The sequence below is a fragment of the Alosa alosa genome, chromosome 5, assembly GCF_017589495.1.
Source record: "Alosa alosa isolate M-15738 ecotype Scorff River chromosome 5, AALO_Geno_1.1, whole genome shotgun sequence".
NCBI lineage: Eukaryota > Metazoa > Chordata > Actinopteri > Clupeiformes > Clupeidae > Alosa > Alosa alosa.
The window spans coordinates 9,543,886-9,615,974 of record NC_063193.1 but is presented as its reverse complement, the minus strand read 5'-3'; the positions used below and the strand labels follow the sequence as shown (position 1 = coordinate 9,615,974).

Here is a 72,089-nt window from a genome sequence, read left to right as displayed (position 1 = left end):
CCTTTGGAGGCCCCAGAGCTCTATCTATCTACAGTGTCTCTGCTCTCTGAGGATCTGCATGCATGTGCCCCTTATCAATACAGTGATCAATAATGGCGATTGGATGTGGCTGGGTGATGTGTGACTGTGTGGCTTTGTTTTCTCTCACCCGCCGCGTCTCCTGTAACACCGCATCCGTAATGCTAGTGGTGTTCACATTCAGAGGCGAAGACTGAACAAAAGGCACTGCAACCTTGATTATCATTCATTCACCATCACCATGAGACCCTTCTCAACAACGGCTCCACTTAGATCTGACGTAGAAATCTGTAGATTAAAAGAACTTCAAGGACTGAAGTACTTGTGTAACCCTGTACCTTCCACCTCCCTAGGACATTTCAGTCAGTCTCCACTCACACCATTGTTTCACTTTGGAGAGCAATTGTAGGTTACCTATTTGACCACAACAGCTCCTCTATCATCACACCTCTATCATCACAATGCATTCCCATATCCATTGATGTCAAAGCCACCATAATGAACTAAAGCTGTATCACCAGGACAACAGTCATACTCTGACATGTTCTAACAGAGAGATACAGGGAATGTCTATTTCAGTACTGACATAATGCTTCCTTGTCTAAATAAAAAACAAAAACAAATCAGAAGCCTCATATGAATAATCAAAAACAAAATGTAATTGTATTGATCTTTGACGGTTAACTAGTCCCTATAAACGAGCAAGATCCAGGCTCACATACCCATTTTATTCGACGTTTGGCTACTAGCGACCTATTTTATTGACTCTTTCTGATTTATTATGGATGGACTTCCTTTAGTGTTCTTATTTAATAAACTTGATGGTATGTAACGTCCACCTCATGTAGGCTAAGCCAAATGACAAGCGTGCTTGATGCAATGAGGATCTACAGCGCGCTACATGCTCTATCCATCAGTCAACATCGGTAACCTGTCAAACCAGTTAGGATACTTGAGGTGTGCTTTTGTCTGAGACATGAATAATATTCCTCGAATGAACAGACATCCACTGTCCACAAAATGTGGACAGTGTCGTTTGCCATATATTTAGTAGCGTAGGAAATAACAAACAGTGAACATACTGTTCTGAATAGTAAATAATGGAGAGCGTTTTTTGAGTTTATTGAGCTACTGAATGAAGTTTAATACTGCACGCAAGCAAGTCTATGCTAGATTACAACTACAGAAACTTACAGGTGAGAAGGGTCAAATACAATATTGTGTTTCTTGCGAGCAACACGTTCTACGAAAACATAGGCTAACTAACTGTATACGAAATTGGTAGTCTAACATAAATGCAGTTGTATGTGTCAAGCTTTTGAACACGGTCATCAAATTACATTTGGCAAGTTATACTGTAGCTCCAGGAAACAGTTTTTAAGGAATACGAATGCACGTTCTTAAACACCAGTTTTACTTTCCAGCAACATTGTAGGCTACTTCTGTGAAAACTAGTCATGGTTTCTTATCATGGAGTAGGCTATAAAAGAATGTGATGTTTATTGTAAATTGTTTAAGTCGGTCGTTATCAATTAAAGATGAAAAACAGCAGCCTATTTCATCCATAGACTGGGCAGTTACAGCGTAAATTATCGTGTTGTAGACAAGCTTTATGCATTCACCATCAAAAGACCTTGCTGAAACGATACATGGTTGTCAAAGAGGACAACCAGCCTTTTATAACATATGCGGTTAAGGAGGCAGAACAAGAATGATATGGGAGTGATGTCCTGCATTCCGTCTATTGGAGTGGTCCGAAGTATTTCAGCACCACCACAAAGAACAGCTCCACTGCATCAAAACTCGATCGGCATTTCATTCTAACCTCTCAGTTTAAATGACTCACCTCCGAAAGACCACAGATAGGTGTACACAAGCAACAGGAGCGGCAGGCGGCCCATCCGCGACAGCAAGCCTTCCAGCCGCCACATCGTGATAATATGAAATGTTTACCTCCGGAGAGCACGGAAGCGATTTTATATCACTATGCTTGCCCACATTTTCAGTTATTGCAAAGGACCAGCTGTTCGCGCATGACGTCATTTTGAGGGACTATTCCGAGAAGGCCCCTCCTTGCTCTTCTATGATTGGACACTCTGACTGCTTGAGCACAAGTTATTGGAGGCTTAAGCTGTCATTTTAGGAGAGATGTAGAGGTAGCCTGAAAGTAGCCTAAAGGTTTCAGAGAAAAGCACCGTGATGACTCTCTCCTAGGGTTTCAAGGAAAAGTGAACTAAACGACTATCTGACACTAATGGAACTCTAAACATGAGAAATTGCTTAATAAAACACAGGAGGCAAGATGGGTGTTTTTGTGGTTTTTATGTAAGCAGTGGGCTGAAAGCAATAATGACTTCAAGAATGTATGCTAAGACAAGTAAGTCCAGAGTAATTTTCCACTTGCCCTGGTATAGCCACTAAATCCATGTTAAACTGACACTGGTAGTAAATTGACAAGCCAATTACTAGTCAATCATAGTTGTAGAAAACAGTGACACTGTAGCCTAATGTGTGCGTTGTCGGCAGCTGTGCCGCCTACCTTCTTTTGTCGAACTTGCTCATTCTTTGCCAGTTTGTAAAGATGATTAAACATGAAATCTTCCATAGCCTACAGTTACGCTAGTGAGGGAACATTAACATAGGCCTACAGTTGTTTGGAGAGCCAAGGAGGCTACTGGCGCCCCCCACTGCTCAGCCGAGAGGTTAACAATGAAAAGATTCATTGCTCAGCTCTGAGAAATCAGGTCAGTTGATAAGATAAAATCACAAAAGACATTTTGGATTATCACACAGTGGAATCAACTTAAGAAAAAAAAGATAAAATAAATACATGACCTGCCTAGGTGTATGAGATGTTTGGTTGTCAGACAGACATGACATCATCATATTTCATAGATTGAATAAATGTGATAATGTCATTCAGCACACCATGTGAAAGACAGGTACTAGAAGGCTGAACTGGATGTACCTTTGTCTGGCATCATGGAACATGGTAGATTGTATGGATGTAGATTGATGTATGGATGACACACATGCAGACAGGTGTCTGTGATCAGGGATGTAGTGGAGGCTAAATGCAAGTAAACACAGTTTACCCACCTCTGCCATTTTAGAAATAGAGTTCACCATTTGCAACTTTTAACATTTAAAAATCACACTGTATTATCCACAATCACAACATGTATACTCAACAACACTCTAAGAACCATTTAATACCACTTGTATTGTTAAAAACATTGGACAATAACCTCCACCATCATCAAACATGTTCTGAATCCCTTTTCTAAAAAAAATGATATTGCATGGCTCAGTCCACATGATCTTACCATGATCACAGAATTCATAGTTTACCTACCTCTTATTTTACCACTACATCCCTATCAGAGTCTTAAGTGCAAAACAAGATCATGGCTTTGTGTAAATCTGACGAAAATATTCTCACTAGATAACTTCAGTCTACTAGTCACATTCAAAACCATTCGTTCAAAACCTAACAAAAAATCAGTTTATGTTTACAGTCAACTAGTATTGACAGCATGCCATGCAATCAACAGATTACAAGTTAAAAGTAAGAAGTGGCTGTGCAAAAACATCTTATGTAGGCATGGATTGATAGGCCTATACATTAGACAGAGTCTTTCTACGACTGTCCCAGCAGGTGGTGCTATGACATTCAAATGTAACTCTTCGGTGGCATTTCCTCAAATGTTGCTGTTCAGTGTTAGATTATATATACCACAGATAGTCAGGGGGACAATTCTGAAAAGGGCTTCCGTTAAGACTTTTGCGGACATGTTTTGTTACAAGCTGTCACCCTATTTTTTTAGATAGAAGACACCCATAGGTAAGATATTAGGGTGGTTGTCAAGCTGATTTTTTGTGTGACTTGTACAAGCAATTCCAGGCCAATTTTTGCTTTCCTGCTCAACACGAGATGCCAACAATAAATGTGGAATATTTCCACAACCACAAGGATCATATACATCAAAAAGGTATCAAATGAAAGCTAACACTCATGGGCTGTCTGCAGAAGTGTCAGAATGGACATTTATTGTACAGTGTAAAAGACAACAGAACCAGAGACGGTTGATAAAGCATGTATATTAAAGCGATGGTTCGGAGTAATTTCACCCTATTACTTTGCACCATCAGGCAAGTGTTATTTAAATAAACTCCTGGTGTACTTAACTTTCCAATGCCTCGTTTTATGAGTAAAGAACATAGTTATACTACTGTAGAAGTTTCGTACTATTCAGGGAATTATTAGTAGGGTAATTTACGAGATACTCTGTTGGTTCCATAAGTGCCTGCAGAAATTCATTAGTTTCTGACAGCGCTACTCGACCAGGGTTTGACCAAGGGAAAACAGGTTCTGGGAGGGTGTTTGGCTCAGGGTCATGGTGCAAAGGACCCTAGAGTGAAATTACTCCGAACCATCGCTTTAAGGATCTTTGACAGAACTAAGCGATGCTGGGTAACGTCACTTCTGTTGACTTTCAAACAAAACAGAGAGCTAGCTCGCTACTTCTTCCCCCTCCCTCCTGTGCTGTTTCTGTGCAATTGAAACTCTCCTAAACACGCATCTCGTCTGTGATTTGCTGGAACAGTTAGTTATGTTTTTATGGGCTAGGTTTGCCCAGGTTGTTTTTGTTGCCGTATTTGGAGCCTGGGCTGTCCACAAAGATCGTTTTTTTACAGTGTATTCAGGACACAGACAACTAGTGGTTGGTTAGGTGATGTTTGCAGTAAGTGACATAAAATGTTTTAGCCTGAAAAACGTGTGGCATCGCTTAGAGCACCTTTAATCCATAAAATTGAGGACCAAAGAATTAAAGAACATTTACACCCTAACATTGTGTCTTTCTTAAGATATTTTACAATTCAGTTTATTTAGACAAGACTTTTAGGTGTTTACCTAATTACTCCACCGTGTAATGAGCTATATTATGTTTTGTGTTTCATTGCATGAATCTAAATCCAAATACATTCAACACCAACAATAGGCTGAAGAAAACAGATTTGCATCAACATTTGGCAACTTGTGTTTGGATTTAAATAGTACACCCAGTCATAAACATAAAAAAGAAATACATTTCTAAAATGTGCAAGTTAGTCATATTATCACTATTGTCTATTCTGTATATTATGTCTATTCATGATGCATTCAAACAGGCCAGCCATTTCCGATCTGTGCACTCTAGCAGTTTCAGTGGTTGGCCTCTGATGTTAAACCTATCTGAAAAAAAGTGTTATCTGAGTGGCACACTTCCCTTTCTTCTTTCCGACGTGCTTGAGGCTTGTCAGTTTTCAGCTCTGGTGCATACCTCTGCACTAGACCAGTGCTTGTGTGTTTTACACCATTATAAACACAGCTATGCAGTGATCTCTGTCCAGCTAGGAGCTCCACAGGCTCTGTTTGTACACTAAAAACAGCCTGGCTTGGGTTACTATGTATTTGTTGTTTATTATTATAATATACATCACACTAAGGTAGGGAATTCCACGCATCATCCTTAGCAAACTGTGCAGTCATGTGCTTCTCAGTAGGACAGCAGAGTTTAAAATGAAGAGAGGGAGCTGGAGCACACTGATGGCTTGCAGTCTTTTTATTTCAGTGCAAACAAATATTTGACTGATGTTTCGACACTACTGTGAGACTCCAAGCAATCAGTGTGCTCCAGCTCCCTCGCTTCCAGCCCTGAAACTACTGAGTAGCTCCTGCAGTGGTGTGAGGCGTAAATGAGATGTGAACGAGGTGAACACAGCAAGGTGGAGATCACACCGATACAGATAAATTAATTAAAGCTTACATTTAGCTAGTTGAGTTGAGGTACACTGAATGGACATACTAACCTCAGCTGAAAAAATAGACTGATGGTATGTTCATTTAGCAAGTAATTACAAATAGAACCAACTGAATCCAACATTCAATTTGGAGCAGTTACTCTGGTAGGCAGGTGTCTATTGACTTCAATTCACTCCATTTGAAGGAATTTGTACAAAATCTAAGAAGAGGCTGTCTGGATCTTTGGATAATTTAGGTAGAATGAATGTTTAGATTACTGTAACTGAACACAAGCTAATAAAGGATTTAACAACAGTGTGGTGCATCGGTAGCCTAGAAATCTAGACGCGCCCCTAGCGGCCGCAAATTACATTTGCTGCCAGGGCTAGTCTAGCAACTCTCCGTTGGCTTGTGAGCTCCAGAAATCGAAACTTAATCAGGCCAATGAAATCGTGTGTAGAGTCGTTAGGTGGGCTTAACATAATGATTGATGGCAGAGTTGCAACGGTTTGGCTTGAATTCCCTGCTACTTGAAAACATGTTGCTGCTGGCGAACAGTGTGACACGAGTTAAGCTTTTATTAAGTAGGCAAACGTTTGAACTAGCCAACTAGCTCCGCTGGTGGGAAACGCATGGGACTCATAGCGCTGCCGCTGTCCTATTGCGTGCAGAGGAAATTTGAAAGACAACTGATAATCCCGCCCCTCGGACTGAGCACTGTGAACGGTGAGTGCCCAGACCCTACATTTTAATGTGGGTCTGGCTCGTCAGGCTAGTGCATCGGTGTGGTGATAGTATCTTTGGTATAGACCTCTGAAGTTCGCCTACAAAAAAGAACCAAAATGGGCATCTTTGCCCATAAGGAGATCCGGTTGTTAATTGAAACTACCTATGGCAAGTTGCATTGCAAGTTAGCTCTGGGGTAGCAAAAATCTAATTGTGCCGCAGACAAAAGCGTGTTCAGGAAAACATCTGCATTTCAGACTTGTTCATCCCTGTGAGAGTTTAACAGACCTGTGCGATTATTAAAGATCCCCATGTTATTTTCCAATAGGAAAAATACCGGATGTCAAAGATGGCTGCTTTTTTGTAGGCGAACTTCAGAGATCTATTCCTGAGCAAAGGCTGCATCTGTAGGTCCTGTAAGCAGCGAAGACACATAGGCTGGGATGGCTGAATGACGGGGGATTCCTGTAATGTTCTCCATTACCTGAGTGGTGTGCCTAGTTCCTGCAGTGGAAACCTGTCTTTTGAGATGAGTATAGACTTCACCTCAGATGACCTGGGCATTATCTGTTGAATTTGAATCGGTTACTGAAGTGACTGCACATCAAATTGAACTACTCCAGCTTCAGGTGCCTGTCAGCCTTAGTCTCACAGTTGTTGACAGTAGTGGTGGCTGAACAGGAGAAGTATTCCAAGCCAGAGAATCCCATAAAAGTTTCAGAGTGTCTGCACACGCACCAGACTCTCATCCCAGTGCCTTGGTGATTCCACTGAGATTTACTCAGGCTTAGTCTCTTGCCTGCTTGTGTCAGTGGTCGAGGCAGACTCCATCAAGTTTAAAACGGTTCCACAATTCAATAGCACTCGCCGTGTCAGCTGCCACTGTCTGTAGCGAAGGGAGAGAGCAGTCACCCCACCCGGCCTCAAACTGGGGTCTCTGGGGTACCAAAGGCTTTGTCTTTAGTCATCACAGTCAGATTCAGTGCTCTCTAGTTAAGTGTGCTTGCTTGCAAAGCAGCACACTTATTGTTCTTTTTAAGTTTTATTAAGTGTGCTTGCAAAGCAGCACACTTATTGTTCTTCTTAAGTTTTATTTTTCCCGTCTCCCTAATTTTTTGTCAGCTCTAGCGCCTAGGCCCTTTGAGACAGAGACACCGTTCCAACTTTAAAACGTCCGGTGAGTACCGGTGTAAGTTGGTCGCGAAGATGACGTCAGGTGGGCGTGTCGCTCGTCCGCCATATTGGATTGAACAGAAAGCGAAACTAAATTTTCACAGGTCACAAATTTGGTCCGAACGCCACGAAACTTGACGTACATCATCGTACATCGTACAGTTTCTGTAAACCTAGGGACAATAAACAGCTATCTCTGTTACAAAAACGAGCTGGTAATCGCTCATTGAAGAGGGAACTATGATAAAAAGATAGTTTTCCTAAAAGCATGGAGTTGACGAAAGAATAAGCAAGCAATGTCACGTTAATGTTAAATAGCCTACATCTGAACGCTAGGTGGCAACTTTGTATTACATTTCACTAGTGTACTTGAAATACGGTGTGAGCTTCACATGTAAGGAAGGTGCAAATATTATGTAATTTATCATGGGAAATTATTGGAAATGTTATTTCTTGTTTATTCTAATTGCAAACCACACACATCCATTCGTAATCACACGTACACTTTTAATACCTTGAAAAGACTCTCATTTCGTTTATTTGATGTTGCCTAGCAACACAGCGTTCAGAGCAAAGATTCTAGAACAGAGCTTCAGAGAGACACGTTTTGAGTTCGTGGCCAAGTACCTAAAATATCGGTTTCCATGTGTATGTGCTGGATGGTGTGCTTCCTTTATGAAATTAAGTGTTTTATAGAGTTACAGACATAATGAGTCATGTTGTAGTGGTCCACATAAATGTGCCCCTTCTGTTATTAGAATGATGAGCGGAGATTTAACATCATTCATTTCTTGTGTGGCTAGAAGCTAGCTAGCTATGTCATAGGGAGGAGATGTTGCTGTAACGTTATGGGATTTATGTTGCTTAGCGTAATGCCATGGTCATTTGATATGAGATGCTTGTACTTTAACTAACCGTCACTTTCGTAACTTTAGGACTCCTATTTTTTTTTACTAAGAGTAATTCAGGAAGCATTTTAGCCCTAAAAGTAGCGCCTGAGTCTGTGACAGCTTAAGCGAGGACTCCTAATAAGACCGATTCACAAACAATGTTTTGTGGTGGCATTTCACGTCGCGATGTTTTGAAATGCGTCTAACAATTACGAGGGAACAATTTTGCATTGTAGGCATAACTAAGGGATGCAGTAACACCACCAACAACAACCAAAACTAGCCTACTCATTGTTTACATGTACATTAAATGTAGCGTTTCATTGTGAATCAAATTAAAAGATTCTCCTCTTTGCAAACGTTGGCATAGGCATATGGTGACAGATTAGTTTAATAATGTTGCTGCGTGAATCACGGTAAGCGCGAATGAAGTGGCCACTTCTTAATGGGAGTCACTGTATGGAAGTAGGCTAAGTAAAATAGAGATGTTTAAAATAAGATAAAGTTAGGATATGCCCGCTTGACAACGGCAGAGATAACTGGCCTTTGGCCATAGCAACCATCCATTTAGAACGACTGGCCTTCATAGCAACCAAGGATCTTAGCTGTGATTCATGTAGCTACAGTATGCATGCAATGTGATGCAAAGTATAGAAAGGTGATGAAATATACAGAGACAGGTCAAGACATATAGTGCAATGTAGACAGTAGTATACAGTTGATTTACAGAAGGTGGTTTAGAGTAATATGAATTAAATATAAATATGTGCAGTGTATTAGCAGTTATCTCATACAATAAGTAGAATAATGTATGTAGATGTAGTAGTAACATTATAATAGTAGAAATAATAATATAGATATATGCAGTGTATTAACAGAATATAATAAAACAATAAATATGGATATTCAATATGACAAATATATAACAGATATGTACATAACATACAGCTATGTGCAGTGTGGAAACATTGTCATTGTAGTGCAGAAACAACATTATAAGAGTAGTAAGAATAAGTCTATGTGCAGGATGAATAGTATAAAGATCAGTAGAATAACTATGTATAAATGTAATTACAGTAGGCCTATGTAAGAAGAAAAAGAACCAGAGCTTGAGTGTAGTTTTTTGCTGGGTCCCAGGCCATGTTGGTCTGAGGGGAAATGAGAAAGCGGACAGTGCTGCTAAGCAAGCCCTCAATGAAGAAGTCACAGAATGTCAAATCCCTGCCCCAGACCTTAAACCTATAATGAACTCTTACATCTCAGTTAAGTGGCAATCTGGGATTAATGGACCAACAACAAGCAAGGAATGTGAATTTTGGCACATTTTCATGATCCACTGGGTCGTTATGGGCCACACAAAATACGGTGTTGCTAAAATTACTCCTATTGTGGCTATTAGAGACATGCGTTCATGAGTATCCAGCTACATTCAATGAGTTAAGTAAAATACATTCACACACACAAAAAAAACATCACTAATGTTGTGGACATTCCTTTATTCTGAGATACATCAATAGGCTCTCAAAACAATCCCAAACAGACATAAGGTCTTTATAGAGCAAATCCATATAGATTATTTGTCAAATAAACCAGTAAAACAGAATTAGGGGATGGAATATATAACATTCACACTCATAGCTCATATTTTTTAAATAAATCAGTGAAAAAGTATCCTGACAAACAAGCAGCATTTTAATGCCTTAGTCATATTTCATAATTTCAATTTTTTCTCTAGGTTACCTGATAGCCCAGTTTGAGAGGTGCAAGACGTGTGACATTATTTATTTTTGCAGCCAATCACTGCTGTTGTTTTATTTTATTGATTTGATTTTAGTCATAGAAGTTAAATTCGAAGGCAGGCCACAGGTAAAATCCAACGAACTGCATTCACCCCGCAAGGCAATAGTTGAATAGAGCTTTTGAGGTATTGCCACTGCTCCAACACTGAAAGCAACTGTTAGAATGCTTGGATCAAGCCAGGTTCAGCATAGCGTATGTCACTGTCTGCTCACGTTGGTGACCGGACCAGGGCAAGCACACTTTCGCAGTTCCCGCCGGAAATGCAGTCTAGTTTCAAACCTGTAGCTTGACCGCAACGCCAAAGAGACAGGCTAGTTGGAATGTCAGAGCGCATACTCAACCATAGTGGCGTCACACTGACCTCCCCTTCGGGAAACATGCTCATGCACTTCACACGCATTGGCATCACTCTCGCTCACCACTGGCGCCTTAATGCAGGGGCTTACCTGGGCTTCAGCCCAGGGGCCTCGACCAATGAGGGGCCTCCTAATAATGATAATGATAATCAATAATAATAAACGGCGTGTCCGTATTCGCGGCGTCATTAGCCTACTCTGGAGCTAGCCTAAATAATTGAGCACATCGTACTGCTCTACAATTACGTCCATGCAGAGGCCCCCTTTGTCTTCTCCAATTCTAAAGTGTAACAAAATGTAACAAAACGTAGGCTAATAAATCCCAACGGGTGTAGAGGAGCTAGAGGAGAGGCTGAAACTGACTGACAAACTTATCATACAAACTCTGGAGATAACGTGGGTAGGATTGAAGCAACGATAAACGAATGACGTGGATTCCTGTAACTGTCCATGAAAACAGAAGGCATATAGCAGGTAAATATCGTAGCAAATAGCCTGGAAATGAAACGGCTTTAAAAACATGTAGCCTATTTCACTTGTCTCATTGGAGTGAACGCAGAACATGGGCTGTGGCGCAAAGAAATGAATTAGTGATCTGCATCTCCGTTCACCAACAGCTAAGTTTGTGCCAACCCATTCGCACATATAATAGTCTAGGCTATGTTATGTTTTCTCCAACGTTAACGTGAGATATGTCTCCATGTAGTGTAGTGATAATGCATAAGGTAGCCATGTTCACGTCACATGAGCCAGCTTGTTCTGTAGGCTAAAAGTATTTCTGTCCCTCCCAAACTGCGTTAAACTGGTGTGTTAAGTAGACAGAATTTCAAAAAAACTCCTGGGGAACCTCCCGACACGACAAACACATGCACTTTTGAAAAGCTTTTAAACGTCCATATGTGTAGGGGGCTTAAAAACATATAGCCCAGGGGCCTCGGGTGGTATTAAGGCGCCCCTGTCGCTCACACATCCACCAGCCATACTTATCCCATTGCAGGGTGCCCCACATACACAAGTGCTTCACCCCATCTCTGAGGTCCCACTTCTGACACCATATTGTCACAACCACCTGGCTCAAAGTAGCTGTGACATTAAATGGGAGACCACACTGTAGCGATATGTTCAATAATGTATAAGTTTATTTTTACATTAAAAAGATAAGGTCAGTGCAACGTATGTCTTGGGGTGATCAAACAAAAGTGTAAAACGCGACGTCGGTGTGAGGAGCGACTGGCTGAGGCTCTCCCCAGCAGAACAGCCACGGAGTGACCAGGAATGAGCGTCAGAGGGTCAGAGCTGAGGCCGAGTCAGTTACCCATGAGGTCTTCTTTATAGGGCCACCCATTACTCCCAGCACCAATGGGCACACTCCATGATCTGCAGATTGGTAACAAGGCAGCACAGACGACAGGGGCAGAGCCCCAACAGGCATTAGAAAAGGTGTAATACTGGGAATGACCAGCAGGGCCTTAACAATATGTAGCGAAAGGAGAGAGCAGCCACCATACATGGGTCTCCGGGGTACCAAACCTGCAGCTTGACTGCAACGGCAAAGAGCCAGGCTCATTGGTATGGCAGTCAGAGCGCATACTCAACCATAGTGACGGCACTGCGTCACATCGTCATGCGGTCCAATCCCATCATGCTGGTATATAATTTGCTCAAATCAAGACATTGGTTGACATGTTCTGCTGCACATTAACACCTAAACTTTAGAGTGGAGACTCTGGAGACTTCTGGAGAAAGATGACTTGAATTCAACGATACACTGTAAATGTTGGTTGGTAATGGTCAGTCTTGTTTATCATTAGACCTTTTAGGCCAGCTTTGCAAGGCAGCAGATCTACAGCAAATAATCATCCCAGAAGAATCTGATGATTCATGTGATTGAACGCCACAAAAGCATTGCTAGCTGACCATGTGTGTGAGTAGCTTGAATGCCCTTGTCTAATTTGATGCATTTGTATGGATCAGTCCCTGAAACTATGTGAGCCATAGATCGGCTACTTTACTGAATACCCAAGGCTTGCCAAAACACACACTGGCACGACATCATGAGTGAGATCATCTTGAGGCCTGACACGTCCACAAATCTTGTTAACATGACGTTAAACTGTGTAAAGTCATCAAATCCTTACATGCTTATAGGCCTGTGCGGCAGTGCCTACCCTACTTAGTTTGCTGTGGGTGTAGTGTGTGCTTTGACGAGGCATAACCATGGCCATTCAGGAAATAAGAAAAGCTGTTTGCACCAGTCTGTGCAGGAAATAAAGATAAGTGTGAGAGCAAGGTGTGAAAGTTAAAGTGTTGTGAGGGTCATTCAGTGATGTCTGTGATGATGTTGTGCAGTTCCCTTTTAATCTTCATACTCTCTCTCAGAGGTAATCATTATTCTTATAAATTATTCTTTATGATGTACATTTTAAAATGTAAAACCTGAATACTGAGCATACTCTGTCTTTCTGTATTAGATGTGAGTGCCGCTGACACTGTATTATTAGTCTATACAAATGTATCTGCTGAAGTTGACCAGGGAGAAGATGTCCTCCTCCATTGCACATTTAACAAGGGAAAACCACCCAATGGAGACATAACAGTCATTTGGCGCTCAGAGGAACGATACAAAGGGCCAATAATTTTTCAATGTTTAAAGAATTCAAACTGTTCCAGTTCAGCTGGTCGGTTTTCATTAATGGGAAATCTAGAGAATAAGAATGCCTCTCTCCTGATGAAGGATGCTAGGAAGAGCGATGAAATGACATACTTTTGCCGTGTGGAGCTGACTGGCTCAGACAAATACACTTCTGAGGGACTACATCTTAAAGTCACAGGTAAGAAAGAAAGATTTCTATTTATTCCACTGCTTGGTTGAATTTCCCATTGTCCTACGTAATTTAGAACGACCATTAACCGTATGTTATTTGCACACCTACACTGTATGAAGTAGATCCATTTTTTTGGCCGTATCACACTTGTATATTAATTCGCCGAACTCGTTGTGAAGTTTATATGAACCGTCACGTTGCATACGTAAAATGCAGACGTTCAGAACATAGTAACATTGTAGCATATGACGGAGGTGGCTTTTAGCTCATAGACTGTATATATAGTTCTATATATACAGTCTATGTTTTAGCTAGATGGATGACAGCAGGCTAGGTAAAATAGCGATGTTTCAAAGCTAAAGTTCATCAGAATCTTGGGATACGCCCGCTTGACAACGGGAGAGATAGAACTAACGACTGGCCTTTGGCCGTAGCAACCATCCATTTAGAACTAGTAACGGCAGTTTGTCCTGCAAGTTGAGAAATTAGTTGATATGTGTCGAAAGAAAGTACTTCTACAAACAAGACAGTTTTAGCGATTAAAACGTTTAAATTGTAACAGGAAATGAACACAACGCAAGTGGCAACAGTGGAATAAGGAGATAATGGACTCCACGGTGGTTTGTTCACAGAAGTTAAAGCACTTACGAGGTTCCGCTTCGCATCGGGGCCGTTTTAAAACAGACCATCATGTCGTCCATTATTCCTTACTCATTACACGGCTCTTCAGAGTGCTGCAGAAAGTTCCATTCACATGAATGGGCCTTCCCAACGTTCGGGCCTATGTTAAATCTACATAAATCACTGGCAAAGTATATAATCACCGCTGTCAATGGCAACGGGTTGATTAACGCCTTTCATATCCCTCCGCCAAGAATTCTGTTAAAAAAATTGCAATGGAATTTCATTGAAAGGGAAAGTAAGCTACGCTGCGTTGCCACCTGAAACTGTCAAGTGCTATCTGTGTGGCGATTTATTTTGTCAGCGGAAGACACGAAACGGTAGCAAAATCATTTTTAAAGATTCATTCTGTTAGGTTTCTTTTCTCGTTTTGGCAAGTAGCCGTGTAATAAGCGGGATAATGTATTGTCTGCCGGTAATTATCAGAAAATAAGTCCCTTCAGGTCGAAGCAAAACCCCTCCGCTGCGCGTCGGGGTTCTGTTCTCCCTGTCGGGACTTTTTATGACCGCCGCGCAGCGAAGCGGTCATAATAAAAAAAGATTTTTTTTTTTTTCGTTTTTCGTTTTGATCTGTAGCCCCCCCCGCTGGACTGGACCCCCCGAAAGGAGGGTAGGGCAGACACAGTTTTCTGTGAATATCTCGAAAACCGTAGGGTTTAGGAGGACCATTTTTTTTTGTATGTTGATCTCAAGGGGCCATGTCAACCCATTCCATAACCACTCATTTCATGTATAGCGTCACCTAGTTAAACACAAAAAAGTAAAAATGAGGTGTTGTAATTGAAGGTATCTGTGACCTAACATAGTCAAAACTGCACGAAATTGGAATTGTAGGATCATTATGACACCCTCTGTATGCACGCCAAGTTTTGTGGAATTCCGTTCATGGGGGGCCACACAATAAATTAATTTATGTTACTATACACCAACTGGCCTGTAGGTGGCCGGAGACAGTTTTCTGTGAATATCTCGAGAACCGTAGGGCCTAGGAGGTCCACCTTTTTTATGTATGTTGGTCTTAAGGGGGCATGTCAACCCATCCCATTACCACTTATTTCATGTATAGCGCCACCTAGTTAAAAATTAAAAAGCAAAAAATTAGGTGTTTTCATCACAATATCTCTGGCTGACAAGGTCAAAACTGCACGAAATTAAAAGTGTAGGATCATTATGACACCCTCCGAATGCATGCCAAGTTTTGTGTACTTTCATTCATGGGGGGCCTTACAATAAAATAATTTATGTGTACATTTAGTGACGTACACCAAGAAGGATTCCCGGGACACTGAAAGACCGGGGTACACAAAACTTGGTGGGCATGTACCCCCACATGGATAGCATGGAACCGTCATTCTTCGTTTTGATCTGTAGCCCCCCCGCTGGACTGGACCCCCCGAAAGGAGGGTAGGGCAGACACAGTTCTCTGTGAATATCTTGAGAACTGTAGGGCCTAGGATGACCAATTTTTTCCGTATGTTTGCCTCCAGGGGTCATGTTAACCCATTCCAACAGATACACACGCACACACATACATTTACAGTAATCATACGTATGACACATACTCACACAGTAGACATATGTACGCATGCATGCACATGCACAAACACACATACGCAGGCAAACACACAAGCACGCACATACACACACACCCACACACCCACACACATAAACATAAATTTGTACACGCACACATGCACATAATTCAAGAATTTTTCCCGTCATCTACTCCCTGAATTTTTGGTCATTGATACCGGGACACCGAACCACCGAGTACATGAAATTTGGTGGGTATGTAGCCCCACTAGACTTTTTAATGAAAAATTTCATTTTAGGCACCGGGGACCACCACCAGACCCCCACCCCACCCCGGGCTGGGCCCCCCGAACCGCAAAAAAAACAGTTTTTCCTAAATAACTACCTGAACCGTGGCACTGAGGATGAAGAATCTTTTATGGTATGTTGGTCTCAAGGGCCCACATCAACCTGGCTCATAATCTCATTTGTGATTTGCACCCCCACCCCCCGGTAAAAAATGAAAATGCAATATTATTTTGCTTTAATTGCCCCTATCTTCAGTTAAGATGTTCAGAACTGCACCAAATTTTATGTGTATGATTGACCTGGCATTCTCTGGGGGTATGCCAAGTTTCGTAGAATTTCATCCATGGGGGGGTCTAAAAAATTAGGTTATGTGTACATTTAGTGACTGTACACTCATTGGCCTGTAAATGGCGGTGCACACATATACACATGCACACACACAGGCACCCACATACTATCGGTATTAGAACGGCCGATACATAATTACAAATTCAGTAGGATTAAAAGAAAGCCAAAATAAATATTCATCATCATCATCATGGCTGCATTTTCAGTATTGGCGATAAGTAGTCGTTTGTCCACTAGATGGCGCATCGTTGCAGTGAGACGTAATTTTGTTGGAAGTTAAAAGTGGGTTGGAAAAAAACAATGGACGCTTCCTACAAGGACTGTAATTTACTGCAGGGGACATCTAATAAGGATAGGACGATGTTCACATGAAGTGTAATTCCCATTTCTTCTTGAAGCCGAAATAAATCTGAGGATGTTTATCGGACATGCTTGGTTTTTACTGCAGGTACGTTAATCTTGTAATATCAATAAGGACCTAGGTAATGTTACCGTTAGCGTTAGTTGAGTGATGGAGGCATTTGATTGATTGCATTTGTAGAAAACTATAAATGCGGTTATACCAAGCAAATTGATAGCAGCACTGTTTGTATCTTTTCGACTGTCATTTATTGCCGTGCTACAAAATCATTCTGTGCAATGGAAGTTACCAACGTTACACCGGTCTGATACAGTTTTGCCTATACATGCGTGAGACTGAGACGCCTGTTTATTTTGTTTTAAGTGCTTGCATGGTGTGAGAGGGGAATCGATGTGCTTTGATTATAGCTTGGTAGTTGTAGTCTTGTGAAATTAAAAAAACAAATTATGTGTGTGAAGTATCCAAACAATGACACCTTCATTTAATTATGGCTGCTTTAGCAACACACCTTAAGCTACTGTGTAGTGGGTCCCATCTAGAAGTGGCTACTTCATTCGCTTTCCTTGACTCATGGAGCTGCTTGAATGTTATTACAATTTTTAAGCCCGCGATATGTTTTTTTTGCAGTTTAAGTCCGCTTGATACTGTAAGGCGTAAGCCATTGGTTTCCAAAGGAGATTTTATTTGTGTCGCCAGCATAGCCTATTGACAATTTATGTTGTAAATAGGCCTACCTTATAATCCTACCTGTAGCTTAGGGAAGCTAACAGCTTTCTATTAGGATCTAGTTTGTTAGTTACCGTTTTGTCATAACTCCCTGATGCATTTTTGCATTTAGAATAGCCAGAGCGTGTATATCTCAATCGGAAAATTAAACAATATCGGGTGCCTATGGACTAGGCTGGGTGAACCCAGCCTGATCTGCCCGCTATTTATTTTTGATTTCTTAAAAGATTGAGCTTGGTCTGATGAAAGCCAGACTAGCCATGGACCTCAGTTACACAATGCAAGGGAACATGAATCAGCCTATATTTGCACGAACAATAACGGACAAAAGCTCTTCAACTTTGGCCCGTTAAAATGTGTATGAACAGTCTAGCGACGCATTTCATCAAGGCCCATTTGGACATGTCAGTTATTTGCACCACTGGTTAGATGTAAAACAGCATTTCGTTTCAGACTAGGCTACTGTTACTTAATTTGTGCATTAACAATAGCGTTTCAGACTACTGTTACTTAATTTGTGCATTGACAATAAAGTATTACATGAACTAAAGATAACTAAAATCTTATGTAGAAGAAGAAACATTCACAAAAAATCCATCCATCCAAAAATGACCTTTGTTTTTGATAGCTGTTGAAAACGGCATGGAACTGACAGAGATGTTTTTGTTTATAAATACACAAAAAATAAATAAATAAATAACATTATGCTGATACCTTTTGCTTTTCCCAAATACAATGTAGCCTACAGGTGTAAGTGACCTTTCATCAATCCAGTTGCAATGGATGAACTGTGATGAACTGCCCTACTTGTGATTGTTTAGAGATTTTAAAGGTTTTATAACAATGCTGCATCTTCTTTGGCTATTCTACAATCTATTCACCTTTTTCAGCACCAGTAGGCTACTTTCTGTGCAGCCGCTTTTACACACTCAGGCATGCCAAACAAGCATACACAAAAAGTTTCAAGAGTGGGGGATGGAGTAAAATATGGAGACAAATTGAAGTGTGATTTATTTTCGCGGAACGGATGTACAGGACTGAGCGGCGGTCATATTTTGTACCGCTATGCGGTACATCTAGTTTTCTGATAATTACCGGCGGACAATACATTATCCCTTACATAATAACCTCTAATCAGGGTATGATGTGATGCTTATTTCTCTTGACTGTAACTTATGTTATGGGCCCTCTCCCAAAGCTATTTAAGAATCTGTCATCTTGTGACCGTGGGGCATAGGCTATAGCACAAGTTCTATCTTTCTGTCTTTTTCTCTCAGATTTCTGCCCCCGCCAATCAGGATCTGATGTTCAGAGCAAATATAGGTCTACGAGTACCATGTCTTTTATTTAGAATGAGACTGGCTTGGTAGGACATTAGGAAACATCATACACAGCAGACCACATTTACTATCACAACCCTGTGAAATGATGGTTTACCTCAAGCAATGTATGTGCTTTTAAAACATAAAGGGGCTGGTTTGTTGTGCATGGATTAAGACTAGTCCTGGACTAAATAAGGAGATCTCCATTGAGAGTAATGATCTTAGTCCAGGATTAAATTCAAATCCATATGAAACTGTCTGTATATTATGCAAAGTGGACTACAGAGTTAAATTCATTCCATATGCTCACAATGTAACAAAATGAATCAGTTGAAGATCAGACTTGAAGGGCCCTATGACTGCTGGGAAAAGTACATGGTCAGTCTATGAGTAAAATTCTCGTACATGAAATAACAGCATCTAGCGATGGATTACTGAACGGGCCTACTGGGGGCCCTGAAGCCCAAGACTCGCAAGCCTACTATGTTCTCCACCCATGATGTCTGAATGGGGCCCCTCAATCAAATAACTCTGGTTATGTTATGTGATATGTCTTAATAGGGGCCCTCAATCGTATGACATGGTTTATGTTGTTCATCCCTGATATCTGAATGGGGCCCATCAGTCAAATAATACAGGTCACGCTACAATATGTGTGATAATCATGCTTTGTTTGCCTCTTTTTTTTTTTAACTATTAATGGTTATGTAATCTAAGGCTAACTGCAAGTCTAAATCTGTCCATTTCTTTCCACAAAACTCAGCAGAGGTCATCCACTTGAGGGGTTATTTTTTCAAAAATGTCTTCCAGGGGACCATATCCCTGAACCCCCTAGATTAGCTGATGTTACCAACTTTCTGAGGCGGGCAGGGGGAACCCCTTAATGTCTGTGCCCAGGGGCCCAGTGGTTCATAATCCATCAATGACAGCATCATGTGGTGTGAGACAGCTTTTAGCGGACCCATCGATGTTTGTGCTTACGATCTTTCTCATGGTATTAAACAGATTTTACGTAGTTATTAAGTCTAGTTAGATGTTGCACTTTGCACTTTGCTCAGCATTTAAATTAGGCCCCTAAGTCAGTAAATAAGCCATTACAAGGAATAGTCATGGAGCCTTTGCAGCATACAGTCCCTCCAGGATTTTACCATCCTATGATCATGCAACAGTAATATCAGTGGAACTGCAGTTGGGTTGTTTTATTTGATTTGCCTTGATTTGCCTTTACTTATTCAAAATAACACAAAAGCATTTTTATATAACCTGAAATATAAAATAATGAAATATACGCCTTGTGAATGGAAGTGGATATTGTGAAATAAAAGTTGAGTTTTAGAAACTCCTTGTGGCTGCAATAGAAAATCACAAAAACCCTGCTAAAATACTCATGTGTGCCTTAACAAATCAAGAGGCCATGTCTGTAAAATAAATATTGTTTAAAATGACCTGCTTCAAACAATCATCAATAGGTTTCAAATATGCATCAATCTTAATTCCAACAGAGCCTTCAAAGCTTCACAGTATCTTTGTTCGCATTGACGAATATGGGAGACAGTTTGTGACGTGCACCGTCACTGGAATCCCACCTCCTTCTGTGATGTGGGTAGAGCCAAACATAACATCAGCTCCAGTTGTGGATCAATTGAGTGGCTATGCAACTTCATCTTCAGTTCCAGCCCAGGTCTTTAATGCCACATACACCTGTCAGATCAGTACTAAGAAAGGGAATCAAAGCCGCTCAATTGTCCCTACAAGCTTATACAACAATATGCCATGTGACAATATGAAAAACAGCCAATATGATTGGAAGTTGATCTTGATTCTGATCATTTGTGGTGTCGTTCTTGGTGTCTGTCTTGCTGCCACTACATTTGCCATATGGCGTCTTAGAGGTGAGTTATAAACCATGTACAGTATTATTAAATGTTCCTGAGGATATTACTCATTACTTGATTAATACATTAAGTTACTATTATGTATTAAAGGGACACCAGGCAACGTTTTCGTGTTAATTAATCATCTTCGTAAGTCGGTATATGGTTAAATGACTCATTAAAGGGCAAATGAAGACTCTCTCGCCGCCCCTACTGTCTGTAGGAAGAATATCCCACTTGCAAGTTCGGTGTATCCTACCCGCCGACCTTCAGTCTCACAAAGTCTCAGACATCGCGAGAAGGTGGATCAGTTTACATCCTGCATCCCCAGCACAGAGGCAGGCTAACGAAACCCAAACGATTGTTGCAAACATGTGTATAATGGCAGAGCCGGCGAATAAGCAGTGAAAACCCTTGACGGAAGATGCAAAGAAAAGGAAAAGAGCTTTAGACCGAGCGAGGGCTCGCACATGTATCGACACATACAGACGGTAGGGGAGCTTCATAGAGAAAAAGCATCAGGCTTGCCTGGTATCCCTTTAATCAATATCAAATGTACAGTATACACAAATTCAAGAAATGTTTGTCACTAATGACACGCATGATTAAATCATAACTGAAGGCAAAACAAAAGAACCTGAGGTGCAGCCCACATATGGCAATGTGTTACCACCACCCAGGAAACAACAGAGGTAGGTTGATTTCTAATTGATTGATTAAAAGCCAGTTGGACTTTTATGGAACCTTCAAGTGAAATACTTTGTGTTTTACAGGAGGAATATCTACAAAGAGATGAACTAGCCATTTATATCCAAAGGCAGTTGGATAAAAGACATTATTTAGCATAAGTTTTTTTGTTTTGTTTTGTATGACTTTGTGTATCTCACTATCTCTCTCTCTCTCTCTCTCTCTCACACACACACAAACATACTCTCACGTTGCTTTTAAAAGACAATTGTCTGTAATATTTTGTATTATGCTGATATTTGGACATTTTCTTGCCTTGAAAAATATATATTTTCAAAACAGCACTTGAAGCATCTTTCTTGGAAAGTAACCCTCAGAATTCGGAATCTTCAAAATTTCAGCAATTCCAAAATTGTAAGTTCCAGTAACTTTCACTAGGTGGCAGTGGTTTCATGGCTCTGGTTTCTAACACAGATTTCAGAGTTGAAGATTGAAATGCTTGTAGTAGACAGTTAAGCTACTGCCTCTGCTTAGAGAGGTTTGAGGAATGTCTGTTACTATAGGATAACAGTTATGCTAATTTCCAATATTCCACCAAAAACAATTGGTTACACTTGACAATATCCACATGAGTGACAAGTTAGGTGTAGGTGAATGACCTTTGGCCATGAATGCACTGGGCCATTGGTACTGCACACCGTGGTGAAATGTTTGGGTTAGGTTTAGGGTTAGAGTTAGGATCAGGGTTAGAGGTTAGGATTAGGGTCAGGGTTAGGGTTCATGTGTCATGACAGTCAGAGGTGGGCACAAATACATCAAAAACTATTTTGTTACAAACTACAAATACTGGCTCATAAAATGTAACAAAAAATACAAAATACTGATGTGAAAAATGTATTTAATTAAAATACAAGTAATTAGTCATTTGAAAATACAAAAATATCCACACAATAATAAGGTATACCAACTTTTTAAAAAGAAACTACAAGGCATATTATTGAAAACGTATCCCCAAGAGACAAGAAATACTATTTTCTGATTGGCTGGCAGAGGGCTACAGTATTAATTCTGTACATTGAGGCTCCTATGAAGTAGATCTGGTAAAAAAAAAAATGTAAACAGCATCCCATATCGATGATTGAACTGACAAGAAGCAAACTTCGCAACAGTGGATTCAACTGTAACATAGCAGTGTTTCCTAACTGGGGGGACGGGACCCAAAAGTGGGTCGTGGAACCGTTCTGGGTGGGTCGCAGAGTTTGTGGTTAAAAATAAATGGAAAAATCAGCAATTTAAAATGCTACCTTATCTAATATTGGACCTTTATTTTGATAAACTTTATTCGTAGCGTACATATCAGTCATTGCCATGGATATAGACAATGTTTATATGACAGGTCATGTTAGACATAATTTTAGTGGTAAACGCAAGTAGGCGGCTACCCTGAATATTTGAAGTAGCCTCGGATATGGATTCACTTAAACTGAGGACAAAATAGGACAGAAACCCCACTGTGTGGTGTGCAAAATGGCTGGTACATGAGAGCATGAAACCATCAAAACTAAAATGCCACATGAAAACAAGGCACCCCTGTCAAAGTCATACCTGTCGAGTACTTTGAAAGGTGACATCAAGAGTTGAAGATTTCACAAATGTTGGCTAATGCCAAACATCCGCATGTTCAAAACAAGTAGGCCTACAGGCACTTCGCTTGTCTTACCATGTAGCTCACCATATCCATTGGCTTGAATGCTAAAATATATATATATATATATATATATATGGGACGCGACTTTATGAACATGGGAAATTGTGGGTCCCAAAGCCAGACCAGTTGAAAACCACTGACGTAGAATACTACCCACCATCATTTTCGTAACCAATGAATGTAGAAAGGTCGGCCTCTTTTTAAACTGAACTGCAGTTCCCTTTTTGTGCTATAAATGCATGCCTATTGCCTACATAAATGACTGGCAGCATGGGGGACAAACAGAATAACATCCTGTAAGGTGTCCCGATATACAGAACTAATGAACTTGGTGGAGAAAACTCTTTCTGCATCGGGGAGGTCTTTGCATCCGTCTCCTCCATTATTTCTGCAGACCTCGGCGGATGTTATCCCTGGCATACATCCTCATGTCAAATCCATTAAGTGGTTTTAATACTGTCTTGTAGTGAGACTGAACATCAGCTATTAGGTACTCAAGGTCATGGGGTCAGAGGTCATCATAAGGGGTCCATGTCTGGGATCCACATTAAATTGGCGGCGCAAAAAAATTTGGTTACAACCCATGTTGACCATTTTGGCTCACTCAGTTGACTTTTCTATTCATTTTTTCCAACTTCTGACATGTCCAGAGGGGATTGAAAAAGAGAAAAGTTGTATCTAACACTTATGTTGGTCACAATGTGGCAATACTGCAAGAAAAAGGAAAAATGGGTTTACATTTTACATTGTCCTTCCAAAAGGGTAATGAAATTAGTATTTGTATGGACAAAATCGCTACTTAGGTCAACTTTAGAGCTGAATATAGGGAATTGCCCAAGGAATATCATTGGGCACCCACCCTATTATGGAGTAACCCCTAGGCAACAAGAAACAACAAAGAAAAAACAGGTTCACCATGATTCTGGCCTTTGGCTCCCGGACTATGATAAGCATAGCTTATTGTAATGGTTAGTAACTGAGTGATGAAATGTTGGCTTATTAGAGAAAAAACAACAGTAGTTTTTAAGTATTTAAGTATTTGAAATACTCTAAATACAATCCCTCAAAGTATTTTGTTACAAACTACATTAGATTTGTTCCAATCCTGTAAAATACAAATGACAAAATACGCTAAAGTAATTAAATACGTATTTTAAATACATATAGTGTCATGTGTTCCTCTGTCCTCTGTACTTGACCACCTGTATAAGTGCAAGTGGGTCACATGACCAGATATATTCTGTGTCCAGGCATGTCTGTACTTGTCTAAGAAGGCCAAGTGCTGCAAAACACAATTGGGGGTCTGAGTCAAAAGCTGGCTGCATGAGGAGGACCACCCACACTCTCCACAAATGCTGAGACAGCAGCTGGACACCAACACTCTTCCTTTCTTTTATTCCCCTCTATTCCTTGTCCTTTCCTCCCTTTTCCACTTTCTATTCACTATCCCCCTCTCCTGTTTCCTGTCTGATTCTATCCCTCTCTCCCTCATCTCATCACTTCCCATCTGTGCTCCAACTTAACATTGTCTGTCCTTTTGGTTGTCTTCAGCTCCTCTTCCCTAACTTTGGGTCTTTCAATTTCATTTTCCACTTTCAATCGACATGAAAGGAATAAATGTAGTTGTGCTGACAGTGGTTGTAGAGAGGGAAATATGGGGGGGGGGTCCTTCCTTTTCTGGGAATCATCTAACCCAGGAAAGGGGGGACCTGCTGACCAAGCACTCATGTGACCAAAGAACACAAGAAGTCCAGCGCCTGGCTTTCATGAGTTTGAAAGGAATAAAGCCTCTCATATAAATTAACATGTAGGGTTAGCAGACAATTGGCAACATTTCTGAAAAGATTAAAAAACAAATGTGAAGACCTTTAGTTTATGAACTTGGCATAATTTAATATAGCAGCATTCAGACACCTTTGCTTTTTCACATTTTGTCATGTAGAGTCTAATTCTGACAACATTTAAATTCATTTAAATACATAACATTAAATTACATTTAATAGATAATCACATAATGACAATTTTTTTTTCAAAACAAAATGTACTGAAAAGTAAAAAGGGAAATTCCACACTAAATATTCAGACCCCTTTAAATGGCACTTTGTTGAAGCATCTTTTTTTACAACCTAGACTGTTCTTGGAAGTGACATGACAAGCATTGCACACCTGGATATGACAAGCATTGCACACCTAGATATGACGAGCATTGCACACCTGGATATGACGAGCATTGCACACCTGGATATGACGAGCATTGCACACCTGGATATGACGAGCATTGCACACCTGTTTTTTCGCCATTCTTCTCTGCACTTCCCCCCAAGCTCTGATAGGTTGGACTGTCTGTGGACAGCCATTTTCTGGTCTCTCCAGAGATGTTCAATTGGGTTTAAGTCAGAGCTCTGACGGGGTCACTCAATTATGTTCGCCTAAGGACCTCTGAATAATGACCGCTGTCATTGGCAACGGATTTTCATTCAAAAGTGAAGGCAGATGGTTGATCAGCTGTGTTCTAAAGAACGTTTGATTCAAGTTCAGCGTGTTGCGAACTATTTGTTTCTCAGCAAAAGCCACAACGAAACGGTAAAAAATGTAAAGAGACATATCGTGGAGTTTATTTTTTTAGTTTTGGCAAGTAGCCGTATAATAATCTGGATAATGTATAGAACGCCGCTGCATGAGGCATCCTAACGTAAGGACTCATCTGTGAGCCACCACGTCTCCCCCATGTTTCTGGATGGCGGTTCAGAGCAGGCCATTTTGTGAGCGACACTGATGTTATGTTTTTTGTTATTCGATAAAGTTTCGTTGTTCGGGCTCTGCTTGTGCTTTGCTGTGACGCCACGTCCCACAGGGGAAAGAGCAGAGCTATAGAAGCTTCAGAGTGGGCCAAGTATGACGAATCATGGCAAGGGACTGTTCCATGGATTGTTCTGGCTGTATGGGTTATTGGTCACAAGCTGAAAGGGTATTGGCATTGTCCCACATGCAAATACATCCCACAAACACACCACACTCAAAGACACACACACACACACACACTTAGTCTGACCACACACATTAGCATGGATATAAACATAACAAGTATCAATGGCTTGTGATTCAGCTCAGTAAAAGGAGAAAATTACTCTGACAATTGGAATTTTGTTTTTTGTTTTGCTTTACGCTACGGGAAGGGACATCTGAGCATTCCCAAAAGTCTTATTTTACTCTCACATAACTCTCACTTTGTTTTTCTCGCCTGCAAAACAAGCAAGCAAATAAATAAATAATGAAACAACACTTTGCGTGAATCTGTGCTCACCAAGCCAGAAGTGTACGCCATGCCCTCCGATGACAAAGAGCTGGAGCTAAACTGTAACCCAGACGCAGATCAGATGAGGGGAAGGTTTCCTGGGGTTCCAGTATGTGCTGATGTCATCGTTTTTTTTTTTTTGGCAAGCCACTTGCCTTTCACCGAATAGAAACAGCCTGTGGAAGGGCACCCTTTGGACAGCTCTCTCATCGACTGTGACTGAGAGACGGTTCTTTTTGAGTTCTCTGCTCTGTTCACAGTTCAGGTGGGACAAAGACTCAAAAGTTGTATGCATGTCTGTAAACGGGCCCGGATTCCTACGTGTAAAATCCAGACGGCTCTTAAGGCAGATGGTGGCGTAATGGAATGTGGGATGGTGATGACTATATGTTGGTAATGGGGAAAAGGGAAACTCACTGCTGTGCTGCCGATCTGGTGGGGCATGGTGGGGAACGTTTAAAGGTTGAAGTCAGAGTGACTCATGTGCTTGCGATTCAAGCTGGGGAATAATCCTCCTTCCATTCGGCAGTCCAAGGCTTTCATGCCAACACTAAGAGAGAGAGAGAACTGGAGAGAGAGAGTCATGAATGAAACCAAATGTTCCAGAGGAGTCTCTCGACGGCAGAGAGAAACACAGTCCACTTAACCAGCACCAGTAAACAATCATCAGTGGCCTCGATCAGTCTTTGTCCACGAAAACAATCAATACAACTTGAAGACAAATTACAACCTTTATAAAAGCATTATACTGTATAAGATTAAAATGTCTGCCCAATAACTGTATGAAACTTTTTTTTTCCTCTTGGGTTGTCACTTCTGACATATTTTTGCATGACCCTGTCCTTTAAATAAATACAAAAAGATAAAATATGTTAAACACACTATACATAAAGTAACAGCTTCAGCCATTACCTGGCATCAGTTAGACTGAATCGGTTAGGTCAAAGCCATAATCCAAAAAGAGATGCATTCCCTCTAGAAAAATGAACGAATCAATGCCATTATTTTCAACCACAATAGACTTTGATTGTAATCCTTTGTAAGTACCTCTTGCACTCCCAAATAAGCAGGTAGTTCACAACATTTCCTGCCTGAAAGCTTCTCCTGCTACCATAATTTGGTGTTTGGCAAATCAGAAATAGCTTTTTGTCAGTGCATTGTATAATTTCACACCGGCTCCCTCGGATAAAACAATGCTGGCAGCTTTTGAATGGTGTGGGCAGGGAGTTTTTTCATGGGAAGGGAGTGAGTTTTTACACCTCAGAGAAAGATGAGGTGTTCTGCAGTTTTATGCTGACGCAAATGACAAGTAACATGTCCTTTTTTCAGTGGCAGTGATGTTGTGCGTTCATGAGCTTGTCAAATGGGGAAATAAATGTGTTTGCACTCCGTGGTTCATGTGTGGTCTTAAAATGAATGACTCTGTGTGTGAGTGTGTGTGTGTTTGTTTAAGAGGGTGTGTATGGGGTATCTCTGTTGGAGGTGCTTTCACCTCTTTAAGAGCACAATCTAAAGCCGACCTAAGTACACACTCTGATTATCAGTACATCACAACTCTTTTTCTCCTTTTTCTGCCTAGTCTCTATTGTTCTGTGGATTCCTAACCTCTCCAGCAGTCTTCTTCATAACAGTACATGGGCAACAGCCTTCACCCCCGTTATTGCTTTGCCTAGGCCTCAGCTGTTTTTTTTAACGAAACACAGTAACAGCTTCCATATGTGGAGTGCTGGAGCACTCTTTTTTTCAGCTCAGCAGCACAGAGATGTTTTGAAGGATTTAAGGGGAAAAGGACTGAACACGGCTACACACCTCATTTAGCAGTCAACAAGGCCACCACTGTTATATCCTGGGCAAAGGGCCAGGCTCTCCTACCTAATACCCTAACATGCCACCGGCCAGTGTGAAAAAAGACAGCAGGGAGAGAAAAGGGACAGCAGAAACAGAAAGAGACAATTTGTATTGTATTGGGTAGCTTTGTATTGAGAACACACACACAGAGAGAGAGAGAGAGAGAGAGAGAGAGGGAGAGAGAGAGGGAGAGATAGCACTTATGCATATGCATATAAAGTATACTCACACATGCTCACCCTAACACACACACACAAACTCTCTTTTTCTAACTCTCTCTCTCTCACACACACACACACACACAAACTCTCTCTCTCTTTCACACACACACACACACACACATTACCACTCCGGATGTTGACAGGCTGAGAGGTCTTTGTACAGCCTAATGAAAGTCTTCCCATCACCCAGGACGCTTGTGTGGCACTGGCCTCTCTCCCTGGTGTACACACCATTGGAGGGATTGGGACCCATGAATGAAAACAGTGAAGTGGAAAAGTGACTGTTTTGTTGGTCCAAGAGGACATCATTGTGCTGCACACGTGTGAGGCTGTGCCCACCACTGAGGCGGCAAGGTGCCTGCTTGGAATAAGCACACTTCCTGTGGTCACTCTTCCCAGAATGCCACTGTTTCTTATTAACAAAGGACCCCTGAGTGTTTGGCCTGCAGTGTGTGCTCTGTCAACAAAGTGGAGGATAAGCAGCTTTTAAGTGATCATTTAAAGTGTGAGCAAATGTATACATTTGTACTGTGTATATATATATACTGTATGTGTGTGTGTGTGTGTGTGTGTGCATGCATGCGTGGGTGTGTGTGTGTCAGTGTGTGCACATTATACCTTATATAAGCACTGTAAGTACAGGAATTCAAATGCAGCTATGGCTATTCTGTAGTCTCCTTGTCCTTGGATGGGTCTGTGGGTTAAATAAACAAAGCGGCATAAACTCAGCCGCTCAGCAGCTCTGAGAGAGCAGCAGTCTGCCGGGGGCGCAGACAGACGAGCCTCTGTGATGGCGTTTCCACGGTAGACCAGCACACTGATGTCACACCTGAGCATGCCTACACCCACACATGCTGTATGAAAAACACACACACACACACACACACACTAGCTCCGCTGATTGGAAAACGCATGGGACTCATGAGTTGTAGCGCTGTCCTATTGCGTGCAGAGGGAATTTGAAAGACAACCGATTATCCCGCCCCTCGGACTGAGCACTGCCAACAGTGAGTGCCCAGACCCTACATTTTAATGTGGGTCTGGCTCGTCAGGCTATTTTATTAAGATCGCTATGCTATAAAATGCCCCCCTTCACCCTCTCGTGAATCCATGCCCCTATACCTTTTAGTCTGGGTTACACAAGGATGGCAATAACCCCATCCCTCATAGATGGTCTTGAAATGTCGGTAAGAACCCATAGTAATGGAATATCCATGTTGTTTTATTCATAATACATTTGGTAGATGTATAATCCAGCTCATACACAAGCGAAGAATTAGAAACAAACAATTTTCAAACTTATTTTGCGGTGATTCCCGTGTGCTGGAAGACGTTTCCCTCTAGACAAATTAGATTGACCCTCACCGGCGTGTTCACGAGACTCTAACGTTCCGGTTAGATAGAGCCAACCTATGTGTCTGAGCGACCTAGGGCTCAACAGTCTAGCCCCTCCTCCAAAAGAGCTTAGTTTCCGGAAGTAAGTTTCCCATTCATTTACCCAATCGACGTCTGGGAAAAATTCGTATAGTTTTAGACCATGCCTTAGGCTAACCAGCTATGACGTGACTCATAGTTATAACACATATAATTTTGTGTAAAAAAACTAACAGAAAAACAAAAAAAAAAGGCAAAGGTACAAGACTGTGTACATATTTTAAATTCCGAGTGAAAGAACTACAGCAGTCAGATGCATGACAGAAAAGTGACGGTTGGTTGAAGTCACTGGTGGCTGGAGTTGAAAAGTCAGTCAGGGGTGGGAATTGCTGTGTGTGTGCATGCATGATCAAGAGGCGATAAACATCTGTTAAAAAAACCATTGTGGAAATTATTACTGTTGCCATTTTTGACTGTTACATTAAAATGGCTACCAAACCAATTGGTGAAAGTGTCAAAACAATCGCCAAAATTTTGAATGTTTACAACTCTCATGCCCCTCCCCCACTACCACCAAGCACCCTCTCATCGTGTTTGTGTGCTCGTCAGTGCGCACCAGACTGCACCAGTCTGTGATTAACTGTCAGATCTCACACAGCCCTGCTCTGATTGGACCAGAAGAACCGGGAGCTGTGGATTTTTGCAAAACAAATAACAGGCTCTAGGTGGAGGTAGAAATGCGGGGTTTTTTCTAAAACCGGCTGATTTATGTTGTTCTGTCGGAGCAATATGATCAAAAAAATCTTGCCAACTGCAGCTTTAACTTTTGGCCTCAATATGAGCATGTACAATCGCTTAGTCATGTCGTCTACCATGGACAGTTACGATTGGCAATGGTACTCAGGCATTTGGGCAAACAAGCTGTCAATAAGGCACCCCAGCTTTGATTGACAATAATTCAAGCCTGCAGCAAGCCACGAAGATGAGACCCGGATATTCTTGTAGCCAAGGAGTAGACGGTTTTAGTGATATGCCATTTTACTGTAAAACATTTTGATAGGAAATTCAAAAAGATTTATTGACTTATTGATGCATGCTGAGAATAAAACTTACTACACAAGAACCCCTTAGAGTAGAAGCATAATCTTGCTGTCTTGGAAAGATAAGCCCTCTGGAGTTTCTTGTTTGTATCTAGCATGGCAGTGACTGTCATAGAATCAAAGACTGCTACTGTGACTAAGTTTTCTAAAAATGACACTAAGCTAAACACATAGGTATTCCACCAGAAATAAATTTGTGAAAAAAATCCTATTTTACTCTATAGTCATCTACTTTGAGTTACAGCTTCACAAGACCTGGTTCCAGGCCTCATGTTTTAATGGCCTGGTGTTTTAAGGCCACTTCAAGTGACCTAGAGGGCCCAAATGTGGCCAGTTCCAGAGATGTGTTACCGGCTGAAAGAATAAAAACTAAATTCAAGCCTGTAACTCATTGCCTGACTGTTTCTGAGAATTCTACTGGGTCTCAAATTCTCAAAAGGTCAAGCATTTTATGATGAGCCAAAGTGTGTGGGAGCAGTGCCCTCCTACTGTAAGTAGAGGATGTGCAATGTCGGGCAACAAGTTATAGGGTTAACCGAGAACAGTAGAGAAATAAATACAGAAGAATACATGTAACAAACACTTTTACTATAACCCGTCAGTGTGAAAACGGTTGGAAGTCAACACCTACAGTGCTGAGTTTTGCAGTTTCCCATTGAATTTTTGATTCATCGATGCGGTGGGCTTCAAACAAGCCAGTCTCCAAACAGAGAAACAGATTTATTGCCATAGGAAGTGTGTTTATTAGCCTCTTGAAAAGAGAGAGGGCTTTCATGGTTTGGTAATGTGATACAGTTTACTCTCTCAATATGGTAAAAGCTAAAAGGAATGGTGGTCAGTCTTGTCCTGAGGTCTCTGGGTGTAATTGAAACCACTGATTATGTAAGGGATAATGTATAGAACGCTGGTCATTACTGGGAAAATAAGTCCCGACAGGCGAACCGGACCCGGCGCCGCGGGAGGGGTCTTGTTCGCCCTGAAGGGACTTATTTTCCAGTAATGACCAGCGTTCTACATTATCCCGCTTTATCTGACTACTTGCCAAAACGAAATAATAAACTCCCCACGATATCACTTTAGCCTACATAACCTAGCCTATTTGTTACCGTTCATCGTGGCATTTGCTGAGAAACAAATAACACACGCTGCTGAACTTGAATCAATCTTTAGAACACAGCTGATCAACCGTCTGCTTTCACGTTTGAATGAAGTTCCAGTCCTTGCGTAGTGATATGAAAGACGTATCAGAAGCACAAAACCCGTTGCCATTGACAGCGGTAATTATATGTTTGCAGCGGTAATTACATGAATTTATTTACCGCTAGAACTTTGGGAAATCCCATTCAAGTCAATGGAGCGTTCTACCATTGTGAAGAGCCGTATAAAAAGTGACTATTATGGACACATACAAGATAAACTCTGTCTGAGTGTCTCTCTCTGTGTGTGTGTGTGTGTGTGTGTGTGTGTGTGTTCAGGTAGGGGTCTGTGGCTCTGTTGAATGACCTGTTGTGAGTTTCATCGACACATCTTTTAACTGTATGTATTCAAGAGCACAAGGAGGAGTGTTGCAACAGTAAAAATGAGGTGAGACATTTTTCTAGGGGGGGAAGTGAAAGAATTGAGGTGTCAGAGTTACGCCACCCCTGTTCCTGAGAGCTAACATTTGCGACACCACAGTGTGTCATGACCTTAGACTTCCGTCAGTAACGGGAGGACATTGGATGGGGATGCAAGGAAGGTGATAGTGGGTCTGCACCAGAGTTGAGTGAACATCAAGCGAAATTCTAGGTGTAACTAAATGAGGTCTCTCTATCTCTAAAACACACAAACAGAGACACACACACAGAGACACCTACACACACACACGCACGACGCACGCAGAGACACACACACACACACACACACACACACACACAGCAATGCAGAAACACACCCATTGACTCAGACAGATGCTCTCTGTCTTCCCATAATTCAATTTTTTTAGAAAGCTGATGTGGCACTTGTGCACTTCCATTTGAAACACCCCAGTTCAAGAGAAACTACTGGCTACTGACCAACAGTCAGTACAGCGTCATTTACTTCTCCATTATATTTATACTTACGGTATATACTTTTTCATTGGGCTGACGCTTTTCTCAAAAAAGCAACTTACAATTAATGCAATGACCATCGTTATTGCAATGACCATTAAGCCTTTCTTCTACAGTATCTATGTCCCCTTCAAAGGACACAAAATTGAAGCTTTTTGTCTCCTTTTTTTCCAAGGACACAAGTTTTTTTTTAAGCTTTTAAGTGAAACATTTGTTGTTGTTGTTGTTGTTGTTGTTGTTATTGACTGACCGTTAAGTATATTCTAACGATGCCATAGGCTGCAGCAACTGCAACTCTAGTTACATTGTGACTTTCCTCTGAAGAATAAAAGCAAATTGTTTGCAGGTAGAATTCTGAAGTAGGCTAAATATTAGACTTGTCCGTCTTTGCCATAGGAAGCGCTTACCCATTTACTGCTCATGTTTGTGAGTGGGGGGCTGGGAGGAGTGGAGACGGAGGAATGTTACTCAACCTTAGAAGAAAAAACAAAAAGACAGTTCCCATCAATCCCAGCTACTTCCCGGAATCCTGTCATCAGAATGTTTTATGCTCAATGTCAGGGGCTGCTGAACATTTGAATCACTATTTGATTTGTGAAGTTGAGCAGATTTTTTTTGGAATTAAAATTAAATTTAGAATTTACTGATCTCAATATATGATCACATGAGAGAAATAAACACCAGCCAAACAATTTCTCTAAGTCACATTCCAACTCAAATCTCATGTAGTCTAAAAATGGCATTCACCCAAACACACACAGGCAGCAAAAACACCATCCACTCTAATCTCATAGTGTCTTGATGATCTTTTGTGATATCTCCCATTTATTGATCGTGATAATGAAAGAAACAGAGGAGGTTTCTGTGTTTGTTAGCTGCCTTATCTACATCACCAAACGTTTGGTGTAATGCCGTGTTGCAACAAAGACACAACAGTGTCAGTGATAGTGGATGCCTACAATTGACCCCACTGCATAAATGCACCAGCAAAAGTCTCACTATGAATGTGGTCTTTATGTCAGGGGCCTTCCTGTACAATAGGCTTCTGTGACTGATCAACAGAAATAAAAAGTGGTGACATCATCTGACCTTCGACCTTTGTGAAGATGCAGAAGAAAGAAGGCCCTGAGAGAACCCCAAGAATGAGGCGCTCGGTAAAAAGGTCCCCCATTTCTGAAAAACTCCCCCCCATCCCCGGATCTTTCCATCCTAACTTCCTCACTGTCCCTGGATCTTTCCATCCTAACTTCCTCACTGTCCCTGGCTAAGAACTTTTTTAAAAGGCAGTGGCTGTAGCACCATATCCTAAATCAGCTGTCACATTTCCATTTGACCAAAATCCTAATAGAACCATTTAGTTTGCTGTTTGACAACATGCTTATGAAATGAAGCTTGTCAGTTGAGCTGCTTAGAATGTACAGTCATAGTGGGTTTACTGTTCCAAATGATGGTTGCTGCCGGTATGATCTACACAGTCAAAAGATTCACATTCAAATGCCTTTACACTGCTTCATTGGGGAACTGGTGGCCTAGTAAACTGTCTATGAACTATTCTTGTTAATGTAGGCCTGTATACAGGGAGGGGGAAGTTATTTCTAGCCCCATATGTGGTTTTAGAATTAAAAAAAATATTTGATTGTACCACTTAAGATGACTGAAATATCTGCCCTTTTGGTTTCAGCCCTGTTATGATTTCTGAGTGGTACACTGCATGTAACAGATGTAACAATACAAGAGTAAAGAATGTACAATTCTGATGTTATTTGTGTTTCCTGCTGACATACAGTAGACAAGTATTTCACACTCATCTGGTTCAAATAGCAACTTTACTTACATAAAATACATTTCTGTAAGATTTGAGTCGTCTTGAATGCACCATTGTGTACATAATAGTGTTCTACCATTGACTTGTAGTGTATTGCATTGTGGTACAAGGTGGTATTACAACACAGTATGGTTTGAACAGGGTCTGAAGCTAGCAGTTTGGTGAATATCTGGGCAACACAGAGCATAGGTGTTTATGACATTACATCATAGTGGTAATTTCTTAACATTCATTTTTGAATGTTTTTAACTAAAAACTCCACATAGCCCCTTTAAGATGGAGGATCAATAATGGGGGTAGATGGCATTGACTCAAGACTATGCAAAGCATTTTTTTTTTGTAATGTCTCCATCAGCATGGCAACCATGCTTATCGCAAGTCAAACTGTGTGTTTGGCTGCAGTCATTGGTAGATGATGGGGAGGCTGTGCTGTTTGCAGTTCCTCATCAGGCTCCAGCCATCCCACTCTTTGGGGAGGGAGACATAGAGAGAGGGAAGGAGAAAGAGAGAGAGAATGCCTGTCCAAAAAACTGAGCTGCTGGGAAAGAGATAACATGCTCCTTTCCTCTCTCCTCAGTCTGTTTTTACCTCTTTCCCTCTCTCTCCTTTCTCTCTCACTCCATCTTCCCTGTGTCTAAGTCTATCTCTCTCTTTGTCTTTCTCTCCCTAACCTCCCTCATTCTCTCTCTCTCTCTCACCCCTTCAGAGCAAATAGGAACTCAGTTCCAAGTCTCAGAGCCAATGTCATCTGGGCCAGTGATAAGGATGGCCTGAGCTTTCAGAGCATTAATCCACTGCTGCTGAGCCACCTTCCTCTCTGGAACACCTCTTATCCAGACGACCTTTTGCAATCCTCAGCAAGCGGCCTTCCAAACAGACATCTGCCGTTGGGACTCCCCTGCCTAATGAGCTAATGGGCGATGAATGAATGGAAGTGGCACGCTTACACTGCATGTTGTTTAGATAAGAACTAGTTATCTTGAGCACCTGATTAGCCACGGTTTTAAGCTGATTTCGGGCTCGTTTGAGTGACAACAGGCCCTGTGTCTGCTTTTATGCTTTATGAGTTTGTTTCAATTTATGAATCGACACACTCCATAAATCTAGGATCTCTGTGTGCCACTCTATCTCTCTCTCTCTTTTTTCTCTCTCTCTATTTTCTCTGTCTATGTTGCTCTTGTACAAAAGGTTTGTACTATCATTTAACCAACAAATAGTTGTCAAAAACATCAGGATGTTTCAGAAAAATATCTTGCTTTAGCAGTAAAATAAAGTACGTCGGCTGACTATGCTGTCTCTTGCATACAGTAAGTGTGTGGGTGTGTTTGTGTGTATTTGTTGTATAGCCTACACTGGCATATGTGGCATACGCATCATCTGAAATCCAGGAAAGTAACCTTATCTTCACAGTTACTCAAGTTCCATGGACTGGTCATATGCAGACGCAAACATATTTCAGCGGTGACTCAGTGATTTGCACATGAGAAGAGCTCATCCTCTTCAGCTGGCAGCGTCAGCAGAGAGCAGGGACACGGGTCGTGGAGTGAGGAAGGAAGAGGTTGTTTCCCCATCATGGTTCCACCTCCCTGGAGACTCAGCAACCTCATGTATCCTCTTCACCTTGCAGTGTATGCAAAAATACCAATGAACTTTGTTGTTTTTTTGTCGTCACTGACAAATTTGCCAAGTTTCTCTCATTCTCTTTCCTGCTCTCTCTCTCTCTCTCTCTCTGAATATGGGTCAATGAGTGCTCCTGAGGAGTCATAAAGTATAATATTCTAAATAATCTATGCATGTACATATCTGTAGCCTGCGCTCACACATACTTGGGTATTTATAGAGGGAGAGAGAGAGAGAGAAAAGAGAGAGAGAGATTCAGAACCAGTCCGATATTCACATGCTGCTTAACATGAGTCATGAACACATATGCTATAGTGGCTGAATCCTGCGTGTTGAAATAACAAATTATGATTATGGAGAGGAGAAATCCCAGGCTCCATAATCTCTTCCATATTGCAACTGGTGTGCTATATGTACACGGCTCTCAGAATACTGCCAGACATGAATAAACATATGGATGTGTACATACCTGATGTCCCTGACCTACATACAAACTACAAGTGGGGACAGTGACATAAAAATAGGTGTTTATTCAGAATGGTATAGGGCATGCTTTAGTCTTGTCAACAAAAAGCAAACCATGTCTATCCATTGGGTTGTCTTTTAAGGCATGACCCTCTGTAAAAACTTTTTTGATCAAATATAATTCCAGGTGTTTTTCTTAAATGCTGTGTAACATGCACAGTGTAAGATGTAGCAAATGGCAAGAGACGGTTTTTGGGTGTGAGCAAAAAGTGACCTTATGTGACAAGACATAGTTACCTGGGTCAGGGCCTCTTTTATATGAAACAGCCAAACTCTGCTGTTTCATATAAGAGGTCCTGACCCAGGTAACTATGTCTTGTCTAGTCACAAATAACAAGACACTTGTTTAACAGTCTTACATTTGTGGTATTCAGCATGTCTTCCCATTCCTCCACCATATGCAGGAATTATAACAAAGGGACTGGGTCGTTCAGCTATGTCCTCGGTAATTGGTAGCATCTGTGTCTAAAGCTGTATTCCATGCTGTTTTTAAAGAGATAGAGCGCAAAACGGGAATTTGTGGCACGGGAACGCACGGGAGGCGTTTTTCCACCCCTCCATCTGCCTTGAAGTCAATGCTGATGAGTCATTCCAGTGAATGGACGTGGTATATGTGTCTTGCAGGAATTTGACTATGTAACCTACTAACTAGTCAAACAAACTACAAAGAAACACTGACCGAATTGTGCAATAATGCATTCACAGTTCTACCTATTCAAGCCATTTATGCAACATTGCAATCCTGAACGACTTTTCAGCAGACACGCAGATCCACCTACAGGAAATGGGTCCAATAATAACTTAAATCATTTTACATTCATGTTGTAAACACTTATTTGAGCACCCTAAATAGATGGGTAGAACAATACAGATAGTAAAATAATGTACAAAGACATAGCCAACAGTATTTCTTCTGACAAATGAAGGCTTATTCTGTTCCTGTGTCCCATATTCGGTTGTTATCAACTAATGTGTTTAGTCATGTTTTCGTAAAGGCAACTTAACTTTACCGTATCAAAAGCCTAGTCTGTCGCTGTCTATAACTGTTTGTAGCCTGGTCCGAGGCAGAACCTTTGCGTCATGGAATGTTCCTTCTCCGACTGATGGTGGAGTCGTGAGCACACAACCTAGTAGGTTTCCCAGTGACTTTTACAGTCTGGTGCACATGGGGTTAAATTTTCAGCTATAACAGCAGTTTGTGGGGGAGTTACCGAGATTTAGACTGCAGTAACATCACGGCGCATTCCTGGGCAGTTCTTAGCCGCCAACATCTTATTAGAACCATATCTGAGGCCGGTTTCTTGACTTGATCCGTAATACAGGGAAACGCGTCGACAGTAGGTTACCCTAAATTGTCAGCCGCTCTGCTGGACTGGAGAGAGTATTTTGGAGTATGCCAAGTCTACATTCAGCTGCCTAGCTTGATATCGGTGAGTGTTCGCAATCTGTTCTCTTTTACTAATATCCTGCTGTGTCAGGGATACATCTGAAATCTTTTCGTAAATCGATCTTTCAGGTAGGTTAATTCTGTGTAGCCTTCAGTGTAGGAAAACTAATTCAACGCAATATACCATTAACGCACCATGTTGTGTCTCGTGTAGTCGACGGAACCCTACAATTAAAGGTTTTTACGTTTACGTCCTCTCTACCCTTCATTATCACTTGTAAGCTCATTAATTCTCCATCCACACTGCAAATGATACGCGTTATGGCCAAGCTGTGGGTTTCAAAAATAACGGAACGATTATTTTTGTATCGTCAGTATTGTGTTCATTAGGTATTTATCTCACATTGCTGAAGCTATTCATTGTGAGGAAGCATACCTGTTGTGCTATTTATTGTGTTTGATGTGTCGTGTCGTTTTTCAGTATGCTAACTTCAGCTAGGTGACCACATCGGATGCGCATTTTGGCATGTCCTTTCATTCTAACAGCATGACGTCTGAGATTTCACTTTTTGACTCAGGGAAAATACTGACGCCGACTCTGGTTAATGTCTGTGCAGACAGAATTAGCAAAGATGATTGATGTTAGCGGATCCTCTGCCAAAATCAGTGTACTGTAGTCTACTGCTTCTGTATACGAGGCCAGTGATTTGATAGGTCTATGTCAGAAACTGTCTGAGGTGTACAGGTAGGCCTATTATTTTGCAATGTGCAGTTATTATGTTTCAATATTGAGCATCTACATTATTCATTCACATGTTTTAAGAATGAGACCACTGCTTGACCGACTTGGCTTAGAAGTCCTCTGTAGGCCTACTGTAAGTCAAGGCTCTCTTTGACCTACATTCACGAATGTTTTGTACTTAACTACCTGCACTCACGCCCACCACTTTTCCATACATATTAGTTCTCCCATTTGACACTGAAAGACCACATAGAACCAGACAGGGCTGTCTTTCTCTGAAGAAGACCAAAGAACCTCTTTTGCCAACCCTCCGGCTTTCTATTTTGAAGTGGAGAAACCCTTAGATGTTTGATGGCAAAAAAAGTTAAGTGAAGAGATGTAACTGAAGAGGAATACTTCCATCTTTATAGAAGCCCTGGTTATGCTGTGGGTAGGTGCTTTTAGATTTTTTTTTAGTTTCCCACCCCAGTGTCGTCTGATGTGCACTTTGGACAAGGGGACTTAAATGGGGATCTTTCTGCAAGCACAATAGGTGACATTTGTGGATGGTGGTGAGGAGGGGAAGGGTGGTGCTGGGCAGAGGCTGTCTAAAGTGGATGTGTGCTTTCGCTGGTCCCTTTCTCCAGAAGTGCCACAGGTATGAGCTCAGTTCGAGGGAATGCAGAGCACCGCAGGAGACCGTGGTGACCGTGATGGCTGCCTGGTCTGTAAAATGAAAAGCAAATGACGCCTGTGTGCGTGAGTCTACATTTGTACATCTGTACGTGGGAGAAAGTCAGAAGGAATGAAAAGGGAAAAAAAGAGGGAGTGAGACTGAGATAGAAAGAAAGAAAGGGAGAAAAACCTCAGCTTTGTGAGTTGCTGGCAACACAGTTGACTGCATCCTCCCCTCTCTTTTTTCCTCCTCTCCAGTGCCCCCCTCCCCCCTCCCTCCCTGGCATTTTTAAATGAGGAAATGCCACTGCAAACTTATGCGTCTTCCCCTCCGCTCTGAACGGACCAGATAAGACCGAGGGGACACTTTCATCTTCCCAACTTGGTTGACACTCAGATGCTCTCCAGTCATAAAGCTGAACATTACAAGGGCTGATGGAATGGGGGTCTCTCTCTTTCTCTTTCTCTCTCTCGCTCTCTCTCTCTCTCTCTCTCTCTCTCTCTCTCTCTCTCTCTCTCTCTCTCTCTCTCTCTCTCTCTCTCTCTCTCTCTCTCTCTCTCTCTCTCTCTCTCTCTCTCTCTCTCTCTCTCTCTCTCTCTGGCATTTATGTGCCCCACAGATCCTGCCAGACATACACGCCTGTTCCAGACAAGGTGGACGCATTCCTACCCTAATACTTGTAGCTAAAGAAAGTATGGGTGCTCCGCCCTCTCGACTGCCTTTTTACGATGTTTCAGAGTGAATTTTTCATCTTGAAATGTTTCGAGGCGAGTCTGACTGTGTGTATAAGACACTTTTTTTCCTCCCTCTGGGTACAACGTGTGCAATTTTATTGGAAGCAGATGTTGGCACTCAAACCTATTTCCCTCCTCTCGTTGGGCTCTCTCTCTCTTACTCTCTCTTCTCCCTCAGTTTCTGTCTTCCTCTCTCTCTCTCTCTCTCTCTCTCTCTCTCTCTCTCTCTCTCTCTCTCTCTCTCTCTCTCTCTCTCTCTCTCTCTCTCTCTCTCTCTCTCTCTCTCTCTCTCTCTCTCTCTCTCTGCCCCTCACATCCTGTGTTCCACTGCCTGGTCCTGGCTTAAGCCACGTCTTGTCTGAAGCCATCCATCAGTGTGTGTTTAGATGTTCATTAAGATCAGGGGGGCTGACACTGACACTGACAGACGAGCCGCTGATAACGGCCACAAAGGCAGCTCGTTTTTCTCCACAAGACCAGACTACGCTGACTCAGTGGCACGGGTTCCCCTCTGCAGATGTTCCTCTTCTGTACGAGGGGATGTATTTTCTGTGTATATGGGGTATGCGTGTTGGGGGGGCTGTATATAGGTCAGCATTAGAAGTCATTTGTGAGTACTGCTGACTGGAGCTGACTGCACGGACCACATGCTGAGGTAAATGACCTTTGAACTGCATGTTTGTGTCCCACTTTCTCCACATACATGCCTGGATCAGTTTTTTTTTTTTAGTGGGAGTGGGGTGGTGAGTGGGATGGGTTGAAGCCAGATGTGTGACCATTTTTTCCCTACTTCAGGGCCATAAAGGACGTTGCCCCCTGACCCTGCCACTCCACAGAGGAAAGAAAAATAAAAGCAAGAATGGGCTTTTAAAAGGTCCAGGCTCACTTAATTTGGTTGGGGATGGAATGTTGTGAATGCAGCAACCTCCCCCTGTGTTTGAAGTTCTCCTGCTGTGGTTACCTGACTCTGGTAAAACTGATCTGAGCACAGTAAACATCTGGCCAGCTGAACCCACTCTTACCCTGCTAGTGTGTCGACGGGAAGTGGTAAATTTCGTCCACCCTCGCAGTCTTCCTGGAGTCTTACACCCTCATTGGGGTTGAGTGTGTCACTGGCCCATGTTATTGAGCCCCCTCTCCCCACCCCTTTCAAAGCAGTCTTCTCCTCCCCCCCGTAAAGAAAGTCATGAAGATATTTCTACCATCAGGAAGCAGCTGGAGATATTTTGCAGCTCATGCTTTTAGGCTGACTTCCATGATCACAGACTTCCTAAATCTTTTTGCTTATGATGGGGTCAGACTCTTTCTTCGTTAATATACGAGGAGTGGCCAGTTAGTAAATCTGCCAGAGGATTTGTGTAGGGGGGCCTGCGATGAATTCCCAACAGTGGATGGCATGACAGCTCTGTTGGGGTGAAAGTTGTAAAGAGGAGGCTAATGCTGGCCTGGGCCAGCGCATGCATGCCAGAGCATTCAGAGGATTTTACAGGCTTACCCGAGGAACCTGGAGGCCATTGCATTGAGAAACCCAATGAAGTACGTAAGAGGCTTGTTAATAGTTGTACACCAGACATTTTACTGTGGAGGCTTGTGTAAGACTATGACCGAAACACCTCTTAGACCACACATGATGAGGTAGGTAGAGGGTAACATGGTGGTGTTGCCCCACCTATCATTGGAAGTCTTACTGCCTGTATTTATCTTCAGACCTTGAACATCTGATAGTTTCCTGTCAAATTAGATGGTGTTAACCGTAATAGGGTAGAAGAACAAAGCATTATAATTATTTCAAGTAGATGGTCGCTATGTGTGTTTAAGGCTCACTAATTAAAAAATGATGAACATGCCCCCAGAGTGTAGCACTGTAGCTGCCTGGCTGTTGGCTGCAGCAGCTTGAGCTAGGTAGAACCGATTGTTTTTATTTTTATTCATCTAATAGTACTTGGTGACCTCAAGAAACAGAGATCTATGTGAAAAATTACCAGAATTCTCCTTTAAGAGGTTTTTTTTTTTTTGCTCTGTCTCAAATCAGGCTCTCACACACACACACACACACACACACACACACATACGCTCCACTGATTTTTCTGACTTCCAAGTTGCTTTGTGCCTTCATTTTGAGCTTTGGAAATATTCAGGCCTAGCAGCTAATTTCGACCCGCTAATTATTTCAGCCTTATTACATCAATTTACCATTGTGTATGGAAAAGTGTTTTTCCCCTGTCCGCTATGATTTCCTTGTTGCTGTGGCATCCAGGCTAGTTGTGACGCGGTACACTCAGATGGGAGAGCGTGAGATCCGGCTCGTCCTTATTTCTGCCATCATAACCATGTGCTTCCCTGGACAATTTGCGGGTTGTTTGCATAAAGCCATTTGTCTATTGCCACGGATAGGCAACTCTGTGATGTGGATTGGGTCTCTCTCCCTCCCTCCTCCCTCCCTCTCTCTCTCTCTCTCTCTCTCTCTCTCTCTCTCTCTCTCTCTCTCTCTCTCTCCCTCCCCCTCTCTCTCTCTCTCTCTCTCCCTCTCCCCCTCTCTCTCTCTGTCTCCATCCCTCTCTCTCTCTCTGTGTACAGAGTTGTCTGTGGCTGTTTGATGAGGGGCTTCAGATGATGGATTGTGTGTTTGCTGTGTAAAGCGAGACAGTGGCTGCAGCGCAGACACAAGCTTGGGCGAACAGCACACACAGCTCTCAGCACCTGTCTGTCTCTCTGTGGCACCTGGGTGCCATGGCAACCCTGCCCCCGAAAGGGAAAAAAAGAAACGGATGACAGCCAAGGCCTGCTCTGCGAAAAGGAGATGAAATATCTTGAATCAAGGCAATACGCACATGGTTTTTGTCTGAAACAGGATATTTCCTCTTCGCCTGGCACAAACTATCTTACTGCCATATTACTGGCTACTGTGGCAAATCTGTAGCATAAGGAATTTAACTCCTTTCCTGTGCATAGCTGTAATTATAATTTGTCATTAAAATGTCATTGGATTGCTTGGCACTAGAATTGGCAGAATTGTAAGCGGTTTGATCAAAACTGAGAAGTTGAAATCTGCTTTGTCAGAAATCAGAATTTCTTATTACAAGCATATTGTCCTTTTCATATATATATATATATATTTCATATATATCTAACATATAATTGCAATCCACTGTTGCATTATGATTCTTACACTACAGTACCAAGGACTGTCATCTTTAGGAAGTTAATGAGCACTGTCTATATCATTTGGTAGGCATATTCATCTTGTCAACACCAAGTGGTTATGAACACAAATCCTACTGTGGTACTGCTGTAAATTCATTCTTGATCAATGTAATTTACAGTAGTTAAAAAAAAAAAAACGACCTCAAAGAAATTGCTGTATCCCACTGCTTCTCTTCCTCCAAATCCCACACATGAATATAGTCATGTCTCTAAATCTGATTGGCCCTTGTATATCTGTCGGGATGGCGAGATTAGCCTTTGGTGCTAGCCGCTGCGCTTCTTTACAGCTCCACGGACAAGTGTGAGAAGAAGGGCCGAGGGTGTGACTCCTCTATCTGTCTTTCATCGCCGCTGCCGCTCCTCGTCTGGCCTCTCTCACCCCCGCATGAACGGACACGCACTGTGATCTGGATTAAAGCAGTAGGAAGTGTCCATTATCATGTCCGCTGGCTGCCACACCGTGGCTCTTCATCTCCAGGCAGGCAGACTGTGCGCTCTGTTTCTCTGGCCTGGCTGTGGCGAGCGACTTGGCTCTGCAGAAAAGACTGCACTGTAATAAGACCTTAAGAGACCCCCCCCTCTTCTCCACCTTACACACATGTGTATATACACACACACACACACACACACACACACACACACACACACACACACACACACACACACACACACACACACACAGGAGATGGGAGGAGATTGTGTGAGTGATCCTTTATTTGGGACCTAAATCCTTGCAAATATCTCTGTCCCTCTTACAGACAAACAGGCAGACAACACTATATACACACATACACACACACACACACACACACACACACAATGCTCTCTATTGCTTTTCCATCCATCTCTCAGCCCTTCTCAAACACACAAAAACTCTTTCTGCCCCCTAGTTCTCCTTCTCTTTTCTGTCTGTCTCTCTGTCTGTCTGCCTGTCTGTTTGTTTCTCTCGGTGTGCTTCACTGGTGAGCAGGGGCCCCAGGTTTCCCACCAAGGGGAGTTCGTTTGCCTTTGATGTTGTTATTTACACGATCTTCATGGTCAGCGCTGGAGGACAGCGAGCGGAGCCAGGAGGAACTTGGCACAGGAAAGACCCTCTTCGCTCCCATTGTTCTCCCCCAACAGAGCCACTCGGAGAGGAGCTACGCTCAGGGACCCTTCCTCCGGAATTCTGCTTACATTGCACTCTAGTACTAAGTTATGGAAGAAGGGAGGGAAGGAGACCGAGAGAGAGAGAGACAGAGAGAGAGAGAGTGCAAGAGGTCCTGTCAGGCCAGGGGTGGTGTGCAAATATTTATGTTGTTTTATTTTTTTGTGTGTGTGTGTGTGTGTGTGCACACTGAGTTTTGGCTGGGTTTTCACAAGTTCTCTGAAAGTGCCTGGTGAGTCTTAAAGCTACAGGGGCCACTCTGTGGTTCATGTACAGATCGTAAGGAAGAGGTGATAAACCTGTCATCTTCTACACAATCCATGCATCTGTATAGCCAGTTGGTAACTTGACATTTCCGACCTTTCCGGCCACCCAACAGGAAAGACCCATTTTAAGACATTCAGTGTTCAGACACACTTATAGTTACTCGCATTGCTGTCCCTTTTTGTAACCAGAGAGTAACCATATTTCCTATGACTTGAAGCACAAAACATTGCAAACAAAAAAGTTAAAGACAGTTCCCTAAGCTCCGTTCCAGTCCAGAATCTCTGTGATGGGAGCCATTCTTCCTCACATACAGTAGGGACACCCGTAGGATTTGCAACAGTTACAGCTTGTGTTTCTGCAGTCAAGCCTGTAACGTCCATGGGAGGACTTACTGACTGACCCAGGAGCAGCATGTGCTATATTTCAGTCTGCTGATTTGTGCAGCCAGCCCTGAATTGAAGGGTTGTGCTTACTGTAAGTCCAAGATTTGTCTTCTTGTCCATTCTTGCCACGTCCTGTATATTCCAGGAATGTTGAAGCGGGTGGGGGGCTGCTGATACTGGAAGCGGGCATGGGCTAAATCTGACTTAGCCTATTTATCCTCTGCTTAGGACCAGTCATGTCTCAATGATGGATTGTTTAAATGCTGGTTTGGTTACCTGGAATGTGTTTTGCTCTGATTTGCTCTGATTTGCTCCAGACATTCTTGACTTAAATTTTTTTTTTTTTAAATTAAAGTCAGTTTCTTGTTACTCCTACCTTTGTGAAAGCTCACAAACACACCTAAGTGAGGGCCGGTATGTGCGGTTACGGTGACCACACTGACCCCCCACACTCTACTGCTACCCTTATACTCGGGGTCCAAGGTTGTTGTTTATTAAACTACTGTTTCCTGTTTACTATCAGACTGAGGTTTTGTCATGTTGAGGTTTGACTGGGAGCTTGTGATGCCTTATCAAAAGGTCACAAGGGTAATATGTACTTATGACCTGTAATGTACACATTATTTAGGAGAGACATTATTTGTACGCATATAAGGCATTGACACAAAGAAACATTCTCAAATGTTTCTCACATCTACTCAAATCTTCAAGTCTTTCTTGTAAGAAACCATTTCACAGTTCCAAAGAGTGTGTCCATGGAAGAGAGATGTATAGAGCCATTCCTACTGACAGTTTCTAAGACCTACTAAAAGAACAATGTCAGAGCATTTCTTGACCTGGCAGGAACCCAACCCACAGGTGCAATAAGGTAGAGTTCCTCAACTGCTCACCAAGGCATAGTTCGGACAATAAATAGACGTGCCAGTCTGACCAGAATGCGCAAGGAGCACAGTTTCCTCTTCTTCTCCTCCTCCTCCTCCACCTCCTCTGTCACCAGGGCAGCTTTGGTGGATCAGCTGTGTCAGACAGATTGATTTCCCCCCGGACTTCCAGTCAGAATGTGGAGCAGCAGAAGAATAGCTCACCCTGAGCATAAATATTCTGCACATCGCCCTTGCCTCTCACCCCCCCCCCCATCTCCCTTCCTGCCTGCCTCCCTCCCTCCATCTCTCTCTCCCTCTCTTGCCTATCTATTCTTTTTCTTTTCCTCACTCAGTCATTTTGTGTGCTATAAAAATAGCAATTTGTGATCTTTTTTGGGCAGGGTCACATGATTCTGAAGGGGGGGGTGTTGGCGCGCGTGAGGGCTTATTTCATGTGCGGGGGCGGCCCAGCGGCCTGGCTTTCGACTCTTTGCTGACCGGCGGCGCACAGCTGTTGCCACGAGAACGGGCAGCTGTTGTGATTCTTGGGGAGGTTGGGGGTGGGTCAGTTGCGGGGGGTGTTGGGGAGAGGGCTCCTGTAATAATAGAGGCCGCAGCAGGCTGGGCAGAGGCACACGTGCGCTTGGAGTGCTGTGAAGGTCGCGGGGTGGTCCTGGGGTCGCGAGTGCAGGCAGGAGTGCAAGCTGATTTAGAGGGGGATGAGAGAGGAAGTGTTAAAGTGTTAAAGTCAGGTAACCAACTGGTAGCAGCAACACTTTTAACTGGTTTACTTAGTTAGAACTCAGAGCCATACCTGTTTGGTTTTTACTTTGAGTCAGACATAGATTGAGCAAGTTGCTCATTACAAATGTCTGGTTAAGCACACATGCTTTCGAGTGCAGCCCCTTCCACACTGAAAACATTAGACATAGTTCACCACAGCTTTATTACACTTTATTACTGGGGATGGTTTTAGACCTCATCATTGTTAACTTTAGGAGACAGAGAAAGACTCTGCCTCCTTTTTTTATAACAAAGTTTAAGGCATGTTACTTTTTTTTACCTTACTTCTCTTTTCAAAATTAAATCATGTAATAATACACACACAGAGATTGATATCCCTTGAAACTTAAATTATAAGAGGTATTAAAATTAGACCAAATTAAGGGTATGATAGACAATATGGCTGTTGTACAGTCTTTGCTCTGACTGATATCTAGACTTTTTTACTTTATTTCATTTTACTGTAATTTAACTTTTGTATCACATGTTTTTTGTTGTTGTTTGTTATTATTGTAGTTTTTATATGATTGGGAACTGTGTGTGTGTGTGTCTTCAGGTTTAGAAGGGGATTTAAAGGGCAAAGATCTGGCTGTTTCCTCAATTAGCTTTTTGGAGCATAAGATTCCTCTTAACACATGCAAATACCAAAACTAAATTAGTCCCACACACACACACACACACACACACACACACACATACCAGTACACACATTGTCTCCCATACATGTGGGAGGGTCTAGTTTACCTTGATTTACGGTTTATTTTGACCTCAAGGAAAAAAAGTGGTGTTAATGAAGACCAACTCTAAGAGGGAGTAGTTCAAGGCTGAAATATTTTAGCTCTCAGGAAAATATTTTGCCTGTGCGCTGTAGGGCAAACCTCCTAAATATTTATCTTTGGGACGCAATTCAAGTTGCTTCTCTTCCCCAGATCGAAAACAAACAAGGGGAGGGGGGGTCAGACAGACAGATCAGGCTGTGGCGATGTCACAGGGACAGACATGACGTCAGCGATTTATGACAACAGCATGTGTCTGAGGACAACATGTCTAAATGTTAGCATTGGATTGCAACTAAATCATCAGTAAACAAAATACTGTGCTTTTTAAAGCCTGCCCACAACATTGCCTCCCTGATGAATGTTGCAATACACGTCTGGTTCCCACATCTGGACTAAAGCTCTATAGTGACGTCCAGCTTTAGAGGTCCTGATAAGAGAGTTGCTGGTTTGGGAGATTGGGGCCTTGAGGTTGTGATGTATTGTGCGCATGGCAGAGGCCCCATTGCTCTACATGCACCATGTGCCAGCTTATAGACCCTTTCAATCTGTTCCTGGAGGGTTTCCGGTTGAATCGTTCAAAACCAACATGGCTACTTTGAAATGAAAATGAATTGGACTACAAAATGTCGACTCTAAAACTTGTTTTTTAAATTTTTGTTTTTCCTCCAAGTTACCATTAGTTCAATGTTGTTTTCTGTTGCACCAGAAATGCCTTAGGAAAGGACCTTTTTGTTTATGCGGTTGAAATGGTCTATAAATGCACATAAGCATACATGTGCCCTTCACTGGGAAGGAAGAGTGAAAACTGGACTAACTCTGATCTTCTAATTTAGGAATGTTAGGTGACTGGGTGTGAGGGTGTGTAGAAAATGTGTTGTTGAGTGTGTGTGTGTAGACCTTCACAATGCTGTCCGCTCACTTGAAGCCAGGGCAGGATGTTTATACAGCTTCTGTTTTTAGCAGTGCCCCGTTTGATTCCTGTTACCGCCGTTGAGTCATTTGCCCTGTCCTGATGTAACATACAGTGGGTTGGAAATATGGAAGGCCCAGCATAGAAACCCGCCGTGTTGAACAAGAGTAATACGCCTATGCTCCTGTTCTGAACTCAACTGTTGGAGGATTTTTATATTCTGCAGTATTTTTTGAACCAGTAGTGTAATATGTCATTTTATTTTGGTTTGTTGTAGAAATGCTTTAAAGTCTTATCATAATGCCAGTGTCAACAACAAGATATTCTCCTCTGTCTCACCAAGAGCCTTAACATTTTAACCAGTTGAAGCTGAAACACTCTAAAGAGACTGGCAAAACTATAAAACCCATTACAAGCTGGGTGTTTTTAAAATATGAGCCGACATTTACTTTTAAGCGATGAAGACTTTTTCCATTGATGTACAACAATCCCATCATGGTCTATGCATTCTTAATCTTAACCTATGATTTTTGATCCAATATCTTTCTGTTGATTTTCATTGCCAAACAAGCTACTGAATTCCATTGATTTATTTTTTTTCTCTTCCACTCCCATTCCTCTTGCCCATCTCATCATTTCATTTCTCTTCAACACTTCTCACTACACACTCCACACCACACACTCCACACTCATCCTCCATTCTTGCATTTGTTCTCTTCTGCCCACTCACACCTACACTTTCTGTTCTGTATTCCTGCTCTATATCTCTCTATCTATCTCTCTATCTCTCTATCTATCTATCTATCTATCTATCTATCTATCTATCTATGTATCTATCTATCTATCTATCTCTCCTCCTTCCTCTTTCCTCCTAATTTGGTCTCTCTCTCTCTCTCTCTCTCTCTTTCTCTCTCTTTCTCTTTCTCTCTCTCCTGCAGGTGCCGTTGGGCTATGTGTCAGTGCTGAGTTTGGCTGTGGAAGGCCATCCGTGATCAGTTTCCCCGGTCCTCTTCCTCCTCCTCCTCCCTCCCAGTCCTCCTCTTCGTGGTGGTGCGGCGTAAGTCCTGGCCCCTGGTCGTCATGTCCGCTGACGTGGAGAGCAGCAGTGCACCGTCCCCAACGGAGCAGCAGCCACCCATCAAGACGCCCTCCAAGAAGGAGAAGAAGAAAGGTACGTGTGTTAAGAAGGGTGTGTGTTTGTGTGTGTGACTATTGGTGTGTGCACTGTGTAACAGTGTGCAAATGTTCGGTTTGTGGCAGAAAGTGACTGTGTGATTGGTTACATGATTGTGTGTGTGGCCTGTGGCCAATGGATGTGGGTGTTATCTCTCCCACATGAGAGTTATCTCTCGCACATACTCTGTGTGTGTGTGTGTGATACTGTCTCTAGACTCTGTGCAGTGGTATCAGGGAGCGTGTGGGCTGTGACGACGACGCCGCGCTTATTTCGGCGCAGTAGGGATTTCAGCGCATTTATTTTTAAACATGGCTTCTCTCTCCCATCACAGCCAGCAAACCCGTCGTCATGTTCTCAGCGCCGGCTCATCTCACGCTTTTACATTCTGCTGCTGGAACCAAAACCTCAGTCCACTCCGGCCTTCGCTTCATGTATCTGACACACACATAATGGGTTGAATGTTCCCCTGGTGTATTCCCATGGAATACTACACACACTAGTGCATATATCTGTGAGAGTGTGTGTGTGTGTGTGTGTGTGTGTGTGTGTGTGTGTGTGCGCCTGGGACAGTGGTTATACATACATCTTTTTAATGGGTAGTCTTCCTGGTGGATGACGCTTTTGTTCTTATGTTGGCTGCTCTTGTGTGTGGGGAGGTGCGTTGTGTGTTTTTTTGGAGTCCTTGTCAGGGGATAGCTATGAGTGAGTGTGGAGTCGAGTCAGCATGTCATTAGTGGGGAGGTGAAACGTGTCGGGGCAGGGAGGAGCAGGGCAGGAGCGCCGTGGAGTGGAGTGAGAGGAGACCTGCTGTTCCCCTCCACACCCCGGTCACCTCGGGAGAAGGCCCCAGAGGCCACGTCCCCTAGCTGAGCTGGGAAGCCACAGACAAAAAAAAGAGGCCACACTGGACCCGCAGACGCTTCTGCTTTGGAGAATTAAATTCCGATTTCCTCCCGCTGTGTATCACTCAGGATTCATCCCCTTACACTGCAGTACTTCAGATGAAAGAACACATTCAGTGCTCTGCATAGAAATGAACTTTTTTCTTACTGACTGTCAAAAGTTTTTTTCCTGAATGAGGGAGGGAGTTAGAGAAAATCTCATCTTTGTTTGGGGTGAGCCATTTGGTTTGTCGATAAGATCGATTTGCAACATCCCTTGCCTGGTTTTAAAAGATCACTTAGCAGTCAGTGTAAATATTATTCACATGAATGGAATTTGGTGGTTGGGCATTACATCAGAAAATGTGAGTAAATGTCATAAATTCTCCCTTATGAGGGAGCATATGAAAGTGTGCACATGTAATCTTGAACAGTGTGTGTGTGTGTTTGTACCTCTGTGCATATGTTGCCGTTTTCCGTCCCATTTAAGCAGCTGAGAAAACATTTTTTTTTGTAGTATTAAAACGGTCTCGAGCACACCAGGATTCTGAAAGCTGTAATCAGGGAGCCATTTGAAGAAAGGAGAAAAGCACAGTTTGGCTGTTAAAACTACAGAGGGTCTACCTGGGGAAAGAGTCAAGAATTCTTTTTTTTTTCCGTCAGAACTGAATAACTGCCTCTGAGGCAGTCAGAAGAGTCCCGTAAAAAAAATTCAAATTAAGCACCATTGGAGAAGCAAAACTGAACGAGGCCAGTTGACAATGTTCAAATGATCGCGGCTAGTGGGGAATGTTTTTCTCTTTCTTTTGATCACACATTTGTGGCCTGATACGTCTTATTGAACTATTCCAGTAAGTGCCTGACGTGTCCTGAGCCAGAGCTCGTGTATTTTTATTTTTTTTTTTTGGGGTGAGGTGGAGTTGAGGGGGGTCTTGATGTATGAGTTGGATGTATTTTTTTTTTTTTGACGTCGTACTACGCCATTTGACGTCTGCCCGAAGTAGAGGTCCGCTGTCCCCTGAACAGGTGGGGGGAAACGGGCTGTATCCAGCATTCCGGGGGCCTCCTTGACCCAATACTTCTCTGGATTTATTATGTTAAGCTGAGCCCAGTGCACAGTGGTATTGTTTGTCTTGCTGCGGCTCGCTCCGTACCAGCGCGGTTCCATTACGCCTGCTTCCCTGTCTCTGCACCGCCTTCCCAGCTGGGCCCGAGACACTCTGTTTATCATTCCCGCTCCTCGCTGGCACGGAAAGCGAAAGGTGCCGGCTCTCACGCGCTCTCGCTCCATGCGACCCCGACTGCGCCTCTGCTGACAGAGTGCATCTGGGGTTGGCCGACCGCAAGAACACACAACAGTGTGGAGAAAGGAGCCCGTGTGAAAAGGCTTTTGCAACAATACGCGGTTAGTCTTGTAGCCAGCGCAGCGCTAACGGAGGCAGCGCATTCTCACTGGACCGCCCTGGCACATCAAGGCAACCACTCAGTCTTTAAGAAAAGGAGGGGGAACAAAGAACTCTCATTTGGATCTCATGCGGTGACTGTAAACTGTGTCAATATATTTTATTGCCACTTTGACGTAATCTACAGTTAATCTCGAAAGGCGTCTGGTTACTCAGTGGATAAGAATTTGTTTCTCTGACTTGTGTCTCTGGGGGCTCATTTGTACCTGATTGGCTCTTTTAAGTGTCTGTCGTGTTCAGTGTCAACGCACACCTCATATCATATGCTTCCTAGGATGTCCGAGACGGCCCCAAGAATAGGACTCTCCTGAAGGAGCAGAGAGGTCAAGGGTCAAGCTGTTAAGGACATGCTGGCTGAGGTCATGCAGGCAACGCTTGGCACTGACTGGTTTATGATCTCATTCCCGGAGAGGCCAACTCTATTTTAATAGTCCACACTGAACAAATTGCCCTCTGATGGTCCAATTAGTCTCAAAACAAGTTAAATGTTTTTGTAGGAGGTAGAATGGTGCCCGAAGTCACACACTGCCTCTCCCACATTCCAGGCGAGAAAACACAAAGCAGACACTGTCCACTGTTCCAGCGGCCGGAGACATTAACACTTCCCAACAGAGTGAGTTAATTTGGTCTCCGCTAAGGATGCCCACAAGTCATAATGGTGTGAGACGCCGGTTGCTGTTTTGGTGCCTCGGCCGTTGTGTGCGTGTGTATGTGTGTTTGTTTGTTTGTTGTGGGGAGTGTTGGGGAGGTAACCAGGCAGTGGGGCTGTATTTTGAAGTGTGCGGCTCCGAGAGGTTGCAATTGTCTGCTGGTGCTCAAAGGGGAGTGGGGTGGCAGGGGAGTTGGGGGTGGGGTAAGTGAGGGTGAGTGGGTGGGGTGGTGTGGTCCAGCCTGTTCGGACTTGTGCATGCCGGGAATGTCAATGGCATCCCTCAGCCAGAGCAGGCCTGCAGTCCTGGGCTTCTGCCAGCCCCTCAGTACCAGCCCTATACACATTCTCTCCTCCTCCTCCTCCTCCTCTATCCAGCCTGGGCCCAGGGGATCACAGGGCCTGTGTCCGAGCAGGGAGCCCTGCCACACGGTCAGCTGAGCATGGCTGCTGCCAGCCTCCTGGAGCCGAGTGCTGAGAGAGAGAGCGAGAGAGACGGGGAGCGAGGGAGAAGGAGAGATAAGAAAGAGACAGACACAGGGGAGTGAAAATGTATACGTAGAGAGGGAGTGATGGAGGAAGAGATGGTGAATTCATAGAAACGGTTATGTTTGGCAAGAGGAAGCAGGGAAAAAAGTGTTGAAGAAGGGCAATGGCCTGACTCCCACCTACTTCAATATGGGGCCTTAATGTTCATGAGTGTTGATTCGTATGGGGGTGGAGTTGGTTCTTTTTTTTTTTCTTGTGGCACCATGCATCACTAAGTACCCCCACACACAGACACATACACACACACACACACACACACACACAGTGCCGGGTGGTGTAACTCAGTGACATTTTCAGTCATTGGGTAATTTCCCCCTGAACCGAACACCATGTGCTTGGTGTGTGTGTGTGTGTGTGGGAGGGGGGGCAGGAGGGCTAATACCCAGAGGTAGGCCAGTACTGTAAACCCATGGAGACTGAGGAGGCGAAGCCAGCCCTGCATGCTCCATGGCGGGAGTTCCTTATTTTGTTTTGTTTCAAGACTCAAGCCCACTCTTGTCCATCATCTCCTGGCTGCGTTTACAGCACTCTCCTCAGAGAGGGACTCCTATTTATATTTGTGTGTGTGCCTGAATACAATAACAGTGAGAACAGGGTTGGTAATGGACTGGTTTTGTTTTGGACTCTGTTGTTATTTTCTCCTCTCTGGAAAAAAGAGAGAGAGAAAAAAAATAGAGCATCAAATAATCATCTTGGTTGTTGCTATAGAAACGAACAGGAGAGGCTGTGGTGCGGAACATTAAGTTTAATGGTCAGCCTCGGAATTTACACCTTCATGGCCACCCTGAATCTCTGAACCCTCCAACTCACAGGACCGCTCTCCGAGAGCCTGTCTGGACTGAAGCTAAGCGCCTAAAAAGAATGCGTTGAGCGTCAAAACGAAGAATGCGTTTAAGTCCAGCTTTCCTGTTTCCCCCAGTGGATTTTAGCTGTCATATGCTGCACATTTCCTGTTTATCCACTGTAATGGACAGACTGTTATCCATGTTGGACTTTTAACTGACAGTGTTTGATTCGGTGAATTCATAAAACATGCAGCGGCTCATTGGGCTGACTGCTTTATGAGTCATAGATTTTTTTGGCCAGATTGAAAGTAACTGGGATGTGGAAAGAGTTGTCCAGGCCTTGTGTGTTATGTGTGGGGGGATCAGAGGAGGGCTGACTACCTCCAAGTGCCAAGTTTTCTTCTAGGAAACCAAGTGTTTGAGTTATTCAATTCTCTCTCTTTCTCTCTCTCTCTCTCCCTCCCCTTTCCTCCCTCTTTCTCTCTTTTCTTTCTTGTTCCCTCCCTCTTTCTCTTTCATGACTGTTTCTCCAGGTGTAGCCAGTCCAGAGAAGACGGATGAGTACTTGCTTGCCAGGTTCAAAGGGGATGGGGTGCGCTACAAGGCCAAGCTGATTGGTGTCGACGATGTACCTGAAGCCAGAGGGGACAAAATGAGTCAGGACTCCATGATGAAACTAAAGGTAGGTCAAAGGCTCTTACTGGGGCCTTCTCTTAGTACCTCCAAACATGGCAACCACTTGTTTACCAGATAACGATCAGACTAGGACAGCTCATGTTTTGCATGTGATGATGAAAGTTTTTGAACTAAAGTTAGTAGAGAGGGTGCTACACAGTGGTGGTGGTTGAGGTGGCCCCCACCCCCATTCAATGTATAACGTTTGGGTATGTAGATAGATATTAAAGTGCTATATAAATGCAATGTGTTTTTGTTGATCACTAATAGACACGAACAACTTACAACACAACACACTGAAAGTACTTTAACATGGTGTATAATGATCCCAGGTGAGGGCCTTGTCTGTACAGGAGTTGATTTACATATCCTTTGAGGAAAGAGCACTTTCACATACAAGCGCATATTAAATAAACATGGCCCAAGTCCTTTTGAATGGTGTGGTATGTGTGAACCGTAGAGTGATGGGTGTTTGTCCTCTGCCCCGCTGTGGACAGGGTAAGGCAGCAGCGGCCCGCTCCCAGGGCAAACACAAGCAGCGGGTGTGGGTCAACATCTCCCTGGCGGGCATCACCATCACTGACGAGAAGACCGGGGTAAGGAAGCTCTCCGTCTCGCTTTGTCCACACCTCTGTCACCTTAAGTGTGTGTGTGTGTGTGTGTGTCTGTCTGTCTGTGTGTGTGTGTGTGTCAGAATGATGTCTTTTAAATGGAGCGATGATATTAAGTTGACCTTGTTTGTGTGTTCTCCCCAGGCGGCTGTGTTGGAGCATGCGGTCAATAAGATCTCCTTCATCGCGCGGGATGTGACGGACAACCGGGCCTTTGGATATGTGTGCGGTGCCGAGGGCCAGCATCAGTTCTTTGCCCTTAAAACAGCTCAGCAGGTCAGAATACTGTTGGTTTGCCTCTGGGGGATTCTTTTTTTAAGACCACTTTAACTAGCACTCATTTTACACAGTCATTTTCTACCCAAGGAAGATCTACAACTGTAAAATATGCAAGAACAGGCCATTTTTTATTTCCACATATTTCATAAGGCTTCATACAGACTTTACTTGCTCTACTGTAAATCTTGCTTATTTGCCCTTCTGCCTTTTTGTCCATTTTTCTGCCCTTATTGACTGAATTGCCGTGCCAATGAAGGCCCCATCTTATCCCACTCCTCCTTAGCACACTGATGGTTTCTGTGCTTCCCCAGGCGGAACCTCTTGTTATTGACTTAAAGGACCTCTTCCAGCTAATCTTCAACATGAAGAAAAAAGAAGCAGAAGGCTCAAAAAAGGTGAGGATTATCTTGGTGAAACCACATCCATAGTGAGAGAGGCTTTCTGCTAACAACTGTGTCTGTGTGTGGGGGTGTGTGTGTGTGGGAGGGGTGGGGGTGTTTGTGAGTGTATTTCCAAATGAATGGAGTGTGGGTGGGAAACCATTTTGTTTCAGTGAGAGACACAGAGAGAGAGAGAGACACCTGAGGAGGGAGAGGGGTGAGAGAGAGAGAGAGACCAGAGAGAGAGAGACACAGTGAGTGAATTTCCAAGAGAGAGACCACAGGAGAGAGAGAGACACCTGTGTAGAGAGAGACTTTTAGTCACAGGTCAAGAAAGTTTACCCAAAACCATTTTGGAGAGAGAGACAGAGAGAGAGAGAGAGAGAGAGAGAGAGAGAAAGAGACAGAGACAGAGAGGAGAGAGAGAGACAGACAGAGAGACGGAGAGAGAGAGATGGGCGAAAAGTGTCTGCCTGTGTGTATGTGTCTGTCTGCCTGTGTGTGTGTGTGTGTGTGTGTGTGTCTGGGCTGAATTTGTCCCATGCACACCTGATTAATGGGTATGTGCTGGAAGCAGCAGCTCTCATCAGATTGAGTTAATTATGGTTTGGAGCGCAGCGTCCCCCTCGTGCTCGGCCACAGCCCCTGCTTGGGGACATCCCTCTCTCAGCCTCTCTGAGGTGGTTGTCTGCCAGGCCTGTAATGCACTGCAATTAGATCTTATAAACACTGTCACCAAAGGTGAGCCGCCTCCAGTGTCTGTTTATGTGCTATTATGTCAAACACACACACACACACACACACACACACTGTAATTTAGTGTAAAGATCTAGAGTCTCATCACTTCTCATGAAGCACAGAGAGCCAGCCGGAGTGTGTATTCGTTCCAAAGATCCATGTGACGCACTGCTGAGATTTTTGATTATGAAATCTGTTTTAATAAAAATTATTTTTTACAGGATGAAACAAATAAGGTAGTGGAGGTGTGTATGAATTATTTTCACTGTTATTACAATCAGTTAAAAATGAATACATTATAATTTCTCAGTGGAAACAAATTGCATTAAGTGGCTGACTAATCTGACATATTGCCTTGTATGCTTTCTCAGAATGGCACTGACTCAACTAATGGCAACCAAGGTGACAAGTTGAAGGTAGGCGTCTCACTGTTCATGTATTATTTCAGTTAAACACAGGAAAGGTTCCTTGTGCTATTTTGACTGGAGACTTTCCACAGTGGCCAATCAATAACCAAGAAATTTCAATACTATGCAATATGATGTCGGTTACCACAGCCATGCATAGTTGGCTCAAGACCGCCTCAATGTGCGCCACAGGCTGTGCCCAGGTTCTCCTTCATAGTGTAGCACGGGCTGCCTGTAACCAACAACTGTTAAGCACAACAACCTGCTTGGCCAACCAAAGAGCCTTAGCAACCAGAAACAACATCACCAACAAAGCAGCCTTCGTTTCATTTCACTGGGGTGGGGAGAACATGGAGGGAGAACCAGCAGGGAGAAAATCAGAACATGTATTGCTATATGCTGCACATAGAACGGACAGCTGTGGAGGGGGGGATTCTGACCAATCAGAAATAAAAACATTGATGTGTGATGAACATGCCGTCTCTCCCTACCCTGCGTGCAACTGTGTGTCAGCAGTCCAGTCAGCTCCAAACAGGTCAGGGTCATTGAGATTCAGCACTGTGAAACTACACTTTAACAACTCCAAGCTGGGAGGTCAGTCTTTGTTGGCCCAAGTCACAGGTTAGGTCATGCCAAACAATTCAGATGGACAGACAGAATGTTTAAAACCTAAAGCCTCCAAAGTTCTCACTGTATCAGTGGTTCGAGGTTTGCAACAGTACGTTTAAGCCAGGTGGCACTGCAGATATTGTGTAATGCTGTCACACTCACCATGTGTACACATACCCTCGTCACCAACACAGTTTCAGTTGTGTTGTTGCCCTTTGAGTTCAGCTTCAGCACTGTTTAGTACCCTACAGTGCCCTCTAGTGTTTGAAAAATGAGTTTTACATTTGCAGTTTAATGCTTAGATAGATACAGTAGATAGATAGACTAGATACCGGTGTGTATGAGGTCTGTTTCCTTGGTGTGGATTTGGGTGTCGCGTTGGTTGTGTGACCCACAGTGATTTTGGCCACTGCTGTGTCAGCGACTTCTCCCGTCCCCACCCTGGGGGCAGAGTAATGAGGTTAGCAGACAGGAAGTGAGCGAGACGAGTCGCATACCGTCTGCAGCCACCGGCCATGTCGCCACTCCAACGCTACAGCCAAGCCCCCCGCCGACTTTGTCCTACTGCTGCACTACACACCAGCACAGAGGGTTCTCTCTCTCTCTCTCTCTCTCTCTCTCTCTCTCTCTCTCGCTCTCTGTGTCCCTTTCTTTCTTTCTGTCTGTCTGTCTTTCTCTCTGTTTTGCATGCTTTCTCCCTTTCAGATGGCAAACTGAGAGAAAACAGAATATGTGATGACAAAACTCATGAGAAAGACATTACATTCCACATCAATAATAACAGAATTAATCTTTGGCAGAGCTATAGGGGTTAGGAATGCTTGTAAAACTATTTGATGTTAAAGCTCTGACATCTCTCTCTCTCTCTCTCTCTCTCTCTCTCTCTCTCTCTCTCTCTCTCTCTCTCTCTCTCTCTCTCTCTCTCTCTCTCTCTCTCTCTCTCTCTCTCTCTCTCTCTCTCTCTCTCTCTCTCTCTCTCTCTCTCTCTCAGGGCATGGAACAACTGGACTTGTTTGGAGACATGTCAACCCCACCAGATTTGCATTCCCCTTCAGTGAGTCCTGTTGCCAAGTATAAGAGTACAGTCTGAAGACACACACTAAGACACGCACATACACACACACACACAGAGAGAGAGAGTTTATGCTAGTCTGATTCAGATGAATGTGTGTTCTACAGCAAGCGTTAGCTCAGGTCACCGTGACAAATTACTACCTCTGTATAAGTGTCCTTAGCTGACCCATGATAACATAACACCAACATAACAGGTGTGTGTGTGTGTGTGTGTGTGTGTGTGGCAGGGTGATAATGCTTCCGCTAACCAGGGTCAAGCTAAACCTCCCACTGCAGTTAACAAGGCGCTGATGGAGCTAGAGATTTAGCTGTAGTTGTGGCTGGTCGGGGGATTACGGTTTGACGCTTGTTAACGCAAGCGGCCCATGCCTGTGTTATGTGTGTGTGTGTATGTGTGCATCTGTTGTGTCTGCGCCCGAGCCAAAGCCATCTAGTCTGGGCCTGGCTCAAGGAAATGAGGTCTAGGGGAGTAACAGAGTTGGACAGACGCCAACAAACTATGAGGCAACATTCAGTGGAGGCTGCTGGGGACATAAGAGAACCCCTCCCCTCCGCTGTGACTTTGTAGTCTAATAAGGGCCGATGCAGAACATGGACTGTAAAGGGACTGTGTCTTAGAATATCCTGTTTTCTACTAACTGACATGAAAAAAATGTGGCAGAACAGACCCTGTTGCTTTACCCTTGGATTACCAAGTCAAATGTTTTGCCTCCACACTGTATTTTTCAGTATCTCAAAAGGATAAAGTAGTCGTGGTCTGTATTTGTATTGATAAGTGCTGAACAGTAGCCTAGTCAGTGCGCTAAGTTCTTCATGAAAACCACAACGTGCATCAGTGTTTGTAGACAAAGAGATGTCTGATTTTGTTGCGTTGAAATGGTTTTGTAATCCTGTTATTCTACCTCTCCCCTGCTTTGAATGGCAATGACTGAGCAATCACGCCCAGGTAAACTAACTGACAAACAAGTGCAATCATCCATCAGTGCGTGTACTGTGGGCACATCCTCTGTTCAAATCAGTCATGACTGCATCCTGTATTTGGACTGCTGTGGACCTCATCACCCATCAGCAAACTACATGTATCAGACTTCAGACATAATATCCACCAGAGCTTTGCGACATCATTGCATGTGACATGCCATTCCTGTGCATCATGTGGGTAGCTTATTGTAAGCCTATGAGGAGGGAGAGAATCCAACTAATTTATCTTTCTCCCTCCCTCAATGTCACCTTCCCCCCATCCTCTTTTCCCTTCCTTCCTCTCTTTGTTGTTCTCCCTTTCTCACTTCTTCGTCCTCTCTCTCTCACTTTTCCTTTTTACCGTTTAACTCATTTTTTTTCTTATAATATCTCCCCTTCATTTCCTCTGTTTTCTTCATGCGCTCCCTCTTCTTCCATTCCCTTCCTTCCCTCCATCCCTCTCTCTCTCTCTCTCTCTCTCTCTCTCTCTCTCTCTCTCTCTCTCTCTCTCTCTCTCTCTCTCCCTCCCTCCCATCTGTCCCTGCACCCCCTTTCTCTCCCCACTACAGGAGCCGCAGGACATCCTGCTGTTGGATCTGTCCACTGAGATTGACAGCAACCAAAACTGCGTGAAGGGCAACCCCTTCACGGCATCCTCCTCTTGCTCTGTCCTCAGGCCCCCGCCCAGCCTCTCGCCTGAGAACCCCTTCTCCTCGCAGCTCAGCTTCTTCCCCACCCCCAGCCCGGACCCCTTCAGCGACGATCCCTTCTCCCAGAACGGCCAGCGCGCCGTCTCCTTGTCCTCCTCCTCCTCCTCTTCGTCGTCGTGCTCCTCCTCCTCCGCCGCAGCACCGCGCCCCTCCTCGGCCACCTTCTTCAACGGCACCGGCGGCAAGAACGGCGACTCGGACTACCTGGCCCAGCAGTTCGACCAGATCTCCCACCGCACAGCCGTCCAGACCCCCCTGAGCAACGGGCAGTGGCCGCTGGACAGCAGGGCAGGGACGGAGGCTGGCGCCTGGACCCAGGTGGCGAGCCACCCCATCCCCGTGCCAGAGCAGAACGGTCACCACGCCATGGCCGTCCCGAACCCTTTCGTGGAGGCGGCCGACCGGGGGCAGCCCGTGCAGAACGGGGTCAAAGCTGAGCCCGCCGCCGCAGTCGCCATCAACACCGCTCAAGCCAAGGACTCGGTCATCATCAGCCCTCCTCCGTTGAATGCCAAGGGTGGACGGGGGAGGAGGAGTGTGAAGGTGAGAGAGAGCGGGAGCGGATCTGAGTCTCTGTTTGTTATTTATGTTTTAATGGACGACATACTGTGGGGCTCTGTCCGGTTTAAGCTAGATGCAAATACTCTATACGTTGTTTCAGATGAGCTCCTCTCCGTATGTTGTCGAAAATGTCTGTCTGTCTCTGTCTAGCATGAAATGAGGGCATTATTGAAGTCTGCTGATGTGAGCTTGACCTCCATCTGGTCAGCGTCCCCTAACATTCTTCTTTCTGAAATCACTGTGCTCAGTCATGCTTTGCTAATGCATTTTGTCTCTCACTTTACTGCTTCAGTGATTTATCTCCTAAAGGTAAGGCTTGGTTTGACAGGGGCTCTGCTCGACTTCTTCATTACGCTAGCTCTCTCTCGCTCTATCAGGAAAATATTAATAATGTCACTTATTTACATTTTGATGTTTACAAAACATGCATTTGTGGCAAATCCAGTAGTTATTTTCATATTTTAATCTTCATATACAGTGTATATGTATATATACATGAATTCTCATATATCTGTTTTTGTTTCATGGGTAGTCTCCTACAAATGAAAAATCTGGTACAGACCCATTTGCATCACCCAGTCACACAGAGGTGCCATCTCCGCCTCAGCCAGAAGTGATTCCTGCTACCCTCTTCAGCAAGAGTCCAGTGAGCACCTCGGACACTATGGCTGCTCTTGGTGAGGCTCCGACACTTTCAGACTCGCAGTCTAATTGATATAGAACAACGGTCATAGTGGAAGTAAAACAATACTTATATATCGTAACACCCCCAATTATCACCACTTTTGTTCAGAAATTCTAAAACAACGATGTTTTTTAACACTTCAAAATAACATTTACTAAATGAACCTTACATTTTTCAGTAGCCATAGATGTGTAGATTTGAACAAAATCTGGTTTGGTTCTTAACGGGAGCATTTACTGCCTGAAATATCCGATTTTGTTTACCACGCTCAGAGTTATAGTGCTGGCCTGATGGGTCGCCTATTTACACCGTTTCAACGGCACATGAGCGCTTAGACCGAGAATTTCTCGTCATGAAATTAAAATTCCACTGGAGCTCCAAGCGGTTGTGTACACGCAGCCTTACAACACTGTTTACAGCTCTTGAAGTCACGGTAAAATGTCATTTTTTGGTACATAGCTAATTTAGATACACCTATGGTGTGGGTGGTTGCGTGTCTTTAGGAGTCCGCTGTCTTGGTTTGTATAGAAATGGATATTAAGTGACACATACACGCAAGACGGTGGAAATACGGGACCGACGGTAATAGGGGGAGTTCCGATAGTCATAAGTCACCTAAGACCTAATAATGTTGTCAATAGCTGTCAATTGACTAAATCCAGTGAAAAGTCAATAGGTTGATCACATGAAGATACTTGATTTGGGCATTTCTTTTTCTCTTTCTCCTTCACAGGAGGGTTGACTCTCGGTCCTCCTCCTCCAGCTCCGGTTCCAAGCTCAGCTCCCTGGAGCCAACCTCTGTCCACCATCTTCCCACCAGCTGGCCCCGCTGTGCCACAGCTTCTCCCCAACAGCCCCTTCACCCAGCCTGCCACCTTCCCCCCCGCCCCAGCCCCCGCACCCGCCTGGGGGGCTGCTCCAGCAGCCTTCGGCTCGGCCTTCCCCCTTGCAAGCAGCCCTCCATCCTGGGTCCAGCCCAGCGCCCCCGTCTCCAATGGGTCTTGGGCCCAGCCTGCCCCGGTGGGGAACCCCTTCCAGTCCTCCGTGTTCCCCATGCCCTCCTCGGGCTTAGGGGGACTGGGCAGTGGGCCGCCCACCTCCAGCCCCCCGCCCCCTGAGGTACCACCGCGGGCAGCGCCCAAGGTGGACAGCAAAGCCTTCCTGGATTTGGACCCTCTCGGGGACAAAGTCAACAGAGACGTGCCCGTGAAGGACATGTTCAAGGACTTCCAGATGGCCAAGCCTCCTGCCGTTCCTGCTAGGAAGGGTGAGGGGGGAACTTTTAAGTTTAGTGCTTCTTCTGCAGAAGGGCTAGTGTGTGGAGCCCTCACCACACTAACACAAGATGTCATTAACCTGCCTTGTAAACTATTGGATTCATTCATAAATTAAAGATTTAAATTATTTTGTTATTGTTCACTGTGCATGTTATGAGGTTGCACATATTTTTGTTTTGGTTATTACTTTCAAATCTATTAGAGTAAGATTTTGGTTATTACTTTCAAATCTATTAGAGTAACTTTGCACATATTCCTGGATTTGGGTTATTACTTTCAAATCTATTAGAGTAATTTCATTTGATGAATTCAATGTGTTTCTTATATTTCTTATGACAGAGCCGATGAAAGCCCAGACCATAGGTCAGGCCCCTTTTGACAATCCCTTTGGAGCTGGTCTCTTCGGATCCTCTGCACCCATAACGGTGAGTACAGAACAGTGTGCTCTCTGTTTGACATTTCTTTGCTTATGCAGAAGCCTGAGAAGGTCACAGAATATTCCATGTTTGTGTCTAATTGTAGTTCAGTGTTGCCACATTACAAGAGGAAAATCTAAGACGTTTTGTATGATTTGGTTAGCCGATCTAGATATTGGTCTAGCTCGTGGTAGGGAGACGGCTATAAATTGAGACTGTGTGTGACTCGACAAATTTAACAGTACACAGAGTGATGTTGAATGCCACGGTATGGCTCACTGTGTTCCCCATTTGCCAGTGACTAACATTTCCCCCTCTGATATTGTTAGAGTGCACCGGCCATCAAGTCTGGAGGGCCAGACGCCTTTAGAGACCCCTTTGGAAATCCCTTTGCATGACCAGCACCTGAACTCCGGTCAACTGAGCCCAAGTACTGTAAGTACAGACAGGAAACTGTACCTTTTATAGATATTGCATACATGTATGTATCAGCACATTGCTTCAGTGTTATAGCATACGTACATCTCTTGCTTATCAACTGCAACATTTAATGAAATTAACTTTTGTAGTCTTCCTTATAAACAAACCCCTCCATAGCTGCAAATAATGTACCATCAATCTGCTGTGTAGTAACACCTGGTGATACAAACCTATTGACACTGCTGGTGTTTTTATATTTACGATTCCTGTAGGTGCTCCCCCCTTTAGAGGCCCCCAGCACCACCTATTCACACACACACCCCCCCCCCCCCCATGCTGTCCATCTCCCCCTGGCAGAGGCTCCAGCATGCATTCACAGAGATCTGGTGGACTAGCACTGTGCCTGGGGATAGCATGGCCAAAAAAGAACTCCGGAAAAAAAGAAAGAAAGAAAGTGCAGTACCTGAGACCGTGATCGTTATCAAAGGAACTTTTCGGGTATGGAATTCAACTGCCACTAGCCATAGTATGAAGCACAAACCCAAGATGGAGATGGGAAATCGTTTGTTCAGGAGGACTTGTGTAGAATCATGTTCCAGTATTCAATGTATTGTGAAAGATTTTTTTTTTTTTCTAAAATAACTTTTGAAATGCAGTATTATTTTTACTTGTTTTTCTCAGCAAGTCTTCTATCAATTACATGTATCTTTAGCTTAAGCCTTTGAGTGATTCTGGAAATTTCTTGAGTAACATTGTAAGTCTGTGTGAAGAAAAACCATGATGTCAACACAAAGCGCATTACTATGTTCACCCAGGTGCTTGTGGTTTTAAACAGTGGAAGGGCCCGGTGTTATCACTCCTATGGAGATGGTAATTGGCGTGAGCAAGGGCCATCTCCATCAGCCTTGTGAGCCTCTCTTGCCTCAGCCTCAGTCACATTTGTCTCGTTTGACCAAACAGCCCTTCACACGGAGCAGTGGTGTCACACACAGTGTTTTCGTTCATATCTTCTGCTTCATTTTAAGTCGATCCCACTCACTGTATTCCATATATCCTGTAGAAATAATCTGTTGCTCTCAAAGAGATTGGTTCATCTGAGAGCAGAGGCAGACTGCACGTTTCTCTCTCCTGTACCACCATGTTACATATTCTCGATTGTAGGTGAGTCAGAGCGATAGGGAGTCTGTTTGGCTGTTATGGAAATTAAATGTTTTCACCATGGTGTTGCATACTTCAAATGAAAAAAAAAAGAAAATGGATGCCTTGACTGACAAATGAAGTAATCTCTCTTGCAGTTAATTTTGTAAGTGAAGATGTTTGTATGCGTGTGTGTATGTCAGTGTGTGTATGTCAGTGTGTATGTGTATATATTATATATATATATATAAAAGTATATATTTACTCTGTTGTGCACTACCCTTTATTTTGGATGCTGTGTAACTGAAGAGAATCAAGTCCTATAGTCCTTGCAATAAACTGGAATTGTAGTTAGTTGAATGGACTATGAATTTGACAATTTTGATCTGTAATGGAATTCATTAAATGTATCATTGGCTTTGCCTTACACATTGGACTACTTTATGGCTTTTCACCCAAGTAATTTGTATTCCTACCATTGCTTTAACTATTATAAGATGAACATTTTACTTGTATGAATCATATTACCATCAAGATACTAGGGACTGCTGCTTTGCTTCTTCAACAGTGACATCTGCTGGGCTATACTGTAACTACAAGCATTGCACATTGAATTATCAGCAGTCATCAAGGTAGCATGCACTGCATCAATCAAAATGAGCAGCCCTGAAACTATAAGCACTCAACATTTTATCAGCAGGGCCCAGTGTTGTAATGTAATGTAAGTGATGTTATGCTGCTTCATGTGCACCTCGGAAGGCCTGAGTTTCCTCAGGTGTCTGGAGGTGTTGCTCAGAGTGTTAAAACAATACCGCGAGTGCTGTTTCCATTATCTGCGTAGATACACAGTATCCTGCTCATAATAACATGTATGGTTGATCAAAGGAATGGTTTTTAGGTGCTTATGGGAATTGGACAAGTGACAAAACTAATATTTGCCTAGTTCACAATAAACTTTTGTAGGCACCAAATTAACAAGAATTGATTTAAGTCACAACAAAGTCCACAACTCCGCAACTCTGGTATCATACAAGAAATCTTTCCTACCAGTTTCCAACTTGTGATTACGATTTTGAGCATTCATGCACTCAGAATTTATAATTACAATATTTTACATAGTGCTTGAAGACCGTATTACCTACAACTGGGCTCCTAGGGACTGATACTGTATGTCAGCACTGACTGATACTAAACACTTAAAAGTAGTCCTTGATTCCAGTGAAAGGGTGTTGAACAGCCGATCATGACCCCTCTCTCTGTGCTGCTGATGCAACATGTTGATTGGCTGAAATTGTTTATGGTTTGGACCAAGCCACTATATGATTGTTTCTTGTTTACAGAGCCAAGATTGTGTTAAAAACGGCAGTTTTCACGCCTGAGACATGCGTGTCACACAGGCAGTGTGCATGCTCTAACCAGTTCACATGGGCGCCGAAATGAAAATGGACAGGTACTGTAACGCAGCTGACACGCAGCTGCCACGAATGCGGTCTGAATGAGGCCTAACTGTGATGATTCTAAACAGTTCTCATTCTTACTTCATTCAAGTTAAAACACTCGTTAAAACAGCCTTCAAATGCTCAGTGCTGATACAGAGATAAATCCACATGTTTTATGGAGATAGACAATTAAGATATCCAGCCTGCAGCTCTGAACAACATATATACTAAGTATAATTTGAGGGTAAAAAATGGAGAGGTTTCCTTCAAGAAACAAGGTTAACTGGGTGTAAACATACAGACATGGGCGGATTATGAACTTTCGGGCCCCTGGGCCCAGATGTATTGAGGGCCCCCCACTTATTGTTGTATATGTGGGAGGGGGGGTTTGGGGGTCCTCCCCCAGAAATTTTTTAATTTGTTTGATGTCATTTCCTGTATTCTGGTGCATTTTGGGGATGGCCAATACTAAATTCAATCAGATTCATAGCCTACATTCTGATTTGTTGATATTGAGGCAATGATTCCCTGCAAAGGCTTGAGCTTTAGGGCCCCCTGACCCCTTGAGCCCCTGGGCCTGGGCCCGGTAGGCCCGTGCAGTAATCCATCCCTGCATACAGAGCCCCTAAGGGGACATGAGCAAAAAAAAAGTTTAGTTTCATGTGCTCACAGATTCAGATTTTGTTTTGCTCATGTCCCCTAAGGGGCTCCGTAGCAGGAACCAGTTTACATATTTAATTGTCTGCATATAATCAAATCCCAGCTCACTTTCTTTTTCCTGTTGCACAGTTGGCTGAGAGAACTTGTCCTGACAGATAAGCAATTACAACAGTGAAATGCTGACACATTCTTTAATATGTTCATAAACATGGAAATATGGTGAGTGGGGTCGATTTAAGGACAAATGAAGAATACATAGATTGTCACTGTCACAATAATTAATAGCCTTTCTGAAACAAATCTAAGTACATTTTCAAAAACATTCAACAAGCATTGTAAAACTAAATTCTAACAGAAACATTAAGATCATTATTTCAAAACACCAAACAGCATGCATTAAATGTTAGCAGTTATTTCTTTCCACTGGATTTGAACAAACACATTTGTTAACACAGGTTGCAGTATAGGCTTTTAAATTCGGGTTGCTTTTCTTTAAAGTATTCCACATAAAAAATGCACATGCTGCAATAATGAATAGCCTTTCTGACCGAAATCTTAAGTAAATTTCCAAAAATATTCCATGCAATTGCGTTCAAGTGAAAGACAGCTGTTACCACTCATCCTTGCAACTAGAACTGTCATTGGATTGTTTGTTAAATAAGGCATGGACTTAAAACTTCTTAAAGTGAATTACACATAAATGTGTTAAAATTGCAATCAGCAGAAAAAATGCACTAATCATTCAGGTTAGTTTCCGATTTTAAAACTAGATTCTAACAGAAACATTAAGATCGTTATTTCAAAACATGAAACAACATGCATTAATATTAGCAGATATTTCTCTTTATACTGGATTTGAACAAACTATTTGGACTGAAATGGAGGTTGGACCAAACTCTGCCTTACACACCTTGTATTTATAGGCATTTAAATTCTGGTCGCTTTTGTTTCAAATATTCCACATTCATCTGCAAGTCTCTTCCTGCATGATACTTCCTCTTGACCAAACAGCTCCTCATGAATCATTAATGTCCTGTGTATGAAACACAAATTAGGAAATATACGCCATCAATCAAATGTATCTGCTCATTCTGCTCACTAGTGCTCTGACCTGTGTTCCTTTAGTTTAACCTATTATATTTTATTAAAAATAGATATGGTATTACCTTTATTGAAGGGGGTTAATGACTTTGTTCCTGTATGGATCATTTAGGTCATCATATGTTTTCTGGTCAATCCAGGTAATCATTTCTTCTTTAATCTCTGGCTTCATGAGATCAGAATTGTCTTCCAGGACTCTGAACCATGCATTTACTAATTCCTTAGAGTGTTCTGGAAAACTGTCCTGGAAAACTTTCAGTCTGGTACGACTCATTTCTGTATTCTGAAAATTGTTGAAGCCCCTGGAGTTGTCCTGCATAAACCTGGGCATTGCACCAAGGATGGTCAGTTTGAAGGTGGCGACAATATCATCCCTGTTTATGGCTTCTGTCAATAACTCCCTGATTTTTTTGGATTTTGTACTGGAGTACTGTCGACAAATCTCACTTGGTACATACAGAGTTGGAAGTCCAGGTCCATGATCACTGTATATTTTCTGTACAAGGTTTTCATCCAGTGGAGATGCGCTTGTCCCAAACATAGCTTTAGCTAATTTACTGTTCTGGTTCAAATCCAATGCTTTATGAATACTGCTTACAGGCAGCTGGTGGTCTGCATTCATGAATTGTCCAATCCCTGGTTTGTTCTTTGCTTCCTTTCGCAACTCTTTGTATGGTTTCACTTGCACAATGTGTTCCGTAAGAACCTTCTTAGTTTCTCTAATTTTATTTCTTCTCATTTTTTTCTCTCTTGCTGCTCCCTCTGCCATGTACCAGTCCCCTCCTCTGATAGTTTCGGTCCACTCTTTGCGCTTGATGAAAGGTTCCCATTGGCCTGGGTGTTTCAGGAGAACGTTGGCTTCCACAGATCGCAGGTGGTCTGCTTCCGAGGCTATGTCTCCTTCACTGGCCTCTGGTTTCAGGCCCTTTGCCAAAGCATAAAACAGGCAGCTTTTGTCTTTGTTTACACTCACTGTCTGATTATTGATGAGCACATCATAATGGCCATCTGGGTATTGGTCACTCTTCGGTCTGTAGATCAGCGTCACAGTTTCACTGGCAGGTTTAGTTCCTGGGTTCAGCTCCTGCATTATGACACGTTTCCCATGGCGGTCCTCTGTTTGGATGACAACCTTAAGGCCAAGGGTTTCTGACAGGATTCTTATATCGAGAATGGTTCCTGGTGTCTTGGATTCCCTGATCTTTTCAGCATGTAACTGAGAGTGTTTTTCTGGCTCTTTCACAAATTGTGAATTTGGGTCTACTGACATATCTTTAATGAAACTGTTGTTTTGTCCAGCTCTGAGGTTTTCCTCTGTCCTGTAACTCTTTAAGCCAGCTGTCACATAATCACAAACAATGCCATTTACTCTATTTTGGGCAAGAGAAACAATGTGAGTTGAGAATTTCTTTTGAAACACATTTCCCAAATCATCCGCTAACAAAGCACTGATGGTGTCAGCTAAATCACTCTTGAATTCTTTCAGCATCTCAGTTTGTGAAGCAAGCAGCTCATTTTGATTGACTTTCTCTGCCAGACCATTTTCTTTTTTAAATTGATTCAGGTCATCATGAAGATTTGAGAAAAACTTGTTTGAGAGGCTGAGCACAGTACTGGTGGCTTCTTCTATCAGTGATCCTATGTGGATGTCTTGGATGGCAGTCAGAATGGCACTTGTGTCTTTGTTTTCTGATTGAACTCTGGTGATCACTGAGGAAATAGATGAGTTAAGCTTATTCTGCCAGCTAAGGTCTGCATAGAATGGTTGTAAGGCAGTGCTGCCCAAGTCTTTGAAAATGGCCAGAAGTTTATCCTTTCTAGACCTATCCTGCAGCAGATCAGTAAATTGCTGTTTATCCTGAAGGTGTGAGAGTATAATGGAGTCTACTAATACAGCCAAAGACTCCTTTTCCATGTTGGCTTTCACGTCATCAGCAATTCCTTTATTCATGTCATTTTTAATGAACTTTAGTATTTCTGACAGTTTTTCCTGTTCTGCCTTTCCATATCCATAGGTGCTGATTTCTTTTCCAATTTTCTCTGCAGTGAGTGACACAACATTTTTCATATTTGTATTTGCAGCAACACTAAGACTATTTTTAGCCTGTCTGGAGAGAAACTCTGGCATTGGCTTCAATTGTCTGCCTATTACCTCAACCAACTCTGTAGATCTCTCAACAGTGGGATTGGCCACTCCAACCAGTGTTCTGATTCTCGGAATTAGTTTTTCAACTCCAAAGCAAAAAATAGATATACCGATAGAAATGGCTTTGTCAATAGCCCATGATTTCCAACTGAATTCTCCTGTCAGCCTGGACTTGATACTGTTCGCTAAGTCTTCTATTCCTGCACAGATAAGGCCCACGCCGATGGTAGAAAAAATTCCACCTGTAAATATAGCAAGCAAAAAGCCTGCAGCAATTTGTACTAATCCCAGAGCCAACACTATCAGAGTATGCCAATTGAACTTAGGCTCCTCTTCCACAGAAAAGGCATATTTTAGACCTTGACTGTACATATTGTAGGCCTCTTCTTGGAAATCTTCATCAGCGATTTCCACCAGTTTTACTACAGGTCGATTACTGGCTGTTGCGTCTACCTTTCTTTGTTCTATATCCTCCAACTTCTTGATAGCCTCAGTAATGTTTTGATCAAAGTAACTGATCATGTTGCACTTTGCTGTTAACTGTTTCTCAAGGCTGGTTGGATTTATGTTGGTTGAATCAGTAAAAGACATTTTTACAAACTGCAGACAAACTGTGCATTCCTCACTGAGAAACTCCAGAGAATCCTGAGCTTTGTTAAGATCCTCTCTGGCCTTTTTGAGGTAATCTACCTCCTTCTGCATTATAGTGCAGTATGCATGGCTGTAAAAAGCTATGGCTGCCCAACTTGCATCTTGATTCATAGCCTTTTCAAATAATCTAGTGCTGACGTCCCATTTTTGTTCATCCAGAGCAATATTCCCAAACTTGATGTAGTGATAAATGCTAGAACATGGTGAAGTCTGAGTTTCACATTGACTTTCTGCCAGAGACAAATCAGCTTTCAAGCTATTTAGCAATTCATCTCTTTTCAACTGGTCAATTTCTTCTGATTTAATTTGCAGCCATATTCCCCAAAATTCATTCATGATGGCAACAAAAGCTTTTTCTTCATCTCCATCTTTTTTTCTGTAAATTTCTTCAAGGGTTCTGCAGTATTCTGAAAACAGGTCCTCCCGCAGTTTCATCTCACTGATATCGTTCATCATGTCATTTATCTTTTCTACTGTACGCTTACCCCTTGCTTTCTTTGCCTCTTCCAGAGAAGACACTGTTCCGAATGAATCCTGCAAATGATCAGTGGCCATGATTACCTGAGCCGATCCAGGCTTCCCTTTGCGTGCAGTTCGGCCAAATGCCTGGAGTTCCACTCTTGTGTTCTCAGAGAGGAAGGAGAGAATCACAAATAATCCTCCATGGCTGTTCACCTGTCCGGATACTCGTATGTCTGTGCCACGCCCAGCAAGGTTTGTGGCAACAATGACGTGACCAGGAAGCAATTCCGTATCTATTTTGCTCAAACTATTTTTGTCATTGCGGCAGTAGAGA

General features: G+C 43.0%; 3 protein-coding genes across 3 annotated transcripts in view; 1 reads left to right on the top strand and 2 right to left on the bottom strand.

The window, feature by feature from the left end:
- The window catches only part of tmem8b (transmembrane protein 8B), a 46,557-nt gene extending 44,541 nt beyond the window's left edge, over positions 1–2,016 (bottom strand). The window contains exon 1 of the mRNA XM_048243407.1: positions 1,865–2,016. Coding sequence (XP_048099364.1) covers positions 1,865–1,949 — 85 coding nt within the window. The 5' untranslated portion in view covers positions 1,950–2,016. The remainder of the gene's footprint in view (positions 1–1,864) is intronic.
- Positions 2,017–38,176: 36,160 nt separating this feature from the next.
- Positions 38,177–64,455, top strand: si:ch211-204c21.1 (disabled homolog 2). The gene is made up of 15 exons (XM_048244033.1): positions 38,177–38,429; positions 49,792–50,024; positions 54,891–55,039; positions 55,530–55,628; positions 55,788–55,919; positions 56,234–56,317; positions 57,262–57,285; positions 57,412–57,456; positions 59,048–59,110; positions 60,660–61,343; positions 61,894–62,038; positions 62,780–63,313; positions 63,663–63,748; positions 64,069–64,174; positions 64,432–64,455. The coding sequence occupies exons 2-14, from the start codon at positions 49,934–49,936 to the stop codon at positions 64,135–64,137; spliced, it is 2,205 nt and encodes a 734-aa protein (XP_048099990.1). The 5' UTR covers positions 38,177–38,429; positions 49,792–49,933; the 3' UTR covers positions 64,138–64,174; positions 64,432–64,455.
- A 3,174-nt stretch (positions 64,456–67,629) lies between these two features.
- On the bottom strand, positions 67,630–70,853 carry LOC125294875. The gene is made up of 2 exons (XM_048243924.1): positions 68,562–70,853; positions 67,630–68,428 (listed from the first exon to the last, which is right to left on the bottom strand). Exon 1 carries the CDS (start codon positions 70,622–70,624, stop codon positions 68,564–68,566), a length of 2,061 nt encoding a protein of 686 aa, XP_048099881.1. The 5' UTR covers positions 70,625–70,853; the 3' UTR covers positions 67,630–68,428; positions 68,562–68,563.
- Between the last annotated feature and the right edge of the window lie 1,236 nt (positions 70,854–72,089).

Bases quoted from the DNA above. Each gene is read 5' to 3' on its own strand.
- si:ch211-204c21.1 (XM_048244033.1), top strand. From the start codon at position 49,934: ATGTCCGCTGACGTGGAGAGCAGCAGTGCACCGTCCCCAACGGAGCAG. The intron at 59,111-60,659 runs GTGAGTCCTGTT...TCCCCACTACAG, and splicing joins CAGATTTGCATTCCCCTTCA to GAGCCGCAGGACATCCTGCT. The intron at 61,344-61,893 runs GTGAGAGAGAGC...TTTCATGGGTAG, and splicing joins GGGGGAGGAGGAGTGTGAAG to TCTCCTACAAATGAAAAATC.
- LOC125294875 (XM_048243924.1), bottom strand. From the start codon at position 70,624: ATGCCAGAGTTTCTCTCCAGACAGGCTAAAAATAGTCTTAGTGTTGCT.